This window comes from Motacilla alba, chromosome 3 (assembly GCF_015832195.1).
Source record: "Motacilla alba alba isolate MOTALB_02 chromosome 3, Motacilla_alba_V1.0_pri, whole genome shotgun sequence".
In the NCBI taxonomy this organism is placed as follows: Eukaryota; Metazoa; Chordata; class Aves; order Passeriformes; family Motacillidae; genus Motacilla; species Motacilla alba.
Window position 1 is genome coordinate 105,868,820 of NC_052018.1, and position 61,376 is coordinate 105,930,195.

At 45.5% G+C, this 61,376-nt stretch overlaps 1 protein-coding gene across 2 annotated transcripts; it reads left to right on the forward strand.

The window, feature by feature from the left end:
* Nucleotides 1-26,999: 26,999 nt before the first annotated feature.
* On the forward strand, nucleotides 27,000-60,052 carry PARP1 (poly(ADP-ribose) polymerase 1). Of its 2 annotated transcripts, none has more exons than XM_038133040.1 (23): nucleotides 27,000-27,176; nucleotides 30,896-31,058; nucleotides 31,536-31,654; nucleotides 32,784-32,998; nucleotides 38,258-38,354; nucleotides 39,816-39,932; nucleotides 41,383-41,559; nucleotides 41,966-42,107; nucleotides 43,627-43,767; nucleotides 44,468-44,710; nucleotides 45,647-45,715; nucleotides 46,507-46,639; nucleotides 47,825-48,020; nucleotides 49,292-49,420; nucleotides 52,647-52,730; nucleotides 53,486-53,608; nucleotides 54,101-54,229; nucleotides 54,928-55,026; nucleotides 55,581-55,733; nucleotides 56,012-56,139; nucleotides 56,505-56,566; nucleotides 57,627-57,741; nucleotides 59,207-60,052. In XM_038133040.1, the coding sequence occupies exons 1-23, from the start codon at nucleotides 27,057-27,059 to the stop codon at nucleotides 59,286-59,288; spliced, it is 3,036 nt and encodes a 1,011-aa protein (XP_037988968.1). In that variant the 5' UTR covers nucleotides 27,000-27,056; the 3' UTR covers nucleotides 59,289-60,052. The 2 variants fall into 2 exon arrangements, with proteins under 2 accessions (XP_037988968.1, XP_037988969.1); XM_038133041.1 differs by lacking the exon at nucleotides 27,000-27,176 and adding an exon at nucleotides 30,642-30,792.
* Nucleotides 60,053-61,376: the final 1,324 nt, after the last annotated feature.

Sequence of the window (61,376 nt, forward strand, 5' to 3'; positions counted from 1 at the left end):
TTAAGCACACATCTGGGGACTAATAATCATAGATTCTGCTCTTACTCTGCCAGGTGCATAGAGCTCTAGATATACTCTGAATAACCAACAGGGACATGTATTACACGTACTGAAATTAAATGGAGTTGCAATCATGCTGCTTCCATCAGCTGCTGCAGCTGCAGCTTATTTACATAAAGGGAGGGAACCTCTGGAAGCTATTTCCTTTCCTTTCCTACCAGAACTGAGAGGGCCAGCTCTTTCTGAAACACAGAAATAGACCAGCCAGTTCAAAGAAACCAAAGCAGGCCTGAAATTCTGTATTTGGATTCACACATGACCCTGACCTTGGACCTGGCTTGGTTAAGCAAGCCAGCCCAAAGTCACTGACTTGGAGAGCAGGGGAGAATCAGCACTGAGCTGTTACAGTAGAATGCAGACTGGACCCTGCTCTTTTCTTTCCCTACAGGGATGAGGAGATTTTTGGTTGGGTGTGGGTTTTTGTTTTTTTTTTTTGGGGGGGGTTGGTTTTTTTTTTTGTTTTCTTCTTTTTCAGTTCTGAGTACTGCTTTCCCATGACTTTAACCCGGTGAGAATCAGAATGGGAAATGCCAAGAGCCCCTTGTTTCTCTGTGCCATGGCTCCTTGGGTGCCCATGGAATGGAGAGCAGCACAGTCTACCCTCACTGGGAAGTTGTGAGGATAGGGGAATTAAGTCATGAAGGGACTAAGTTAATTGGTGACAGTTGCCTGAGACAGATACCAAAATATGGCCTCCATTTGTCTCATCTCTCCTAGCTACATGAAGCATTTGAAAGAACTTTACTGTTCTGTGTATTACACTGGAATATAATTTGTCACTAGAAAGTGACAGAAAAGCTACCACAGCAACAGGCTGCTGAAGGAAAGTTTGATCCTTTTTGTGTGTGTGTGTGTGTGTATTTGGCAAGAAATACAAAGACTTTCTCACAATAATTCCTGCTGATTTCCTTCTATGTTGAACCCAATGCTTTTTCACTCAGAGATTGGTGTGCTAGACATGCTCCAGTAAACAGACATCCAGGAGGATATCAAGGCAATTTACTGCCCTAAAGATATTCCACCCCATGAACACATGAGAGCAAAGATGGAGCCTGTCCCTGTGCAGCAGAGGCTTCTGCATGCCCAGTGTTCTGTAAGAGGAGACATCTAAAACTCCACTTCAAACCCTGTGCTTTCTTCTCCTCACACTTTGTAAAGGCCACATTTTCTAATAAAACAAGATGTTCTGCCCTGACAAGCCTTTCTCTTGGTTAAACTCTGTCACTGTGAGCTGGGCTACAGTGGCTTGGCCAGATGATAATGTTGCCTGTGAAAAACGCCAATCACTTGTTTTTAAGATTTTAAAAGTTTAATAGTAATAAAATGGTTATAAAAATAACAATATAATTAGAGTAATAAAAATTTGGACAATTAGGATTTAGGACAATACAAGACAATAAGAACAAAGAGTCACGGACAATCTGGGTACCTCTTTCTGGGCAAAACAAGCCCGAAAAAGGACACAGGTTAACAGAGGATTAACCCTTAAAAGCAACAGCCTGTTGCATGTTCATACACCTCATACATGATGCATAAATTCCATTCAAACACAGGATTCTGTCTGGTCAGTGTCAACCTCTTCCTCTGAATCCTGGCAGCATCTTCAGGGCTGAGCGAGGCGGGAAGAAGTTCATTTCTTCTGATAATGGAGCAATAAATTCTCTTTCTCTGAAAGATTTAGCTGTCCTGTGGCTGCTATCTGGTGTGAGTACCTCATTCCTCTCTTTAAAAAAGTATCTTACATAGCATAGTTTCTATTTTAACATTATGTTATAACCTTAAATTATATTGAACACACTACTTAAGAAAATTAATACAGCCTAAGTGTCTGACATAACACATATAATATTCATTTTCATATTTGCAAAAAGCCAATCATAAAATACGCATTTTTCACATCGTCTCCCAGAGACACCACTCTAATCTTCAGTCTCATTTCATTTTGGGATTATTTCTTGCTGCTCTGTGCTCTAGTTTTGATAATTCAGAAGGAAATATTTTCAGCAAGCGTCCAAAGTGGGATCAAATGCTGGTGTAGGGGTTTTTATGGCAGCTTGTTTTTTTCTTTCAATTCAAACTTCGTTCTCCTTCTCTTTTGCAAGGGTGAAGATGTGCAGTGGCCCAGATTCATTCCCAATCACTTCCCTGGGAGTGTGCCTGCTAATCAAATGTGGCAATTGCAATTCCTACTGCTTTTTTTTTTTCCCCATGCATACACACCTCCTTCCATCCCCTCAATTCCTCTGCAACTCCAATCTCTTCTGATTCATTTCTGTGTTTTGTGGCTACTCCTGGTGTAGCCCCTGGGATCCAAGAGCAGTTACAGGATTTGGGACCAAAGAAGGCTGGATGAAAGCTCTTCCCTTGAGCCAGATGTGTTTTGTCCCTCCTGGATCAGTGACGTGAGAGGGCACTACAAAAACACTGAGCTGGATCCAGACTGAAAGGCTTGACAGCTTTGTGAGTCTCCAAGCTCAGCTGCCTGGGATGATTTTAGTAACTGCTGTGAGGTTCACAGGAAGACTTTAGTCAGGTAAGCACCTAAAATTCCACGCAGAAACTATTTATGCAGCCCTTATTTCATGTGCCAGACCTTTGAGGCCTCTTCAGTCCTTCAGAGTGGCACAAACCTTCCACTTGGTCCCTTCCACAGAGACAGGGGAGTTGGTGAATGAGGTCTCAGATTTAATCTGACCCACCAGCTTTAATGGAAATCACTGTTAATTAAAGAAAACTCGTCCCTGTTTGAAGCAAACGCTGGCTCATTTGCAGGATTAATCACTCCAGGGGCAGACTGGCATTTCCCCTTCTTTCTTGGCATGGGTGGAAACCACCTACATGTTTGGAACTTCCAGCTCCTCCCGCTGTGTGATGGCACAAAGGGGCAGATTTCTCACTCTCGGGGGACCAACCATATGAAACTGTTTTATTTGCTCAGTCATTTGCAGAGGGTGGCTGGTTTGTGCCTGGGAAAGCCAGCTGGTATCAGATGGCTGCTTTAACAATTAGGAGAGTGCTGTCACTGCTGCCTAGGGGAGGGGGGTTTATCCATCAAAGACTGCAAACATCTTTTCACCCTCCACAAATGACCATCCCCACGTGCAAGGAGCTAGGAAAACCTTCCCAGCTCACTGCTGGGCTGATGCAATGAGCAACAAAAAAAAAATCACAAATACTGATTCTCCTGGGAAACACAAAGGTGGAGGGGACAGAAACTGAAGCCTCAAAGGGCTTTTCCTTTCTCTTTTGATAAAATATTGAATGCTAACCTTGATTACAGCATTAGCCCAAAATCCTTGTGTCCAGAAACCCTTCAATGAGCAGTTCTCCAACTTTTGCAGTGGTGCCACCTTTGAGCCTCAGGTCCCAGAAAAGGCAGTTCTGGCCCCCATTTTCCTCTTGCTCACCTCATCCCCTTGGGCTCAGATTTAATGTTATGTTCTCCATGCTACTGCCAAAGAAAGCTTTTCTTAACAGGGATGAGACAGAGGGAAGAGGTGAGAAACAGGAGCTCAATTCCCAGAGGTTCCTCCAGCCCTGATGGGACTTGGTAAACTCCTGTCACACCTGTGAACAGCTGTACCTAAGAGGGTAAATTCAGTGCTCATCCAGGAAAAAGAGCAGCTGGCAGCTGTGAGAAAAGCCCTGGGGGGAAGGAAGATTTGTCACTATCCATTGACAAGTGGTGGAAAATAACTTACAAGGGCAGGTCTTTTCAGGTACAGGGAGTTTGGGGCATTTTGTTGGCTAGTGAAGGGAAACAGTCACACTGACAAAGCTCCAGCCTGATGCTGCACTGCAAGGGACCCTGAAAAACAAATGGGAGATTGAGGATTCTGTTTGTTGTTGATTTTTTAACGGCAAAATCTCTCATGAATTTCACATGGATTCCTTCCTAGAGAATTTAGATGGATATCTGGGTGGCTCCGAGGCAATAGAGTGGCACTTGGGCCATGCTAAGTGGCAGTGATGGCTTTGAGGAGGTACCCCAGCTGCTGGGGAGCGAGCACTGGAGGTGCTGAGGGATGGGGATGGGGCCAGGACAGTCAGGGCTGAGCCAACAGCCCTTGGTGGAGGTCTCCTGTTTTAAGAAATATGCACTAAATTTGTTCTCTCGTGGGGTTAAAGGGAGTCATTCTGGGGTAGAACAACAGTCAGGATTGCTGGAAACTGAAAGAAAAAGTGAGTGAGGCATAGAGAGGCAGTGAATGCAAAACATTTGTCCTGCAAGAGCACCTTCACAGCATGATGTCTCGGTTTGGAAAGACAGGTGTCTGCTAAGGAAGGCAGGAGTTCCTCCTGAAATGGAAAATGTAAACCCCCACCCTCCAAATTGTTATAAATTTGAAATTAGTGGGCTCTCAGGCAAAAATATGGGAGCAGGAATAACAGTTCTTTATTAGGGAAGAAATTTTTTTTAAAAATCAACAATGCAGTGAATCAAAACAACAGTGACAGAGTCAGAGCACAGCCTGACACCCTGTTGGTTGGAGTGTTGGTAGCAGTCCAATTGGAAATGTGGCTGCAGTCCTCCTGGAGTGGCAGATGTGGTTCTGTTGGAGCAGGGATCCTGTACAAAAAGGTGTAGTCTTCCTCTGAAGATCCAGTGGAAGAGGCAGCTGTTCCTCTGGGAATCCGGTGGAGAAGCTGCTCTGCTGTCCCGAAATCTCAGATTATATCCATGTAGGAAGGCTTGGCTCCTCCCCTGAGCAGAACATTTCCCAGTGGGATGGTGTAATTTTATCACAGCCACATCAATGGCCCATTAACAGCAGGTATCTCCTGGTGGGAGGACTGGTTTATGGAAGAGATAAGGAAAACTGCCCAATTAGCAGAAGATAACTGCCCCACCTCTAACAGATGGCAGATAGAATACACATTGCCTTGCAATCCAGGACATGTGAGGACTAGGATTAAGAGAGCTCTCTGATGGCTGTCCTCCCCACTGTCTCACCCTGTTATATCCCAGCAGCCTCCTGATCTGGGGGGCTCATCATCTGGGCCCCAGGATGAAATGTCACTGCTGTCCTGTAGAGAGTGGAGGGCAGTGCTGTTCCAGTTTTTCCCTGCAGTGCTCAAGCCCTGACCCCATCAGAGCCTTCCAGGAGCCCTTCAGGTGCTTTCACCAAAGGAAATTTTTCCCCTTCCTACACGGATTGTAGCTTAATCAATACAGCCTAAACACAGAGCAGCCTACAGCTGCTTTCCATGCTGCTGGCTTTGGCCAGGGGCAGAACAGCTCTGTGGTATAAACTCTGTGGTCCCACAAGCCTGGAAGGGGAAAGGAAATAAAATCCAAGTGCAGACACAGCAGGGAGGTGAAGCCTGCCCATAAAACAGAGCACACAGTGCAATTGAAGGGCCGCCAGGGCTTCCTTCCGATCCAGGGGATAGTTTGGAACAGAATGCCAAATATCCAGTGGCCTGGCCTTGGCTTCATGTCAAAGAGAGATTGATTAGTGCAGGAGTGGTGGTGAGCCATGGGCATTTGAGAATCCCCACATGTTAGAACTTCATACCAGCCTTCAGCCAGTGCTAATCAGAATCTGATTTAAGGTTCAAGATTTTTTTAGGCTGTGCCTGGTCATGCTCAAGTTTTGTTTGACCTTTAAGCATTCTTTCCCCAGTTGTGTGTTCCTTTTAGCCATTTTCTTACCAGCCCAAGCACAAAAGGTCTCAGCAGCTGGACAGAAGTGTAAGGATATTTTCTTTCTTTTTTTTTTTTCTGTCTGACTTGCAGCCTCCTCTGTCTTGTAGCAAAGGCAACTTTCCCTTTTATGCTCCCTACACCAGATGGATAAATTAGACTTGCTTTTGCCCATTTGCTGGCAACTGTGCTGCGAGATCTCAGACACTTGATATTAACTGAATTATTATCAGTTAATAACAGCTTTCTGTGCAGTGTAAGCTGATATGCTAAGAGTGGGCCTAATAGTCAAGCATTTTCTAGATTACTCTTCCATTTACTAAAAGCAAGCAACTGTTGCTAAAAAAAAAAAGAAAAAAAAAGGAAAGGCAGATTTCATCTTGCTGTGCAAGATGTGCATTTCAGCAGCTGCAGGTTTCTCAGAAGGCTTTTTGGAGTTAATCAGCAAAAGGGCAAAGGGCAGGCAAAATCTGGGCTGGGAGATTTTCTTGGCGGATTTTCAAGTCCATTAATAACAGCTCAGGCCCTGGCAGGGTGGGGGAGCAGATCAGATGTGGGGTAAAGCCAGAAGTGCTGAGCTGCTGGAAGGAGTGCTGTGCTGCACTGAGAGGGCAGAGCAGCCCAGCTTCCACACTGGCAAACCGCAGCACCAAAATGTGGCACAAAGCACCGAGCAGCCTCTGGAGGAGGATGAAATCAGCCCTGTGACCTGTCCACCCCCAGGGATGACAGCAGGGAGCTGCCCCAGGAGCCACTGTCCTGCACAGAACTGCTGCCTCCTTGCTGCCCTGGCTTCTCACTCTGTCTTAGCACGGGCTGGGAGTTTTTCCTGCATTGTTTTTATCTTCTCTTTGCCGCCTCTCTGAGAAACAGGGCGCTTGGACCTTTGCTTCTCTCACCACCTGGATGGGGGATCAACAGGTACCTGTGGCAGGAGGAGAGGTGCCTGCTGCTAAAGGCTCCTTGGGAGAGGTTTCCTGACCTATTAATGGCACAGATGTGTCTGGGAATGGCAGGAAGAGAAGCTCCTCTCCATCCCTGTGTCCTGGCACAACAGGAATGTGCTGGGACCAGCCCCTGCCTTGCAGCTCCCACTCCCTTCAGTCAGCTGCTGCTCTCAAGCCACCAGGTCAGTCACAGAGCCATGAGGTCTGTGCCTGGCTCTTGCTCTGGTGCTTGTGTTGTCAGATGAATCTGAGAAGACTTTCTGATGCCAGAGTGCATGCAGGCACTCTGGGTGTTGCTCCAGGCTGACTCCTTTTCTCTTCCATGGGTCAGGAAGCCTCCCCTCTGCAGTTAGCAGGGCTGGCACCCACCTGTCTGTGTTCCATCCCTCACTACCTCCCCTTTGCTCTGTGCTGCTGGCAGGGGCTGGGAGGATGTTTTCCTAATTTTGCAGCACCAAAGCACAAGGAGCAGATGGGCTGAGCCTGTTGCTGAGTCTGCTTCCTCCCCTCTCGGCACATTTGGCAAAGGGGAGGAGATGCTGGAAGCTTGGACTCTTGCTGGACTTGTGTTGGGGCCAGAGCCTGGCATCGGGTTGGTGCTTGCTGCAGGTCCACAGCTGAGTTTGCAGGGTGGGCTCAGCCCCATGGATCACACTGAGGCACAGCATGAGACTGTGCAGAGCTACACAGACCTGGTGCTGGCTCCCAGGCATGTGTTTGTGAGGGTGAGATCCCTCCTTTCTTGCTCACACCACTGCCCACAGGGGTTGTAGGCATAAACCAGCCAGGCTACAGCAGCTCAGGTCAGCAAGCAGAATTTTGAGGTACCCTGAGGTGGTCCCACATGGACAAAACTGCTCTCAGGGGAAAGTTGAGCCTTTCAACTGACAAGAGGAGGAGCCTAGTGATGTCAGTCATCACCTGAAATACCTCAGTTGGATGTCTTGGATGGGATGGATTCCCATGGAGACCCTTACACCAAGCGTGTGTATTGTAAATGCTCGGGCACTGCCGACAAAGGCAGGAATGGTGAGGAGGACTCCATCTTATCAGAAGGCTAATTTATTATTTTATGATACTATATTAGATTAAAGAATATTAAACTATAAAATACTAAAGAATACAGATAGGATACTTACAGAATGCTAAAAAGCTAATAATGAAAACTCATGACTCTTTCCAGAGTCCTGACATAGCTTGGCCCCAATTGGCCAAAGAGTCAAAACAACTCACACCAGAAACCAACGAAACAATCACCTGTGGGTAAACAGTCTCCAAACACATTCCACATGAGCCCAACACAGGAGAAGCAAATGAGGTAAGAATTGTTTTCCTTTTCTCTGAGGCCTCTCTCGCTGCTTTTCAGCTTCCCAGGAGAAAAACCCTGGGCGAAGGGATTTTTTCAGAGAATGTGAATGTCACACATGTGTTTTCCAGAGCACCTTTCCCTGGCAGTGTTTTCTATGGTGAGCACCCTGCAAGTGCTTGGTTTGCCCTACCCACAGCATCCTTTGTTCACAAGGTTTATCTGACCCTACAGTGTTCACTTTGGCTGCTGCTTAAGGAGTGTGAACTCCAGCTTGGAGAAGCCCTCCCTGGGCAGTGTACCATTCCTGTGGGCCAGCATGGAGACAGGGGGTTAAATGAGCACAAATTGCACAGCACTGTAGCTAAGGTGCCCTTCACAAGGCTATTAGGGGATGAATTTCTTAGAGAACCTCTCCAGACAGTGAGGAGTGAGCTTCTGCCAATTTACAACCTGTAGCATCCCTAAACAGCAGCTCTGCATCCTGATGGACTGAGCAGGGAGTTGAGGAGGCTGTAGCAAAGTGTCCAGGTTCAGGGGATCTGAGACAGGGTGGAGGGTCTGGATGCCTGTTTGGGTATTTCTTTTATTCTTATGGTTGTCCAAGGAATGAGAGAAATGGAATACATTTTTGTGCCTCCACAGCTGGCCTAGATGATATTGTGTTTCATGCCTGTCAGATTCAGGCACTTTGTTAAAATTAGAGATGATAGATTTATGGCCCAGAGGGGATTGCTGCAGCAGGCCAGACTTCCCTCTCTGATTTCAGCTTCTCTAGTCCTCTTCTACTCCCTTGGTGTTCTCCCCTCTAGGGACAGGGCTCTTCAGGCACGACTCTAACATAAACAAAGAGGAGCAGTAGCCCAAAGGCTGCTGATTTGTGCAGGCTTGTCCATGGCAAGCTGTGTCCACTGCTGTGACAGCAGCAGTCCCTGGGTGCTGCTCCCTTCTGGCCCAGAGAGTGCCTCAGCACCTTCCCTTCTCTCCATGTCTGGGGCCCAGGACAGAAAAATATTTGAAGGTTTGAGAGGGAAATGAGGACAGGGACAAAGATCTTCACTGTTCTTTTAAAGAAGACAAAGGCTCACAACCTTGACCTCTGACACTCCAGAAAAACCCTGGGTGCTAATGGGAACAGAACATCATTCCTGTTGCCCATTTCCAGCATGCTTTCTTCCTTCTTGGACTGAGTTTGGTTTCCCTCAATTCCTTTAGCGAAGTGTGTATCTCAGTGGCTCATCTCCCCTTGCCAAGGCTCTTTCCCAGGCTTTTCTGCTTTGCTTTGCACTCAAACTGCTGTCACTCCTTAAGGGCAGCCCCAATACTTGACTCAGCTGTTGCCCAGCAGGGTGAGAGGAGGTGTCAGGCAGTAGCTGTGGTGTCTGAAGTGGACAAGCTGCACAGACGTGTAGCTCCTTTGCAGGTTACAAAGCCCCTGATTGCTGCGCGTCTACATTTCTTTCTTTCTTTTCTTTTTTTTTTTAATGCAACGTTGCTACCATAATTCCATGGGGTAAGAAACTGATTAAAATGTACCAAACAGTACCATCTTTAGTGCTTTGAAAAATCCCTGCAGCTGGTGGGTGGCTGTGGGGGAGGGAGTGATTGATGCAAAATGTCCCCTCTCCCCAGGAGATCTTTCTCCCCCACGCCCATAATCCTGCTACTCTGTGCTTATATAACGTTGTCATCTCCTATAGCACGTATGCAGCTGATTTGTCACCAGCAGGAAGCTCAGCCAGGAGTTGGAGCAAGGGACAGACACTTGGAGGGTCCTGACTTCTGTCACTGGGCTCTTGGCTTCGGTTTCCCTCTTTGCAAAGGAGATCCTGTTGATTTTTGCCTCGCTCAGCTGATGGGAGATGAAGCGTGCGTTGACAGAAAAGCTTTGAGATCCCTTGATGGAATGTGTTAATTTATTAATGGAATCCTCTCTAATCATCACATTTCTTTCAATTAACCAACGAAAACCCTTTGTGAGGGTGCAGCGTGCTGTTCAGCGAGCCAAACCCGACCCTCAGACAGCCCCCCCAAGATGTGTGCAGAGAGGCAATGCTGGAGTCCTGCAGGGTGGCAGGAGCAGAGCTCTGCTGGTGCTGCCAGGCTGCCCCGGGGCCCAGGAGCCTGCAGCACGTGGGATGGGCTTGGAAAGGGTGGGTATTTTTAGGGAGAAGGAATTAGGCAATATGGACAAAACAAATCTCAGCTGAGGGGAAACACTGAGAGATGCTTAATGTGTGCATGCGTGATGCTTGTGTGTTATTTTAGGAGAAAGCTCATCTGCCTGTCCCCTAAAGCACGTGACAGTGCTCCTGAGCTCTGCCAGCCCCCATCCGAGCTGGGAGAGTTTTATCCAGTCCCAGATGTGCCTGTACTCTTGGCTCAAGGGGGCTAAGAGAGGTGGTCAGCCCAAACCCATTTATAAAAGGTTTTGCATCCATGTGGCAGCGATGGGAATGTTACATTCCTGGCACCACTGCCGTGTGGCTGGGATATGACCAGAAAAGGAAAGGATATGACCAGAAAAGGAAAGGCTGCTACCCTGCCAGAGTGTGGAAGGGGCAGCAGGGGAGGGAGAGGGTGTGAGCAGTCACTGTGCAAGAATGGGGAGGCAGAGGAAATCTTTGCCTGCCATACAGTTTCTGTGTAACACCACTGAATTGATCTGCTGAGCTTTAATATTTAAATCCTGGTGTTTTTGTATATTGAATCAGGAGAAGCAGTCCTTGAGGCAGGAGCAGGGATTGTCTGTGTTCCTGCAGCACCCAGGCTGGGCAGCTGCTGCATTCAGCTAGCAGCAACAACTGTCATTAGGTTAATTAGTGATCAGTATGTCATTTCAACTAATGTGAGAAAGTTTACCAGGCAGAGTATATTGGATTTTCTGGGAACAATGCAAGGAACAGGAATATTTCAAGAATATTGAAGAATATTTCAATAAGCAGGTACTGAGGTTTATCTTCACGGTGTGATGTGCCTACAGCTCTGGAGCTCAGCCTTTGTGCAGGGTCACAGGGGAGACTTTGGTCCCTTGCTCCCAAACCCCTTCTGCTACTGCTCAGCAAACTCCCTTGTGAGCTTGCAGACTTCCCCCTTGAATTATTAGGGTTTCTTTGAAAGACATGCTGTTTGTCTGCCCTCTGAAGTGCAGCCCATCACTGTTAGAAACACGATGTCTCTGCAACTTTAGCCAGCTTTTTGGCAGAAATTCCCCTCCAGGAAGGCTCCCCCTGCTTTGTCAGAGCCATTCCCCCTCGAGTCCTGCACACAAGGTCCTCTCAGTGGGATGTCTGGGAGGGCAGCAGGAGCAGCCACAGCTGGTCACGGGCCCAGCACTGAGAACACATCCTTTGCTCAAAAGGATGCTCAAACACACAATCCCAGCAAGAGCTGTGCAGCAGTGTGTCACATCATCACACCCAGGCTGAGCTTTAGTGAGTCTGGTTTTTTCCTGGCTTTAGGTTCATCAACAGTAGCCTTTTTTTATTCCTTTCCCTCTATCCAAACCTTGGATCTGATCTTTATTTATAAGACCAGAATGGCTTCTCTTAAAATGGCTTTTTTTTGTGTCCCATAGAACATGGATGCTCAGCTGGAACTTGCACTGAGTAGAAGATATGGAATTCCTTTCTTGGTTAATATAGCATAGATATTTTGTAAATTGTTCCTGTCTTTTCTCCTAAAGCTTTACTCGCTAGTTTGATACCAAATTTACAAATACACCTGGCAGCAAGAATTATAGTTCAATTTTGAAGGCCACACTATTTGTTTGGGCCAGTTTTACTGGTTTCTCTGGAGCTTTTGCTGTTTGCTGGGTCCCAGCAAGCTTTTTCTCATGTACCTTTGGGAAAGAGCACAAGCTGGGGGAAACAACTCCCAGCCTGTGCTTCACATGCAGAATGCAGAATCAGTTACACCTTTCTTCCTACAACCCTGTACTTCTGAGATGCAGCAAAGCAAAATTAAACCTAATTAACAGCCTCTGGGGCCTGGTACATTTTGTGCCTCTTTGGCTGGCAAATTGGAGCAGCCAAGGATGACTTAGGAGTAACTTCAGAAACAGGATTTGGTACTGAAACAGAACTACAGAATGGGTTTGGATTTAAAAACGCAGCACTTGCACTTCCTGCACAACTTCCATCATCCTAAGCAGCAGAAACCAGCTTTCTTCCAAAGGCTTCCTGCTAATGTTGGTTGAAAACTGCATGGTCCTAACACTTATCACCTTCTACCCAAAAAGTACAGTGATCTTTTGATTCTAGATTAGAAATGGGGATATTTAGAAAATTACGTCTACCCTCTAAAATCCAAAGACTTTCCACATATTTATTAAACTTTATTATGACCAAAATGTCCCCCACAAAAAAATGTCAGTCGTTGGTTTGTCACAGCCTTTTTCCCTCACCAGTGGAGAACACCTGGCCCAGAGAGATCATGGCTGGCTGGACTTCTCAGCACATGGGACTTGCTGCTCTTCCTCATTAGCAGATGTCAGCCAGCCACCAGCTTGTCATTTTTCTGGCTTCAGATCTCCAGGCTTGCACACCAAAAGGTTCCCATCTAATAAGCAACATTTTGCTCACTGCAGCCCGGTGCTAGAACCACAGAAACGTTTGGGCTGGAAGGGACCTCAAAGGTCAACCCCTCTGCCATGGGCAGGGACACTTCCCACTACACCAGGGTTGCTCCGTGCTCCATCCAACCTGGCCTAAGAGCCAGAGATATGTCCTGAAAGTGGGAAACATGCAGATCTGCAAAGAGGAAGGCATAAGGTACGTGGTTGCCACTGCAGTCACGTTTTTAGACCTCGTAGCTCACCCTGGGACCCACGAGCTGTGTCACGTGTTGGAGGAAATCCCAAGCAGGGACAAGGCAGTCCCACTCACTCTGGCAGCAGCACAGGGAGCAGCATGTCTGCTGAAGTCACACTCAAGCAGTATTTTTAATATGGCTTGAAAGAACTGCCAGCTCCTCTGCTGCTGAAAATGGGGCTATTTTTAGGAATTAGCTGTATTCAAATGTTCCTTCCACGATCTGCACAGGCAGTAAATGGTTTAGTAGATTACCAGATATTCCCCCAGATAAAAGCAGTGTTTGCTGTGTTCAAAAAAAATGTTAACTCAGATGGAAATCTTCACACTTCACAGCACCAATTCACACTGAGGCAGGGTTGGGAAAGGGATATAACCCCGGGGATTCCTGTGAACATTTGTGTGCCCCCATTCTGAGAAAAACTTGACTATTCAGCTATGCTGCCTGGTTCCTGGTAGTGCTTTGCATTACTATAGCTTCTTTCAGCTCACCATCTGAGACCTTTCCCTCAATAAGGTGGAGGTAGACAAGATAATCAGTAGGTGAGTGGGATCTATTCCCATCTGGCAAACTCTTACTGTTGAATGTAGTCCTCAAAAAAAAAAATCCTTTAGAGTTTCCTGGCATGTGGCAGTCTGTGCCTTCCTATAAATTGTGTTGTGATGTTAATAATAACCCTAATAGCTGTTAAGAACAACGTTTCTCAACCAGGTCTTGCATCAGCCATCAGGCTGCCGTGGGGTGGCAGGAGATGGCTAAAATCTGGAGATTGCATGGACTGTTATGGAAAAGGAACAGTGCCTCAGATGGCCCTGATTCTGCAAATACTGGAATTGCTTTTTCTCAAAGCATATGCTTACACTTGAAGTCTGCAGTCGAGGAGTTTAAGCAGAGATACAAAATTAAACAAGTGCTCAACAGACTTGTTATAATTTTAAGTCCTTATGTTTCAGAGGGCCTGGCATTTAGTACTGCAATGCAATTTTAATGCCTCTTGCTTGATCTGTAAAGCTGGAGAATTATTTAGCTGGGGAAAAATGTAAAACATTGATTGCATGCAATTGGCAGCTTTCTCTGACTTTGGCCAGGGGAGAGCCACAGGCCTGCCAGATTCAGCATTTCTTTGAGTGGAGCATGAGAATGCTGGAGGTAGTGGGTGCTGGAGGCAGCTCTCCCATCACTCAGAGTCCTTCAGGAAGGACTGGATGGAAAAAGTTCCTTTCAGTGATAAATCACCTGTGCAATAGGTTAGCAGAGCTACACCAAGACAAATCCTTTCTTCTGCAGGGCAGGAAAGGGAGGCATAGTCTGCCTTTTATTTCTCCTGATGAGAATCTCTGTGAGTCAAGATTTCCTTTGCAAGCCAATATGGAAACTTTAATGCCTGACATTAAATATTCTTTTTAAAGCTGTGCTGAACTGAGGGAAAGAAAAAAAAAAGTTAATTAGAGCTTCTCGCAAAGGAAATAAAAATGTATATTAGTTAAAGTAGTGACATTTCCTTTTGATAGAAAGCTGGTGTTTCCAAGAGTCTGAGATAAAGGCTAATAGGCAGGCTAATCAAAGAACACAGGAACAAGTCCTTATGCAATACCTCTCCCTTCTGTTCAGTACAAATCCATCTGATCTTTAGCATTAAGCAAGGGAATTTAGCTTCATGTCACAAAAAAAAAGAGAATATCTGAGAGTACAAGAGAAGAACTGTGTCCAGGCCACGAGCTTTTTGGCTGGGCTCACAGGCATCTTTCTCCACAGTCAAGTTGCAGTGAGATGTGGAGCTTGTCTTGGCCTGCTGTAAAACCAGTCACCAGCCATAAATGTAGGTAGGTCTCAGGTCTTGAGGATGTCTCAGAACTCAAGGAAGTACTACAGCCTGAGCCCCAGACTCAAATTTATTTCTAGGATGTGGGGAAGTGCTACTCTGCAGCCCAGCCCTGGATCTTAACACTGTCCTTCATAGTTCTCTTTTTTCTGTGTTTCTCTTCTGCTCCTTTTCACCCTCCTCCTATTTATCATCCTCCTTCTCTGCTGCTATGTTTCTCTGCAGTATCTTGCTCTTCATATTGCCAACACCAAAACCCCTACTTCTAAAAGCCAGGGATGATAATTTCTTACTCCCAAAAGCGTTCATCTAACATAGGAGGAATGCTGTACTAGAACTCAGTTTTGTGGACAAGATTCACCAGCTGGAGAAGTAGGAGTTCTTGTTTTGATGCAACCAGTGGTGCTTGCATTACCCCCAGAGCACAGCATCCACAGGTAGAGTGTAAAAAATGTGTATTTTATGATTGGCTTTTTGCAAATATTAAAATGAATATTATAAGTGTTATGTTAGAAAGTTATGCCGTATTAATTTTCTTAAGTAGTGTGTTAAATATAGCTTTAGGTTATAACATAATGTTAAAATATAAACTATGCTGTGTAAGATACTTTTTAACTAGCTCAAGAAAGAGATGAGATAATCAAGAAATTCTTTGCACGGAGATAACAGCAACAAGACACTGAGATCCCAAAGAGAAGAATTATTGCCTCCTTATCAGGAAGAACTAGTCTGCTTGCAGAGTCCATGGAGTCTGACCATGATTTACAAGATGAAGGGGGGAGTTGACAATAACCTTTGCTTGAAAAGAACTTTTGAATCATGTATGAGATATATGAATATGCAACAGGCTATTGCTTTAAGAGTTAATCCTTTGCTAGTGACCCATGCTTTCAAGAGGAGAGCATCCAAACATTTGTAATTCTTTGCTTTTTTATTGTCCTTTATTGTCCTAACTCTGATTGTCCAAATTCTTATTGCTCTAATTTGTATTACTATTTTTATAACTATTTTATTACTATTAAACTTTTAAAATTTTAAAGCAAGGCATTTTTCACATGATCATCAGGGTAGGGGTCAGGCTCAGAAGGGCAGAACCATGCTTTCTGCAAGTGTGGGGATTTTTTTGAAAGTTCTTAAAAGATTAGAGTTCTGCTGCTTGTAAAGCAAGCTGAGGAAGCTGCTTTCAATGAATGGCCTTTCCTCCTCACCCAAGAATGAGAGGTCCAAAGAAGCATTTGGAAATTTCTGGGGTTGTATCAGGCAGTCCAGCTCCTTCACGGAATGCTGCTCTGATTCTGAGTTCAGGCAATTTCTGTTTCAAATACCCGGTGGATTTTCTTTTCTAATTACACTAATTAGCCTCAATTGAGAATAAAGAATCTGATGCTTCACGTCTGGCACTGCATGTTCCTTGGCAGAAAAGAGACAAGCTGGTGTTTGTGTCTTTCCCCACGAAGAAGAAAAGTTTGAGCAGGTTTTGAAGGCCAGAGTGAAAATTGGAAGTCAGAAAGCCATCCAGAACAGCTGAGGCCACCAGGGAGGGAAGTGAAAGGAAATGGTTGCAAGTTCAGCTTCCCTTCAGGAAGCCACAGTGCCACCTTTGTGCAAGGGCTTTCTGGTTTTAGCGACAAAAAGGGATGGGGTGAAGCACTTTGCACACATCTTTGTCAGACTCCACCACGATGCGTGTGCTGAGCTTGAAAACTGAGGCATCCACCCCTGCTTGCATTCACTGAGCCTGCTGGACACCTTGCCATGCACATTAGTGTGAAGAGGATCTCATGTTGGTTCTCTTTCTTAAAAACTGATATTACAAAATCATGGACAGCCTCAAATTCTACTGAGCTCAATGCATGTGCTCAGCTACTGATAGGATTTGATCTCTAGGCTTATATGTAGTTTATGTCTCTTTCTCCTTGGTGGCATATCAAATGCCATATTACCCCCTCAGTTCTTCACCAGGAACACAAGAATTGCTGTTCCATTAAAAAAAAAAAAAAAAAAAAAAAAGAAAGTGGAACCTATTACATTTTTTTTTCCATGTGCTGCTAACAGGCTTCATAACAGAGTCACAGGCTGGGGTGAATGGAAAGGGACCACTGCTGGCCTCTGCTCAAATCTAGTCCAGCAACAGCAGGATGCTTAGGGCCTCATTCAGCTGAATTTTGAATTGTCTCCAAGGATGGAGATCCCACAGCCTCTCTGTTCAATTACTTCATCACACTCATGATAATCCTTTTTTTCCTCCTATCAAAACCACAACCTCTCTTTTGTTTCAAATCTATCACCATTCATCCTTCTGCTCTACACCTCTCCAAAGGGTCTGGCTCCATCTTCTCTAAACCCTCCCAATTAACAGAGTTTGTGTCACATGAAAAAAAGATGGGCAGAGTTGCAGAATGCATATCCAGGCTGAGACTTCAGATATTATGGCCCCAGCTGAGTGAGTCTGAGCTACTGGCTTAGATCATTGGTTCACTGAGGATCAAAAATGTACAGAAATCATGTTTGATCTGAGAGTTAAACATGGCTCACAGCTTTGCACAGATCAACGAATTCAGACCAGATTTGTCACTGGGAGGAGCCAAAGGGAAACCTCTCCAAACAGGTTTCCAAATCAATTGTCCAAATTTCTTTCGAAAAACCCTGTAAGTGCCCCAACACTTTGTGGTGGTCATGACTGAGATGCTCCTTTGTCCTTCCAGGTGGCTTTGATGTGTGATGTTAAGTGCTGATCCCCTGAGGAATGCAGCTCCCCTTTAGAACTGGCAGGTGAGATAAGTCAAAGGCAAATCCAGAGTAAAAGGCTGCAATTCTGTCACTGTGCTCAGACTTCAAGGGCAGCTCTGAATTTGGCTGCCTGCACTGGTCACCTGCTGGCAAGGGCAGCAACGTGGGATCATGAGATCCATGTTTCACGATGTCCATGAAACAGGAAACCTTGAGGAACTGTGAGTAAGGGGTCTCTTGGGAGCTGTACTCTCAAGTACCTGAAGAGCTGCAGCCAGTCTGTTCTCCTGCTGAAGCTCACACTTTTGGGTGCTGGAGTTACCTTGATAAATAGTGTGTAATGCACAGTTAGGAAGTAAGTGCTGGGTGTCAGGTTTAAGGATCCTACAGACTTGTTAAGTGTATGTTTGACTCTGGACAGGCATAGCAGACTCGTGCACTTGGGCAAGCTCAGAAACATTGCTGCATCAGAACTAGAGTGGGCCTGTTTCAGCAGCTGAAAGTTCAGTCAGAGCTTTCCTGACCCCTCAGAAGCTCTGATCTCTGAGATGTCAGGAGGCCAAAAATTGAGAAGCAGTATGAAAGCTATGCCATATGAAAGCTGGTAGGAACCAAAGTGCTGCTGTATGTTTATTTTCCTTTTTTCTGCTTTGTCCTGAGAAGCATACAGTGTCACACTCTGGCCTATTTTGATTCCTGGGGATGTAAATAAAAATATGATTCATGATAACTCCTGAACACTAGTTGTAGAACAATTAAGCTAAACAGTATTTTCCTTTGGGAGAACCACAACTATTTCATGCCCTAGTTAATTGATTTTGATATGCTTTCCCTTGGCTAGGAAATGCAAGTTCCTTGATCCACATTCCCTGCTGGTTTTGGTCACTGAATTGTTGATGTTTGAAAAGGAGATACTGAAAGATATCATATCCCATTTATTCCTAGAGACTCCTAGTTCAGTGGGGGGTCTGAGCATTTCTTGCCATCTGCAGTAACGATGATGGGTCTCACTTAATGAGCAGCCACTGAGATAGGCATGCACAGAACAACGAATTAGCAGCTACACTTGCAGCCTTGATAGAAGGAGAACCACAGGACTCGAGGGTCTGTCCCAGAGGTTGTTGATTTGCTGGTTCTTCGGTGAAATTGATGATTGCTGGTCCCTGCAGTTAGCTGACACTGTAAAGGAGGACAGCTCTTTCCAAAGGCGGTTTGTGAAATGTAACTGTAGACCGCGGGATCAGCAGAGGAGGCTGAGAATAGCAACGAGGCCTCTGCCAAAGCTGACCCTGGGGCAGGTGAGAACAGCTCCCGTATTCAGGCAGAGCTAAAGCGGGGATGAGACAGTACCTGTAGACAAGACCTGCTGAGCAAACTTTGGGAAATGCCAAAGGCAGTTTCTCTGCAGCAGCAGCAGCCAGTGCATCAAGGAGGGCAAGAGCTGCTTGTCCCCTACGTCACCCTCCACAGCACTGGACCATAGCCAGCAGTGCTGGGGGAAGTCAGGGGCATTTAAGCTCCCTGTAGGTAATTGAAAGTTGATTGTATCTAAAATTAGCTGCCAGCAGCTGAATGTGTGCCAGGCCCTCCCCAGGTAGGTGCCAGGTCTCAGCTCTCCCACAGGCAGGGGCATTCTCCCTCTCAGCTCCCCCAGCTCTGCCTGCCTGTGACCTCAGCCAAGAGGTGCATCCCCTCCTACCCCCACCAAGAGGTCAGTGTGCCCAGAAATAGGATGTATTAGTGGCAATACTGGCCTTGTACTGCCCTTGTGCAGTTTTTCTAGGGGTGAAAAAAGGACTCCGGTTTCCAGCACTGCTAATCCTCTGTAAAGTTCACTTGGTAGCTGGAGAGATTGCTGCAGCTTTACTGAAAACAAACATCTTCCCCTGAAATGTGTTGCCTTTGGCCAGGCTGATGTGTTTATCAAGCAGCCACTTTTATCATTGCTTGCTTTATTTTGTGCCACCTATCACCAGTGCCCTGTGTGCTTTTGCTCTGAGGTGTGTTTTAGGTGTAGTTTGTCTACAAACAGTGCAAATAAACTTCATCTGATGGTAGCTGGCTTGCTCTGATTAGAGCAACATTGGAGCATGGGTCCTCAGAGTTGACATTGCTCTCCAGGACGAGGAGAGCAGACTCAGGGCTCCTGGGCTGCCAGCCTTCCCTCTCTGTGCCATCCATTGTGTAAACAGGGTCCTCAGAATTAGAAACCTGAACAAATGAGAGCTACCTGGATTAGGGACTGAACATTTTGCCTATTTGTGAATGCATCAGATGCCCTTAGAAAGTGTATTTTTATTAGGACAAAGAAACCAATTATTGTTTAATCAGGATATCCCCTAGCAGTAATTAGTCACACAGGAGAACTAAGTTTCCCCATCATGAATATACAATTCAAAAGATGACTGCCAATATCAAATCCACACTCAGAGATATTGTCACGGAGTTGTGTGATTGTAATAGAGCTGAGAAATACTTCAGAAAGCAAATTTTATTAGATAAGTGGTCAGTGCTCCTCATTATGGCATTTACAAGCAGTTCAGAGTTTTCTGAAAGCAATGGGTTGCAGAGGAGCTGGATTGACTTTTTGCAAGTTATGACTCAGAAATATTTAACACTTCCAAACAGTGTAACCACTGCTGAGCTCTTAGCTAAACCCTGGCGTCTATAGGCAAGTAGTACCATGCAGATTTTTGGCAATTGAGGAAAGAGGGCATTCACAGCTTCTGGGACTGGACACATTTCTGTCTGAAGGCAGCTGAGAATGAGAGAGAACCTCTAAGGAGAGTGATGATGACAGCTCTGCCTGGTGTAACAGGAAACCTTCTCAGCAAGAGGCAAGGGAGGTGAATTATGGGGTAGTGTAGCCTCCACTGTCACCACTCATTTGTTGCACTTAATGAATTACTGGAATCAGTCACATAATGGATGCTCAAAGACCAGAAAAAAAACATCCTGCTGCTCACCTGGGCAGAGCTGCAGAGGACCCAAACAAATGCCTCCGGGCCTTTGCCTGACAAAAGGAGCCATTGAGGGTACAAGCAAAGTCTGTTTTCAGCTGCACTGGGAAAGCAAAGTTTCAGCTGTCTGTCTCCATCAAAATCAGATGGGATTTAGATTTTGGATAAATTATGGGGACTAGTGGGTCACTAATTGGAGATGTTTCAATTCCCTGTGCAGTTTCACTGCTCTTTAACAGAATGCTGTAAGAAATCCCCATTTCAAAGGTGGATTTGTTTCAGAGGCTGTATCTCTGCAAAGAGCCTGTGCAGCCTCAATCTACCACAGAGCACCCACGGGACTGCAGAAATGTCATTTTCTTCTTTACCCCAATAGCACAATGCTATTGAGAGTTTCATGGCTACTCTGTCCCTTTTAGTCCTCTGGCTCTTCTGTTTTGCTTTTCTTTGTTCATTTTCAAGGACCCAAACTGGAAACCATGCTCAGACTCTCCAGGTGATATCTTGTGCTGCCCAATATGTATTTTGGCAGCTCTTCTGAGCCAGGGGATACCCAGACTGATGGCACAGGTAGGGCAGGTATCTGCCACCCCAGGCAGATACAGGGCCATCTGCCCTGGGGTGCTCCAGGCAGGAGTCACAGCTTGGCTTTGAGCCTGCGTGGAGACAACATGTATTTGGGATTACAACCTCAGATGGGGAAGCTGCCATCCTTAATTAAACTCCTCCATAAGGCTGTAGCTTGGGATTGGCACACCCAGATCTCTGAGCATGACCTTTCCAAATCTCTCTCCTTGTTTGTGCTCTTGAACATTTTCAGTGCTGCAGCTGGTGCCTCCCTCCTTCGGCAGCAGAGCCTTTTACACGTGGCATGCACACGGGCAGGATGGTTAACAGCCCCACTGCACTACAAAGGGGAAAGATGGTGCTTGGGAACACGGTGGGAGAACAAGCTAATGGGCAGCATCCACACAAAAAAGGTAGCCAGGTAGCCCACGAGGGAGTTTGCCATCATTTCAAACTCTGCCAAAGGCTGACTGAATGGCTGTGGGATTAGCTCAGGGTTCTGGAGACTCTGCTTTTTCCTTGGGTGTGATTTCTTATCCTTGTTGGCAGGTAGCAGAGATCAAGAATGGACTGCTGCTGCCCATGCAGCAAGTGCTCCTCTGTCTCCAGCTCACTGGGCTGAGCATTTCAAGTGAAGGAGCCATGGTGAGACTGAAGATCATCTCTTCCCCAAGTCATGTCTCCTCACTGTCATCATAAATTAGGTATGGACTTTATCTCCAAAGCTCACTGTTTTATGTCCCTTTTAACATTTGCAATTAGGAGAACTCTAAACAATTCCTTTCAGCATTACTTTGCCACAACATCTGCCTTTGGCTGTAAGCTCTAGTTTAATTAACTTGCCACGAGAACAAATCTCCTTTTTACCCTTTTTTAATTTCCCACTCTCTAATTTCATCGCATAGTGATTTGTGTCTCGGTTGCCACATGGGGACACTAAAACAGGGATAATGGCACAGTCTTTCCTATGTGGGGATAATGTCAGGGTGAATAACCTCAAAGCCTGGCAAGCACCCAGGTGCTAACTGTGGTAAGTACTGTGGCTGCACTTGGCTCTGCCACTGGCTTTGGAATATTATCCTCCCCAGACTCAGGATATGTAGTCACACCACTGAATTTACTGAAAGAAAGCTACTCAATCATGTTCCCAGGCAATCTGAAATGCTGTTTCTCCTCTATCAACCCCTCCTCTTCCTACACCTACTTTCCTGGGCATCTGAAAAGCTGAAAAAGCAGGTTTACTTAAGGGATCTTTCTAAAGAACAGAGGAACCACCAGAGCTGCTTCACACAGACCTCTGTGCTGGTCTGCAATGCAAAATTATTTAGAGGGACTGAGAAGGAGGCCAGCTCTGGGCACCTCTGCCCTGCAGGAGGAACACTCTAAATTCAGCCAAAGAGATTGCATATGTTAATGATCATCCAGGAGAGAGGAACCAGGGGAAGTTATTAAGCCATTCAAAACATGTTTTAGAACCCCCAGACAGGATGATAAGCCCTCTGATTTATTCCATGGAAAGAAAAGGCAGTAGGATGCTCAGTTAGACGGGGAGTGCACGATCTCACATCCCTTTCCCACTGGTGTAGTCTCAGGGATGCCAATGGGATGGTCACTTACATAAGCAAGAAGGCACAGCTGAGCCACAGCAGTGGTTGCCTGTAGCCTCCTGCCTGGATGCAAACAGGGCCATCCCAGCCACACTGATTATGTGCAGTGGCATGAAAAAGTGGGTCATCAATACAGACAGGATAACCTAGCACTGAAGGGGTTTTTGTTACAAAACTCTCGAGCTATCAGATATCAAAGTCCAGATAATATAAAGTCTACTGCAGCAACAAATCCAGGCTTGAGGAAGAACAGATCTGACTCCCCCACAGGCTGTAAGAGATCGTGTTCCCTGTATATGTCCAACATTTTCTCACCCCTTGTGAGATGCTTAGCAGGGTGGAAATCTTGCAGGGAGAACTCTCAAGCATGTGGCAGAAATGGAGCCCAAAGCAAGGCAGTCTGGAAGATTTAGTGCTCAGGGTTCTGTCAGCACAATCTGAGGGGAAGCACTTGGTCCTGTGACACTGAAGAGATAACTTATGTCTCCCTGGTACCAGAGTTTGACCTACTTCCCTCTGCCTTTCAGAGGAATCTAATGCAAAATGGCCCAGAAAAGGAAATGTAATTCTTTGTGGTGCCCTGAAGTCACAAGCCAGGGACCTGAATGCTTGGCACTGAATTTCACAGTGTGAGACACTCAAAACTGCCAGAGCTGGGGTTTCTTGGGCCATTCTTTTCTTCTTTACCATTTCTGTGCAGTTTGCCTCTGGAGAACAGGAAGTGCTGGGGGCATCCTGGAGGTGAGATTGCAGAAACTGAGTCTGTAAGAAAATTCCAAATATCCTGACATTTATGATGAAGCCTGCAGAGCAGACCTTTTGATTACACCCCCTTCCTCACCTACGCTCCTGTCCGCAGTACGGCGAGCTGTGGGAGCCCATGGGCATGTGTGAGATAAGGGTTGGTTTTCCTGGGAAGTGTAGCTCTGTGAGCACCAGCAGCCAGTTTGGCATCTCAGTGTCAGTATATGGAGATAACCAAAACACCTCTGAGGATAACTGTGGCATTCACATTCTCTGAAAAAACCCCTTCGCCCCGGATTTTTCTCCTGGGAAGCTGAGAAGCAGCGAGAGAAAAGGAAAACAGTTCTTATTTCATTTGCTTCTCCTCTGTTTTGCTCCTTTGAATGTGTTTGGAGCTTGTTTACCCACAGGTGATTGTTTCGTTGGATTCTGGTTGAGTTGTTTTGACTCTTTGGCCAATTGGGGCCAAGCTGTGTCGGGACTCTGGAAAGAGTCACGAGTTTCCATTATTAGCTTTTCAGCCTTCTGTAAGTATCCTTTCTGTATTCTATAGTATAGTATAGTATTTTTTAATATAATATAGTATCATAAAGTAATACATTAGCCTGCTGAGAACATGGAGTCAGATGCATCATTCCTGCCTTTGTCAGGACATTCCCAGCAAATACAATAGATAAAACCACGAGTTCTACTTGGGTAACAGAGAGGAAAAAAAAACCATTGGTCTCACACGTTGGTGCAGCACTTGTCATCCAACAGGATCCCAGAAGTCATCAGTCCACTGAGATGGGAATATTGTTAGAAAGGGACGTGAGGGATCACAAAGATCTTTCTCTCTTTAACTGCCCTTGCTCTTGCTGCATGCAGGCTCTGGTAAAACCCAGCAGCTAAATATGAGGGCTCTGGAAGAACTGGATTTACTGAAAGGGACGATGATTCCCCAGAAAAGTGGCCTTGCAGATGCCACTTCTCTCCAGAGCTGCTGCCAAAGCATTCCCTGTTTTGTAACAAAACTTGGTATCTATTTGTGTTAGCACTGACTCACTGGTGCCCCACTGCCCCGGGATAGAGGAAGGGATGTGCTGTGACCTACGTGTCACATTTGGAAAGACAGAGAGCAAGGCAGCTCTGTTGAGATCAATAGATTTATGGAAGGAACTAACATGATTTGGCAACTCTTGACACCACAAATCAGGATGACAGCCTACAGAGCAAATTACACTGCAATAAGAAGAACCATAACAATGTAATTCCTGCTATTTAGATGTTCCTCTTTCAAAGCAACACACTGCTTGTAGCCAGACAAACTCCTGTGGAATTCTCCAAGTAAGGCTGAAAGGGTTAAATGCCCAGAGCTTTGAGCCTGATCCTTTCAAGCAGAACCACCTACCCCCTTCAAAGAAAATCCACTAAACCCCATTTGGACTAGTGTTAATGTAGTATGCATTCATAACTGGGAAAAAAAAAAAAAAAAGGTTAAGCTTAGAAAAGCCATTTGTTACGGTCACTTTTTCATGCTTGCAAGCCTGTGAATGTCTGTGCACAGCTCTTCATGACATCTTACAGATCCTCTGCAAGTGTCTAGGCTGCAAGATGCAGAGCAGCAGTTTGGTGTTTGGGCTGCCTTCCTTAGGAGTGAAAGTGGCCCCAGCCAGAGGAAACACCAACAAGCACTCATTGCTCTTTTGCTCAAACACTATAAATAAATAACATATAAACAAAAGAGGTTTTTTTTCAGATAAATTGGACAAATCTTTGGAATAAAAATTCCCCCCAGGATAATGGCATGCAGGAAATCCCTGAGCCACAAATCTCATGAGGCTGGGAAATATTTGGAAGATCAAGTAGTGGTTGTTTGGCCTTTCTTATGTCAGCTCCTCACAGAGGCAGGATCAGGGTTAAACAGTCCATTGGCTTCACTTAGGATCACTCTTCCCAGCCAACCCTTAATTGTTGATTTGTTTTCCTCCTGGATGCCCTTGGATGGAGCAGGGTGGCAGCAGTTCTGCTGAACGGGTTGAATGCCACTCCACACCTCTCTGCTGGTCACCTTCAAACAGGGCAAACCCCTTGGCAGACATGCCAGGCAACCCACCAGGTCATGCAGATGAACTGTCCAGATGAATGGTACAGTAGAAGCAGGCACTGGGAATAATGTGCTCCGACTCCATGACTCAGAAGGCTGAACAATTCCTTTACTAAGCTATGTTATATTACACTAATACTTTATTAAATTACATACTGAAGAGGTAACTATATTAAAGAATGCTATACTAAAGAAAAACCCATGACTGTCTGAGACAGCCAGGACACAGCTCTGAGTGATTGGCTAATCACTCAAAACAACTTTCACCAATTACCAATCCACTTTGGGTAAACAATCTCCAAAACTCATTCCACAGGTGCAAAGCAACAGGAGCAGTGAATAGAGATAGGAATTGTTTTCTCTTCTTCTCTCTGTACTTCTCCAGGAAAAAAATCATTTGTGAGAGAGAGAATTATGTCTCTCTCTGTTCAGAGAATGTGAATGGCACAGAATGGGGTTTCCTCCCCATTTTTTCCCCAGGGTGGGACCAAACGCACTGATCTGCCTCTGAACTGCTGGTGTCTGGGCCAGGAGCTCCTGGAAGGAGTGGCCAGCAAGAGCAAAGCCTCCGCTGCGTGGAGCACCCGGCTGTCTGTGTGTTCGCAGCACCATCTAGTGCTTCGCAGAGATTTCTTTTCCTCCTTCCCCAAATCCTCAGTGATGTATACAGCGAGGTATCCAGTCCTCCCGGGCACGCCGATGGTCTCAGGCTGGTGGGGGGCTCGCTGTGAAGGCAAACCCCGCACAGCACACGTGTGACAGCCCGAAGAAGGGCAGCACAGGACAAAAGGTGTGCCAGCAGCTGAGGTTTGCTGAGATGCTGGTGTAACACTCCGAGTAATACTTGCGAGCTGCCTCAAGCCCATCCTGCCTTAGTTGAGCCCTAATTTCAGAATCTCTATAAAATAAAATTAATGACAAATACTTGGCAAGGGTTTGGAGTAACTTCAGTGCTCTCCTCTTTCTTTTTCCAGGGAAGCTGCAGAGCCAATGCCCTCTGCTGATAGTAGAGGATAATGATCCACTATGAGTAGGGGAAAAAAAATAATCCAGATTTAATTTATCAAATCGCTCTTTGATTTTGTCAGCAGCCCCACTGTTACCCCCAGGGGCTGGAGGAAACACAATGACAGAAGTGACAAGGCTGGAAGGGACCTCCGGAGATCAGCAGTCCAACCCCCTGCCCAGGCAGGGTCACCTGGAGCAGGTGACACAGGAGTGGGTTTTGGTCCAGAGAGGGACCCCACGACCTCCCAGTCCCTCGCAGCTGTTCCAGCGCTCTTCCACCCTCATGTGGAGAAGTTCTTCCTCACGTCGGCGTGGAAATTCTCGCGGTTTAGAAATTCTCGTGGTTTACTCCACGGCCATCGCTCCTCGTCCTGGAGCACCACCGGAACGCCCGCCTGGAAGCGGCATCACGAGGCCAGTATTTGTGTGCCGGAGAGCCGCTGAGCTCAGCGTCTCCCAAGGCGCGGGAGCCCGCTCTGTGTCCCTGGGGTGCGGGACAGGGACGCGGGGGGGGGTGGTGGCGGCGGGACCCGAACCCGCGACCCTCGGGGCGCAGCACGAGACGCGCCGCCGCGCCCGCCTCCCATTGATACACAGGAGGAACCTCCAGGCGCGGGCAATCGATGCCCGAGAGGCGGATCCGCCCGGCCGGCGAGGCGGGGGCGCGCGCTCGGCGCTCGGCTGGCGCTGCCGCGGGCGGGGCGGCGGCGGGCGCGCGGCGCGGGGCGGGGTGGCGGCGGCGGGCGCGGGAGCGGCGGCGATGGCGGAGCCGGCGGAGAAGCTGTACCGGGCCGAGTATGCCAAGAGCGGCCGCGCCTCCTGCAAGAAGTGCGGCGAGAGCATCGCCAAGGACTCGCTGCGCCTGGCGCTCATGGTGCAGGTACCTCGTGGCGGGGCCGCCGCGGGCGGGGGGTGGGGGCGGGCTGATCGGCCGCTCCGCTCGGTACCGCCGCCGGCGGGGCCAGCCCGGGGCTCCGCTCCCTCCGCGGTGCTCCGGAGCCGCTCGGCCGCGCCTTTCGCCGCAGCGGGGGCGAGCGCAGCCTATTTTTAGCAGAGGCGCCTTCGCTCGCTGCTGTGTCTGCAGAAGCTTCGGTGCCCGGGGCAGCCGTGCCCGCAGCGCTCCCGGGCGGGGGGAGCCGCTTGCCCCGCTCCCCCGGGCTGCAGGGGCGGCTGGAGCCCGAGCGGTGCAAAGTTCACCGGTCGGGGCCGGGGGGCGGCCCGCGGGCGCGCACGGAGGCGCTTTGTTGCCGTCCCGGGGGGCGAGGCGAGCTCGGCTGCTCCGTGCCGCGGGAAGCGGCTGCCGCTCGCAGCGCTCGGGGTCCGGGCCGGGGAATCCCCGCTCGCTTTGCATACGAGGCGGAGGAACTGCGGCCCGAAGGCTGTGAGAGGGCTGGGGCAGGCCCGGGTGAGATGAGCGGCCGGGCCCGGTGGTCTCGCTGGGCTGAAGCAGCTGCGTCGCAATCGGCGAACGGGCCGCGAAGGCACGGTGTGCTCTCCGCCGCCCTCATGCTATTATCTGCCTTTTGGGGAAGAGACTGCTCGGCTTGCTTCTGGAAGGAAGGAAAGAGCCCCGTCGTGTGTTGGGGGCTGGGAGCTGTGCGCGGACCCGGCGTCGCTGCCTGCTGCGGGAGGATGCGGAGGGAATCGCCGCTCTCCTGGCAGGGCGGACTCTGTCCCCGCTGGCTGCAGCAGGGCACAGGGGACGGGGCGCCTGCAGCGTGCTGGGGGCGGGCTGAGCTCGGGGGTGTTGCTGTGGAAGGCAAGCAAAGGCGTACGGAAGGCGAGCAAGGACGTGGCAGCGCGAAGCCCTGCGGATAGATGGAGGGATGGGTGGGTGGATGCTGTGGGTCCCGGCCGCCCGAGGAGCCGGGTCTGGAGGACGTAGCTCCAGATAGGGTTATTTGTAGCTCGCTTGTGCCCCTGGGAGAGGCTCCGCTTGTACGGGGCGGGGAGGAAGGGCACGGTCCCCCCTCGGCCGAGCTGCTGGCTGCAGCTCTGCCGGGGTTGGAAGCAAAGCTGCTGTCCCGGAGGGGAAATACCTGCCTGTGCCTTTGTTCCCCGGAGCCTCCTCCCCCCGGGGAGGGTGCGGGACCGTGCGGTGCCGAGCTGCAGCGTTTGCTCGCACGTGTTCCGGCTGCCTCTCCTTTTGTCTCCCCCGCTGCCCTCAGCCGCTCGCTGGAGCTGCTCCTCCTCCCCTGCTCCGGCTGCGGCTTCCTCACGTTTGTTGCCCCTTCCTGTCTTGCCCAGCACTTGGGGCTGATGCGGGGTGGGCTGCCCTTCGTCGGTACGGGGGGCAGGAGTTGTGTTCAGGTTCGCTAGGGTTTGGTTAATGGGGTGAGCTCCTGGGGACCGTGACATTCCTCACAGAGCCACTGCCTTTCGTTGCCAGACATCTCCCCAAAACTGCCGGTCTTCCACTTGTGTTTTTATTTATTTTCCCCACAACCTCTTGAATTTGCTTGCTGTGCCCTCTGTTAGTTTTTGTACCAGCAGAGCATCCCGCTGTAAATGCCTGAATTTCTTCCTGGGGAAATCCCCTGCAGAGCAGCCTCTGTGCCAGAGTCAGTGCATCGAGCTCTTCTGCAAGCTGTGCTGAAGAAATTAAAGGGAGATACAGACCGAGGTCGTAGTTATGTCTGCTGTAACCTCCCTTTTGTTTTGGTTCCTCAAGTGAAGGGCTCTGAATGACAGTGGGATTCTGGGTGCTTGGCACAGGGCAGGCACCCAGCCCCTGCAGGACCAGCACAGCTTTGTCTTTTGCTTCCAGCTGGAACTGAGCGGTTTCTGTTATCTGAACGCGCACTGTGAAAGTGAATCGGTCTCTTTTTTCCTTAGTTTGTTTAGGAAACTATGGTCTAGAGATAGGTGAGCTGAGAGAAGTTGTGTAAACAAGGCCCAGCTTGCCTAGAGGTTTTATTTTCCACACAGAGAAGAGTCTGAAACTCCATGTTGAGGAGATTACTCGCTGCTTGTATGGTTGTCTCAAAGATTGAGCCGGCTCTGCTCTCTTTTGTACTCCCCAGTGCCTTGTGCCCTCAAAGCCTCTGTGTTGGGAGCAGCCCCGAGTTGGGAGCTTCCTGCACAACTCTAGACATAAGCCCAGAGTCCATGTTGCAGGGCCAAAATTGCATGTGACTTACAGACACATTGAGAGCAACCGCAGGGTGGCTGCTGTGATGCTGTGAGGGGGACTGGGTGTGCAATCCTGGCTTGTGGGAAGAGCCCATCTGGAAATAAAAATGTCCTGTTAGAGTTTGGCTAGATGGTTTGTTCTTGTTTGGACTCTCAGCTCTGGTTCCGTGCTGTGGTCTTCGAAGCCTTTTTCTTCCTGCTCATGCACAAAGCTCTGCTGTTGGTTTTGGCTTGGAGATCTCCCTCCTGTTAGTGAGTGACACATGGAAGGCTTTCCTAGGTCGTTAGTTCTGTATCATCAGTAATTATAATTACACAGCACTGAGTATTATTAGTACAGCAGCTGTTTGTGTGTGTTATTTGGAGACAAACCACTGCAAGGTTACTTTGCCTGGTGGGTAACTGGAGTGATGCCAGGATGGTACCCACTGTGTCTAAGTTTTAAACAAGTGGGGTACTTGCAAAACAAGTGCTTGGTGTGGGGCAGGGCACTCTGGAGCTGCACTTCAAGGAGGACTTGGGTGATGCTTCTGATCACAGGATCATGGAATAGTTTGGTCTGAAAGGGGCCCTGAAGATCATCCGATTCCAACCCCCTGCAGTGGGCAGGGATGCCCCCACTAGACCAGGTTGTTCAGACCCCCATCCAACCTGGCCTTGAACACTCCCAGGGATGGGGCAGCCACAGCTTCTCTGGGCAGCCTTTCCCAGTGCCTCACTACCCTATCACTACGAGCCCTTGTGAAAACGCCCTCTCCAGCTTTCTTGTAGGCCCACTTCAGGTATTGGAAAGTGCTGTAAGAGAGCCCTGGAGCCTTCTGCAGGCTGAGCACCCCAAACTCTCTCAGCCTGTCTTCACAGGAGAGGTTCTTCCACCTTCTGATCATCTTTGTGGCCTGCTGTCAACCTCTGATGCAGAACTTTAACTGGGCTCTGGTGTTTCCATTGAATTTTGTCTCTACCTCCTGCAGGCCACTCAGGAGTTTCCTCGGGCCACAATCCTTGGAGCTGCCCTTCTTATCTTGTGCCCACCATGGGTTCTCCAGTATAAAGACTGTTTACTTGAGAAATGCCTCTCAGAGGGATTGTGGAGTGAGGTCAGCAGCCTCTTGTGCTGCCCAGTCTCACAGGGGCTGGTGCAGCCATGCTGAGGGTGTGACTTTTTTTTTTTTTCTTTCAGTGAAACAGATGGGCTGAGCAGCAGGGTGATGAACTGGTTAAGCTAGCTTAATGCTCCTTCCATGTCTTTCCGCTTCGTGAACATCTCTCCAGTAGCTTGTCTGTCTTATTAGATTTTCTTCTTCGACTTTGTCCTAAATAGTATCCATCTCTTGATTTAAAGAAAAATAAAAGGAAGAAATTGTGTATGTTTACCCAGATACTCCTTTTTATTTTGGGCTTTGTTTTGGTTTTCCCCTTGATTCTGCTTGAATTGTTTCATCTTGGCCTAATGTGCTTTTTTGCCAGTCACCCATGTTTGATGGCAAAGTCCCTCACTGGCACCACTACAGCTGCTTCTGGAAGCGGGCTCGAATTGTGTCCCACGCAGACATTGACGGCTTCCCCGAGCTTCGGTGGGAAGATCAGGAGAAAATCAAGAAAGCCATTGAAACTGGAGGCCCTGGAGGAGGTAGGCAGGAGCCTCATGGTGTTTGGAGGTTCATCTGGAGCTGTGCTCTCTTGTTGTGCTGTTATTATGGTGATTTGATGTCCATGTTGCTTCAGCGAGTGAGTGACGTCGGAAGAATTGCTGAGATGTCTCCGCACTCCAGGGCTGGGATGCTGGCAGTATCATCCAGCATGTTAAATCAGTGAGGAGAAAGAGCCAAGTCAGTTGGCAGATACACTGAAAAACATTTCTTGTTATTGTGATTGGTGTATTTAGTTTTCAGTTCTTTAATGTTAACAGTTCAGTGCACAGTTATGGTGGCTCTTTGGTGCTTTTGAGCATGGACTGCTTGTCTTGCTCTCAGTTCAGATTCTGGCCAAATGAGTGGCTGGAACCCAAGAGATTTATTAATGCAGACTGCTAACAATCTGGGACAGAGAATAAGAAAATAAGGGAATGCATATTAAAGCTGAATTCTGTATTTGCTTTGTTCTCCAGGAAAAGGAGGGGAACAGGAAGGAGGTGGTAAGGCTGAGAAGAGCCTAACTGACTTTGCTGCAGAATATGCCAAGTCTAACAGAAGTACTTGCAAAGGTTGTGAGCAGAAAATAGAAAAGGTAAAAAATTTATCCATTTCATCTTTTCTCTCACCCGTTTTAATTCAAACAGTGGCTTTTATAATTGCTTCCTGTCTGCCCTGCATATGGAAAGCACTTGCAGAGCTGCATTTCTATGTCTGAGCAGCAGCTGTGTCCTGGACAGCTGACAGTAAAGGCATCCCTCAGGCATGGTAGCCTGAGCTTCAAGCCTGGTGATCCCTCCTTTCACTTGGGTCTTAGAGCAGGCTGGGAATGCTGCTCACCAACATTTTGGTGGCAAGACAGCCACCACTAACTTCAGCTTTTCCTGCTTGTTGCTGCACTGCAAACCATCTACTTATTGGACATCTGAAAAGTAATTTGCAGTCAAACAGCATAAGATCATATTAGCATTGATGTTTGAGTGATAGAGACATGAAGTTAATTTTGGGATGTGCCTTTATGAGGCTTGTTCATGTGAGTTTTATTTGCCAAGCTTACTGGAAGTTGGAATAAAAACAACATGATTACCCACTTTGAGTGGATTTTTGATGCAGTGGTTTTTAGGGTAGTGAAGGGAAGGAGAGATCTTGATTCCATTTCAGAAAGCTGGTTTATTATATTATGATATATATTACAGTAAAAAAGACCACACTATAACTATACTACAAAGAACAGAGAGAAAGATTCATCAGAAGGCGAGACAGGAATAGAAAGGAATGAATAACAAAGTTCTGTGACTCCCAGAAAGTCCGAGAGCTGCTGCCTCCTCGATTGGCCCCCAAGTAGAAACATCCCACATAGACAATCGAGAAAGCACCTGCTGCATTCCACAGTAGCAGATAACAAATTGTTTACACTTGAAGCTGAGGCCCTTCAGCTTCTCAGGAGAAGAAAATCCTAGCAAAGGGATTTTCATAAAATATCATAACTACAGATTTTGAACAGAAAACCGCCTTAAAAGGTGACTTTTTCAACCTAGCAAGAGTACGTGAAAATGGTAGAGAAACTGTAGTGAAAGGGTTTCAGCAAAAAGTTACAGGCTTTGATAGAGGAACTGTTACTGCTTCACAGGTTTTTAGGAAGCATCATGTTGGTAACTTGTTAACATCCTGCCCCTTCCAGAATGGCCTAACAATTGCTCTTGGGTCACTTTCATCTCCCTCAGGGCCAGATCCGGATTTCCAAGAAGATGGTGCATCCTGAGAAGCCGCAGCTGGGAATGATCGATAACTGGTACCACCCCGACTGCTTCGTGAGCCGCCGGGCAGAGCTGGGCTTCCTCCCGGCCTACGGGGCCACCCAGCTCCTGGGCTTCAGCATCTTGAAAGCTGAAGATAAAGAAACTCTGAAGAAGCAGCTCCCAGCTACCAAGAGTGAAGGGTAGGTGCTTAGTGTAAGAAATTGTGTTGTCTGGAGGAGCCGTTGCCTTTAAATACATCTGTGTATTGAAATGCTGTGGGACGTTGTTGTCTCTGTTCGAAGAATATTGGTCATGGGAAGGTTTGGTCCTTCCTGTGACCTCAGAAATTCCCTGTCCCCGGGAACCTGCAGTCCAGTTGTCCCCTGTGACTGCCTTGAGGAAATGCAGAGACCTGCGGCTGTCAGACTTGAAAGGCTGATTCAGGGCTTTCAACCATAAAATAATGCTTGCATAGTACAAATGGATACTGGGCTCTGTGTCTCCTTGTGTGATACTGTTATCAGCAATGGTTTCTCTGCTCAAACCACTTGTTAGAGAATTGATTTGACATCTTCTATCTATGAGCTGCTGAACTGTGACAGGCACTGAATCTGATAATGGTGTTTATTGGCCATGTAGTGCTTACACTTGGATGCTTTTGTTTGCTGAATCTTTTATAGTATGTCTGAAATTTCATTGCCTTGCATTGAGATTTTCAGTGGAGGCTCTTGACAGAACTTGCACTGACAAAGAAGTGTTTCCAGGTGACTTGCTCGCTTTGTGGATCTTTTTTTTTTTAATGAAGGCTTTTGTTACTTGTTCTTGAAATGACTTTGCCTGGAGTCATGCTTCATAACGCAAACCAGTGTTGTATTGTCCCCTTGAAGGAAGGAACATTAGTTATTTCTGGACCTACAAATAAGGAAGATTTTGTCACTGGAAAACATTGGGCTTCTCTGTGTGCATTTTAGACTGAATTAAGCTTTGCTTTTGCAAAGATTCACCATGAAAATGTCCAGTGAGGCTGATGTCTGTTCTGAGAAGCTATGGCCATGTCACAGCTGTGCAGCCTTTGTCAGTATTGGTCCTTCAGGTATGCAGCTGATGTGTGTGGTGTGCAGTTCCTCGGCAAACCTGCTCCAGAAGCATTTGGCAGTGGTGTGGGTGCTGTGGGGAGAGTCCTGTAGCACCCCAGGAGGGAGGCTCTGGCCAGAGCCCTGTCAGGTTCTGTTCTGTTCACCTCGCTCAGCTGAACTGGCAGAGACCAAGAGGAGATGTGTGCATCTGTTGGGCAGCCTGCTGTCTTTCCATGCAGGGATTTTCCCTCTGTGTGCATTGCTTAGTGTAAGCAGAAGTGCAGTATTTTAATGCACTTAGAGGTTTTCAAGTAGTCCTTTGCTTTTTGTGCTGAGATGCAAGTTCTGCTTTGTCCTAGAACAGTGAGTTTAATAGGGTTATTTGTAGTTTTCTCCCATCTCCTCAGCAAAGCTCTAGAGATGTGACCGTATAAGTGCTTCTCTTGTCTGCCCTGACTCTGCTTTTCTGGGCCACTTCTGGGATGCTATGCAAAATATGAAGGCTTTGTAAAGAAAGGCCACAAAGCAGTTTGCCAAGTCACTGCATAAATAAAAGCCTAGAATTGCAGTGGAAAAAAGCTTGCACTGGTGATGGAGGGTAATGTGAACCAGGACCTCATGCCAGAAAAGCAGCAGGATGTCTCATCTTTCCTGCTTTCTAAGCACTTCCTGAACAAGCCTTGAAGTTGCTGGCTGGCTCTTCTGCTCCATTACCTTCTGCTCTTTGGGCTGTGCTTGAGCCAAGGGTGGTAAGGGTCAGTTGGAAAAATCGTTGCCTGTCAAACAAACAGAATGGGTGAGAGTGTAAATAAACAGCATGAGTGGTGGAGTGTGGTGTGCTAACTAGCTGGTGGTTTTGCTGCCAAGAAAGCACAGGAGTTATGGAGAAGCCAAAGGAAGAACACTCCAGAAACCTGAATTAGATGCAGTTACCTCAGATAATTCACCTTGTGCATTCGATCAGATAACAGAAATTACCAGCAGAAATTACAGCTTTTTGCAGAAATGATATTAAAGTGTCTGTTGCAAGTGAGATTCTCAAAATTATCTTTAAAGATATTCTAAATATGCTGCATTCTAATTGTATCTTGGCTCAGAAGTTTGTGCAATTCAGATGTGACACATCCAAATTTCAGGTGCTGCTGCTGCATGTCCGGCCCATGCTTCAAGGAGAATCTCAGACTTGGGGACTGCCCTGTCAGCCCTCTGTATAAAAGTGGCATTGAGACGTGCCTTTCTCAGATGGGAGAGGTGAGGTGTGGAGCAGGGCTACCCAGAATAAGTTGGAAAATCCTTTCTTTGTGAAGACCAAATATGGGAGGATTTACTGCAAGAACCTTGGCTCCTTTCCTCAGCCAGTTCTGGGTGAGACATGCAACCCTCCCTTGGGCTATGGGCCGTCCTGCCTAAGCACAACACTTGGCAGACCTGGGAAAGGAGGATCTTGTGTCCTTGCCTGCAGCTTCTCTGTGGAAAGAATGCCTGTATGCTGGTGTAGGAAATGCAGTAGCAGCTTGCGAGCTCCTTTTTACAGTATTTCTTTGGTAGTGTCTGTTTTGTCCTCCTGCTCTGAGCTGTAATACTTCCTGTATTTTCTGCCTCGCTTGTTTAGATGGAATTGCTGGCCAGGTCAGGAGTAAAGTGTCACTCTAGGGATGTCATGCAGCACTGGATTAGCTGCAGAGGTGACCTGAGGCAAATGCTAAGTGCTCAGGTCACCCAGCAGTCTAGCAGTGCTTTACAGAGAGGAGGTGAAAAAAAGAGTTCTTGTTCCTCCCTGCTGGGCTGCTTGCTTTATCCAGGGTTGTTGTGACTGTCCTTTCCACCTTTTCATTGTAGGGAGGGGAAGAGGCGAATGTGAAAAATAGAGTAGATGGTCAGGAAGGGCCAGGCCACAGTGGGACAGCTCACTTCCCTCTTCATCTCCTCTGAAGTTGGAATAAATCTTGTGTGGCCTTGTGAAAGTGAGGAGTGGTTTGCATTGCCTGGGAAATGCCAGTCCTTCCAGGCAAGCTATTGGGCTGTATCTGTCGGAGGTGGAAGGCTGTCCCTTCCCCAGCAGGAGAAAGGGTGTACACAGTAGCACCCCACTGCTGTGGGCAGCACACGGTTTTGTGGCTCGAGGATGGAAGATCCTTGTGTGTGTGTCCTTGAGTCAGTGAGGGTGTAGTTTACAGATTGTTCTAAAATGTGCTGCTTTGGGAAGCTGCAAGATGAAGTCAGCTTTGCCATTCCCTTCTCCAGGCTGTATAAAATGATCAGTGTTTGCCTTAGCCTTGGGCACGAAAGAGAAGGTGGTGACCCATAGCTTTATGCCTCCCTGCAGTTGGGATGATCCCTCCCACTCCATGGTTTGTTCCAGTGGCTGGAGCAGGTACTGTAACCGCTCTGTACAGCACTGCTGTTCCCTTGACTGTGAGGAGAAGCTGCCAAAGGAGTCAGTCGCTGCTGGAATTGGGACGCATTCCCTGGGTCACAGGGTCTCTCAGCAGTGATCGCCCTCCAGCGCTGCTGTGCTGGATTGGCTCCCTTAGGAGATGAGTTTCACTGTGGGAGTGAGTGCTGGCTTGCTGGAGGCAGCCTGGCTGTCAGCAGGCACTGCAGATACCCAGGGCTGGGCACCCCTCCTAAGCACTGACATCATGAATCCCTAGTTTGGGAAGGTGCAGAACGCTTTGCACTCAGGCTGGTAGGTTTTTCCCAGATTCTGTTGTGTACTCCTGACTCTGTCAAAACATAGGGAAGTCATTGTCCTCTTGACAGGGCTCAGTGGATGCTGTGGTCTTGCTCCCAGCAGGGCCTGCAGCCGAGGAGGAGAGAGGACTTGCTTGGCCTGGGAATTTTGGAGGCACTGCTGTGTGTGTGTGCTGGAGCCAGTCCTGCCACACTGGTTGCCACTTGCCTGATTCAGAACACAGGGTGAAGTTTTCCTCAAGCAGTTGCTGGCGGCACAGTGTGGCTGTTTCCCTCCCACCACGAGGCAGGGAGATGTACAGCACAGCCCCTGCTCACTGATGGCACCTGGCAGGAGCACAGCTGGAAGATGAGACCTTCTGCCAAACCAGTCCCTCAAAGTGCTCTGAACTGTGGTTTGGTCAGAGGTGCTAATGGTGGGCTGCTGTGGCCACTGCAAATAAAGTGAGCACAATTTTAGGGCCAGGCAGGTTACTGGAACATACAGGTCTCCTGCAGGAATCTCTGGGAGGAGAGTACCTACTGATATTCTTAGTCTTAATGGGAGCAAAGTCCTAGAAAGACAACAGTTGAAAATTGTAAGTTGGAGAGCAATCAGAAATGTCAACTTCATGACTTAGCCCTCAGCCACAGCTTACAAAATTGAGAGAGGCTTTCTTTAAAAGAGAACTGGCTGATGTTTTGTAACAGAAAGCATCTCTGTCAAAATGGAGTGTGTGATCCAGGCTGTGTTCGTGCTCTGCCTCGAGTTGCAGGCCTGTCCTGTCTCAGCTGGGATAGAATTTCCCTTGGCATCCTCACAAGGAGAACACACACTCCAGGCAGATGAAGGGGGTGGCATAACTCTGGAAACATAAATGATCTTCTGAGGTCCCTTGTCACTCTGAAGTCTGCCAAAATCCCCCAGCTTTCATTTGGGTTTCTTTTTCTAGTCTTTCTGGAGCAGTGTTTTCTGTAACTTCTCCCTTCAGCTCTAAGGCCTAGCAAATAGCAATAAATGTCCACACATGCAACTCTCAACACAAAAGCACTGTGAGCCTGGAAGCATTTTCCAATGCTTGCACCTGAAACTTGTGCAACAGTGCTTGCACTGAAATTTTCCAGAAACTTGCACCTGTTTGGTTTCAGATGCCTGACTTAATTCCAGTCTGAAGAGGAACTAGGTGGGAAATACCTATTTTCCCAGTGTGTTAACTCATTAAAGTTCCTGTGTTTGCTCTCCTTTATTTCAGTATAGGCTGCCTAAGCTGATCAAGCTGTTGATTCAGCTGATAGACACCGTGGTCTTTTAACTTGCATTGCTACACCTCCCCAGATTTGGAGAGCTGTTCAGTGATCCTTAGGTATGCCTTTGGTGTATAGAGGAATAGAGATGAATATAGATGCAGATGAATATGCCAGCGAATGTTGCAGTCTTTCACGTGCTCTTCTCCCACACCACACAGTTACCCTGTGGAAAACCTCTAAGTGTACCTGACCTGATTGAGGCAGCTCACATTGCAGAGCCAAGTGCAGGTCTATAATCTAGCACTGAGGAATTTGAAAAATTGATTTGCCTGCCAAAACGGAGGATATTCAAGCCTCTGCAGATATCGGCAGTCAGTAATCTGAGCTCTGGTAACTGCTGGACAGCCATTTCAACAGCTTCCTTTCATGTGTGTGTGGTTTTGTTTTGTTTTTCTCTATTAGAAAGAGAAAAGGAGAAGAGGTAGATGGAAACGCGACTGCAAAAAAGAAGCAGAAAAAAGAAAAAGAGAAAGAATCAAAGCAGCAGAAGCAGCTGAAGGTGAGTTTTAGCTGCTCACAACCTGAGAACTGCTTTGTTGGAAGAGTGCAGTGTCAGGCACTGACACTGAAGAGGCTCTAGAGAAGGCAGTACCTTGTCCCCAGAGAGAGCAGTGGCAGCACAGACCATCCTTGTGTCCTGGTGCTGGAGCTGCCCTGTCCCTGAGGCTTTGCTGAAGGGAATTCACCCTGCCCTTTCTCTTGAAAGACATAAAGGATGTTCTCTAGGACTTGGGCTTATTGGATTTAAAGAGATTAGGTTAAATGCCTTTTTTCTGAGAGGCTGGTTCTGGGCTCCTTGCTGTGTCATCTGGCTGTGGTGGCTGGAGCTTGGAGCCTGAGCACTATTGCAGAAAAGCTTGGAAAACAATAAATAGCTCATTGTAAAAATTAAACAGCAATAAAGTGTGCGACTAGCTTAATGAAAAATCAAATCTTTTTCACCCTCTGGGAAGATGTGTTCAGTTTGTGGGTACAAATTGTGATAGATCACAGCTTTCTACCTGTCACTTTTTAGAATATTGTGGGAAGAATCCCCAGTAGAGCTTCAGGAATTTTTTATTTAGTAAAAGTTCCCAAGGGAAAAAAAAAACCAATACCAAACAACAAAAAAACCAAAAAAAAACCACCTAACAATCTGTCTGTGCTGTAACTGAGGTCTTAATGGAACTGTAGAAAAATGCTGGCTCTGGCTTTGTACAAAAGTTGTTTTTTTTTTGTTGTGTGGCAGCACCATAACTTTCAAAAAATATATTTTTAAGGTTTTGCCGCTGCAGTGTAGATGTTTAGGACAAATGGAGGCACTTTGTGGACGAGGATTAACTTTGGGTTCACTTTTTTTACAGCATTTCATTAAGCATGATCATTGACACTGAATATTACACCACTTAACCCAGTAAACCACTTCTTCCAGGGCTGATTACATTTTTGACTGTAGCCAGTGGATTACATTCAGAAACTAGTTAAAATATTTTAGGATGCTTCTTTGCTTCTCAACCCTTTCAAGTGCTGTAGAAAAGCCCAAAAGAATATGCATGCTCCTCCACACTGCTGCAGGTGTCTGATCTGGTAGAAATTCCTCTAATGCTTAGTTATCTTAAAAAAAGAACAGTGGCAATCAGCATTTGTGATCTTTTTTTTTTCTGGAAGGCTCAAATGCAGCTGCATCCCCACTGTTCTCAGTGTCAGCTAGGTAGGTAAAATTTGTAAAGAACGTTGAGACCTTTCTAAGTAAGGGCACTGACAGATGAAGGATATGACTTTAAGGGTCTGTTTTACGTAATTGGTAGTAGGTGTGACTCTCCCTTTTGGTAAAGTTACTGGTTCTTGGAGCTCTTAATCTCACAATCTGTGTGTAAGATAACAGTGTCTTACTAAGACCTTGTGCCCATACTGCAGTTTGAGGAGTGTTCTTGGCTACTTGCAGTCGATTGCTTTCTAAGCTGCTGGGTTTTGTCCACAGGAGCAGACAGAGCTGATCTGGGGCATCAAGGATGAGCTGAGGAAGGTCTGCTCCACCAATGACCTGAAGGAGCTGCTGATTGCCAACAAGCAGGAGGTCCCCTCAGGGGAGAATGCCGTGAGTTTGGCTGGAGTTGCTCTGCGTGTGTGCGGGGTCTTGGAACTGGTGAGGTTGACCTGATCCAGTATTACTGCAAGGTCCACAACGTTGAAGAATGTTCCTAATGTAACACTTAAGAAAAGAAATTTGGTGCAAATCCCAGTCCTTCTGTCCCAGGACTCTGGTATTGCTGTTACACTTGCTTGTGAAGGGTGATGTGGTGGTGAGTGATGCTGAATTCAGCATCTTTGTCCTGGTGTCATGCCTTTATTCTGCTATGCTCAAAGTTTGGTTTTTTTTTGTGCTGGCTCTTCATGAGCAGGTTAGTTAAGGCGCTTCACCTGGCCTCCCTCTACTGTTAAATTATGCATAATGATGCAAAAATTGTACAAATTCTTTCCCAGTCTCTTTTCTAAAAACAGTCCATTTTGGTCTATGTAATTTGTGAAAGTCTGCTCTCTTTCAGAGCCACATACTGCTTTAAGTATTTGTATTTATCAGGACTCTTTATAAGGAGTGTGGGCTGGTGTGTGGGAAGTGTCTAGACTCAAAATGATCATGGAATACTCTTAGGCAGGAAAACCTGGACTTATCTGAGCCTACAATCCCACCTACCTCCTCATGTGCTCAGATGCAGTAGCTCGTCTTCTCCCTGGCTCTTCTGGCACAGCAGCCTGCTCAGGTGCTGTGTGGTAGGTGTGTTCTCCTGAACCACAGGATTATAGAATGGGATTGGAAGATCAAAAGATGATCTCTTTGAAGCCCCTCCTAAATCAGGTTGCTCAAAGCCCCATCCAACCCAATCTTGAACACTTCTAAGGATGGAGAATCCACAGCCCCTCTGGGCAACCTGTTCCAGTGCCTCACCACCCTCAAGAGTGAAGGATTTATTCCTAATATCCAATCTAAACATACCCTCTTTCAGTTTAAAGTCACTACAGGGCCTTGTAAAGTGCCTCACTGCTCTCTTGCAGACCCTGTTTAGGTTCTGGAAGGTCTTACAAGGAGACCTGGAGACCTTTTCTCTAGGCTGCACAATCCCATGTCTCAGCTTGTCTTCACAGGAGAGATGCTCAAACCCTCTGGTCATTTTTGTGGCCCTCCTTTGGCCTCTCTTCTGCAGGTCTCTGGTGGGAGCCCCAGATCTGAGTGCAGCTCTTCAAGTGGTGTCTCTTGAGAGCGGAGCAGAGGGGGAGAATCCCCTCCCTCTTCCTGGAGAGGAGAGACTGAGCCAGGGGTGTGAGCAGGAGGAGCCTTGTGCCATGCCTCTGAGGCATCCTATCTCCATCAGTGCAGCTGAGAGGCTTGCTTTGTGTTCAGAGTGTGTGTGACCTGCTGGAAATGGCTGTGCCAGCAGCCTGGCAGTTGTGTTCTTGTGCAGCCCAGGGTTACACTGTGTGTGTGTGTGTGTGTGTGTGCTTCCAGTCTCCTCCTGCCATGACCTGCTCTGTGTTCCTTGTTGCTGCAGATCTTGGACCGAGTGGCAGATGGGATGGCCTTTGGAGCTCTGCTGCCCTGTGAGCAGTGCAAGGGGCAGTTTGTGTTCAAGAGTGACGCTTATTACTGTTCAGGGGACATCACTGCCTGGACCAAGTGCGTGGCTAAAACACAGACTCCCAACAGGAAAGACTGGGTGATCCCAAAGGTGAGTGTTTGCTGCATATCTGATGCTCTGAAGCACATTTCTGAGCTGAATGAACAAGCAGCACTCAGTGCAGGATGCCAAAGAGCAGTGTGCTGCAGCACTGAGCAGCTATGACAGTGGGCAAGTCCCTCCAGGAGCAGGCAGCTAATGCATAAATAAATCATATTTTTCCCAGTAACATTAAATTGAAAGAAATTTTATTGATTTGATTTGAAACTCATAATTTACTCTCTTCCAGCTTTGTTTTTTCAGTCAGTAAAGTGGAGTTATGTCCACCTTAGTGTGAATCAAAATAATTTCCAAGATGTTGGCAATAAATGCCAACATCTGGCTAGCATTCAATTTATCCTTTAAATCCTATAATAATATTTGTTGGTTTTAAATTGTTTATGCTTCCATCCCACAGGAGTTCCGGGAAATTCCTTACCTGAAGAAATTTAAGTGTAAGAAGCAGGACAGGGTGTTCCCTCCAGATGCTGCAACTGTGAACTCAGCACCTCCTCCCTCTGCTTCTGCTCCTTTGTCAGAGACTGTGTCTGCACCCAGAGGTAAGTGTCTGGCTGGGCATGGATTGGTGGAGCTCAGGATGATGTTCAGGCTGGCATCCCTAGCCAGATAAACATGCCACCCTGAACAGTCCCACTGTTCTCCTGCTCCCGAGCAGGCAGAGCTCTCCTGATAAAAAAAGTGTCTCATGTGCTTCATCTTCCCAGCACAGATAGGTCATGGGCTTGAGGTTCTGTTGTTTTTCTCGCAGATGATTTTGAGTGTTTCTTGATTGTGAGGAGGTGATGTGTATGCAGTGAATCAGAAATGAAAAGGCTGATGTTGCAAATTGTGTCTTGGGGAGACCTGCTTCAAAATGCCGCCTCACTTGGTTTGCTAGGGACCATCCAGGGATGTCCATAATGCCAAATATTCCACATAAATTTAGGTTTTGAAGGCAAGAGAGTTTTTCAGGGGTTTGTTTTGTTTCTAAATCATCTACTGAGATTTGGCTTTACTGATCACTGACTCCCCTTATTCAAAATAGATGTGCTGTCTCCAACTGACGTAAGGTTGGACTTAAGAAACTTCCTATAGGTTGCTGTTATGAGTTGCATGCTTTGGTGGTAAAGCCTGTCTGTTAAGTACTATGCTGACTTCTTTCTTATTCAGCTTTTCTAGTTCTGGCCATAATTTTGATTGCAGGGCATTATTGTAACTTGGTTAAAAAGGTGGGAGTAATTCTGCACAGTTAACTTCAGCCAGATCACGTTATTTTAGCAATGAAGACAAAGTAACCCAGGTCTTATTTCTGATCAGCAAATTGATTCCAGCCCCAGTGTCCCCTGAAAGTAAACTCAAAAGGTTCGCCAGATTTAAAGCCAGGTTGCTTTGTTTGCTAACAACCAAACTAATTGAGTTGAGGGGAGAAGAGGAAGCACAACCCTCAGCTGGTCAATTAGAGTTGGTAGCATTTATCTTATAGCAGTGCAAATATGCTCTTGGGCACTTGGCCATGTCCTGGACCAGCCTGAATTGCAGTGTTAACACAATGGTTACCAGTTTGCTCCTGACTTCTTATGGGGTTTGCATGGTAGAATCTTGTACTTTCTATAAGATCAAGACTGGAACAGTGTTGCTTGAGAGAGAATTCTCTCTGCAGCCCCTCAAAAAAAGATCTCCTTTTGAAAAGGCAGGAGCTTTCATGTGACAGTGAATTTCTCCCATGCTATCCAGGCATCAAAAGAAAAGGGAAGCAGAGCACAGTCCCTAGTAGCACAGTGCTGAAAGAAGACTGATTCTTTTGACTTAACAAAACAAACCAAGAAAAGGGCAAATATGCCTACATACCATTTCCCTGTCTTCCATCCCTTCTGTTTGTTGGCAGCTGCTGAGCTTTGTTCCCTTTCCTCTGGGAAGGGGAATCCCTCCTGCTTGCTTAGCACAGGTCAGACCTGCTTGGTCCCTGGTCTCCCTGCCAGCTGAGCTGATTGTAGAGAGGGGGGAATGCTGTCCCTTTGTGCTTGTTGTTTGTTTAGGGACTCTCTGCCTGTGGCTGACGTGTCATTTCCAAACCTTTAGACAAACCACTGACCAACATGAAGATCCTGGTTGTTGGGAAGATGTCAAAGAACAAAGAGGAGGTGAAAAACATTGTGGAGGACCTGGGAGGAAAGATGACCACAACAGCTAACAAGGCCACCCTGTGCATCAGCACCCAGAGTGAGCAGCCATGCTGTGGTTCCTGGTAGCAGTGGTAACGAGCTGAGCAGATTACAGAGGACAATTGTCCTTAGAGCTGTCTGGGGATCAGTGTTTGGATTAGGGGGAGTGTTTTGTGTGCACACATGGCCTGAGTGTGCTTGGAAAAGTAGACAGATGTGTGCTGTTTGGGTTTTGCTTACCCAGCAAGTTAACCTGGCAGGCTGTGCCTTAAGGCTCCCGTGGGTCAGTGGCAGCTGGGGTTTGTGTGCAGACCATGGTGGTGTGCAAGCCACCTTTCTTGGGATGAGGGGTGCTCAGGGCTTGTCTTGGAGAATCCCCAGAGCTGACTGTGGGTGCTTGAGGGCGCTTGTTTGCTCTGCTGGCAGCTTAGTGTCTGCTCTTGCTCTGTGTTAGAGCTGTGCAAACTGACTGCTGAGGTGGGAGATCTGCTCCCATCCATCAGAAAGTCCAGCTCCAGCTGAGATCTGGGAAAGGGAGAACTGGACCAGCCAGGTAGAACAGGGGTGTTCCTGCTCTAGCCCAAGATGTATCTTTGAACCAAGGAGGAACTTGGCTCTCCAAAGAACATGGTGAATCCAAAACATAGTGGAATTGTGTTTTAGTGTTACAGAGCCCTGAATCATGGCCAGAGGGAGAGGCTGAGATTTAAAACCTCACGGATGCATTTTTTTCTCCCCTTCCTATCCTGCCTCTGCAGAGGATGTGGAGAAAATGAGCAAGAAGATGGAAGAAGTGAAGGAGGCCAAAGTGCGTGTGGTCTCAGAGGCATTTCTTCAGGAGGTGAAATCTTCCAGCAAGGATTTCCAGGAGCTCGTGTCTCTCCATGCCCTTTCACCCTGGGGTGCAGAAGTGAAAATGGAGCATGAGGAAATGGCTGTGGATGGGAAGAGCAGCAAGCCCCCAAGTACAAAGAGTGCTGGGAAGGTCAAAGAAGAGCAAGGTGAGGAACAAAGCGGTTGTTTCTCCACAGGCCTGTTCAGTACTGTGCATGCACAAAGCAAACCTGGGGATGGTCTGTCCTTACCCTTCCCTGGAATTTACTGCTTTTTTTTTTTCTTATGATAAGTTTATATAATGGACCTCAGGACAAGACTAGCTTTAAGTAAACGTGAAACTGTCTCCTGAGCTGGCTCTTGTTTCCCCTACTTCAGTCTGCCCATGCTCCCTACCATCAATCCTGTCTCTTCCTCATAAAACATCAGCTTCACTGCCAGTTTGTGTTAGTGTTGCAGCTCCAAGGAGGTCCTAGCACACCAAAATGACAGACACTACTCAGGGAGTGTTGGCACGTGAGAAAATACTGAGGTCCAGAGCACTGAGTCTCTATGCTACTTGATTTAGAAATAATATTATTTTTGTAGCAGTGTGAAAATATTGATGGCATTGCTTACCAATGCCATTATTAATCCTGGATGATGAACAAAACCATTGCATTTGCTCACTTCTCTTCAGAACCTGTTCTTTGTGTCCTCCAAGTGGAGGTTTCTGTCATACAACTGCGTGTGCTGTTGCCAGACTGTCTCACCACAGTAGCATCCCCAGGGAATCCAAACCCATGCCCTGTGAGGTTTTTAAATCCCACTTCCACATTTGTGGTTGTGTTTATCTTCAGTGCAGGTAAAAAAAATGACATGGTCCACCCCTTGGGGCCAGGAGAAAAAAAAATAGATAGAATCTGGGGAAATGTAATTTCTCATTTAGTTGTGATTTGGCTGCTAGAGCTAGGTTAAAAAAAAGTCACTGAAGTCAGTGTGCTCATATACTGGGAATCTGCTTCACCTTAGGGTGATAATTATGCAAACTGAGAATTTTAAGGTTGATTCAAGTCAGACTGTGTTGCTCACCTATGAAAAAAATTAACTGTCTTTCACTGCAGGACCTAGCAAGTCTGAAAAGAAAATGAAGTTAACAGTGAAGGGTGGAGCAGCAGTAGATCCTGATTCTGGTGAGTGATAACAGTGCCTGTGCCTGCACCACCCACAGTCTTCAGAATGCCTGGTGGTTTGCAAAAGGGTTTTTCTGTTGAAAGGATGAGGGTTCCATAAAGGAGCATGAATTTTTAAACCTTTAACATTGCTATCAGAGGAAGCATATTGATTGACATCCAAGGCTGAATATTTCAGGATTTTCTAGAGCAGCTTTCTTCAGAAGGACCACTTAAACTAAGGCATGCACCTTGTTCAGCTTTAGAATCTCCTATCGGTGGAGTGGGTAAAGGCCCAGCCAGCAGAGGACACAGGTATGGCATAAGCATCTACTGATGCTACTCTCCAAACCTGTGGTGCATGGATGTTCTGACAATTTGTACTGCATCCAAGGCCAGCCTTTGGTTTCCAGTCTAATGTGACACCTGCAGAGCAGCATTTCTCCTGGGGATTCCTTCAGCTGCTCACACAGTATTAGATCTTGGATTTTTAGATCATCCTCTATCAAAGGTTACAGGGTTTTTTCCTCTAGTTAGGATACTAACTGGATACTAAATACTAACTCTAGTTTCTCCAGATACTGGGTGTTCTGATCCTGGGTTTTTCTGAAGTTTATCTAAAGGTGTATGTTCACAATTCATTAATTGATTCATTATGCTCCAAGTAGTTTTGAATGAGCAGTGTGGTCAGTGTTTTTGCAGTATTTCTGTTGAATCACTGCTGCAGGAAACATTTGGATGAGTGCAAATGCAGGAAGGAGAGCTAAAACAGTAACCTCCTCCTCTGTGTTCTAATTTTTTCTTCTCTGCAGGTTTGGAGGATTCTGCTCATGTCTTTGAAAAAGGTGGGAAAATTTTCAGTGCAACCCTGGGACTAGTAGATATTGTGAAAGGAACAAATTCCTATTATAAGCTGCAGCTGCTAGAGGATGACAGAGAGAACAGGTGAGTTAAGTTTTCCCTTTAAATACTTCCATTCACTTTTTTTTCCTAATAAATACTGGATTTTTGACACTCCAAAAGCAAAGTGTGAGTAAAATGTCTTTGAGGAGATAACAGATTGGTGTAGTTACTTGAAGAAAAAACCACAACAACACAAATGAAAAAAAAAACAAACCAAAACTAAAGTAACTCTTCCAAACCTACCAAACAAGCCACTCATGGAGAAATCTCTGCTCTGCATGGAGACATTCCTTGTGGGTGTTGACAGAACCTAAGGTGGGTTTTTTCTCCTCATAATCTCTTACTTAATTTTGTGTTCTAATCGCAGAGCTGTCACACTGGGAAACAAAACCAGATTCTGGCTGTTCTGCCACACTGTTAGCCTGAAGTGTGTGCCCTGAAGTATAACAAAATGCATTAAATAGTCATGCAATAGGAGCTGATCATGTGTTTAGCTTTCCAGTCTCACTGGGTGCATGGCAGAGCTGTTCATTGGTTGCATTGCTGATTAGATGGATAGATTGAGAAGGTGCTTTAAAATAAAACTGCCCCTGCCAAACACAGAAGACACATAAAAACCCAGGGTAGCAACGACTGTGGTTCAGCTCCAGATTTATTGCACTTTACCATGTTTTTAATAAGCTATTGTTCCTGTCTCATTTGTGTGAAGTTGTATCAAGTCTGGGATTCAGTACGTGGAGGGATTTCAGTGCCTGCATTTCATACCTGACATATTGGAAAGGTTGATTGATTGTATCCCCATAAATACTACAGAAGCTCACCCAAGGTGCTGTCAGCAGTACAAACAAATATTTGATTTACTTCTGGTTTCTCTAAACTACTGAACTCTGGGGCCTGGGGCTTTGTCTTTGTTTTTCGAATATATGACCCCAATAGTCTGAGGATTTGTATTTGCAATACATGAACACTGAAGAGATGTTAGCCTCTCTTTTCCTGCTGTGCACCCATTTATCCTCAGGGCTGTAGTTCTGGTGTGTTAACACTGGGCATTTTTTACACCAGTTCTTGGCCATACAGTGATTCCTCCGTTGATTTCCCACAATGAAAAAATTGTAGAAATTCTTTTCACACTCTCTCTGATGGAGAGTGTGTTCCATAAAGTTAATGGTATGCAAATAGCACTGGAGTGGCTGATGCCTGTTCTTTTGTCCCGTTCCATTTCTCCAGGTACTGGGTGTTCCGATCCTGGGGCCGTGTGGGCACTGTCATCGGCAGTAACAAGCTGGAGCAGATGCCATCAAAAGAAGATGCCATTGAACACTTCCTGAATTTGTATGAAGAGAAAACTGGCAATTCTTGGCATTCTAAGAACTTCACTAAATATCCCAAGAAGTTCTACCCACTGGAAATAGATTATGGACAGGTAACCCTGAAATGTCCCTGTCGCAGGTGGAGCATTGCTGAGGTTCCCTGTGTCACTGTTCTGTTCTGTGCTTGCTCTTGGATCACTTGCACTTAACAAACCAGGGGAATTAAAATGCAGCTGTTGCATCTTCTCTCTGCTACAGGGGAAAGCTGTACATCAAGGAGTACCATCCATTAAAACAGACCTGCTGGGAAACTAAAGAGTTTTCTGTTATCAAATCCCTTGAATGCTTGTTCCTGTTTACTCTGTAACTTTTAAGGATATTAATTTGCACTTCATCCTACAGTCAGTTCACATACATCCTGTCTGAAAACTCAATTTTTTAAAATTTAAAATAGGTGCTTTTCATCTGTCTGCTGCCTCCAAAATCCTCCCAAATGCTGTAGCAACTCCAATGCAGTATTCCACTCAGTGCACATACTGAGCAGGCTAAGAAATTATTCACTGCCAGGAAGATTTGCCTTTTTAGACAGCTATGATAAATAAGAATTCTCTTCCTTCTTTCCAGTGGGGGTTTGTGTGTTTATTTAAGGGCATACCTGTTACCTGAACTATTTTCAGACTAAATAGTTGAATGCTATAAAGTTGCCAGAGCACATATTTTCAAGACATTGTGTTTTTCCAGGGCCAAATTAATGGATGTCATCTTTCAATGCGAAGCACTCGAAGCTTGGCTTTAATTCTGGAAATTTGAATATTTCAGTGGCAAAGTGTCTGCCTCAGTGTAATGTACAGTGTTACTCAAAGCACCTGGCTGATGATTTATTCGTGTAATGCTCTCTCCATGAAGGCATTGAGATGGTGTTATGGCTAATTGATGATTCCTGTACACATCTGTGGCAGTTTTTATTACAAAAACTTGGTGAAACTAGTTATTACATCTGTTTTGTCACAAAAGCAGCAAAGTAAACAGTCATTTTTTCATGTGAAAGTCTCTATGCAGCAGAAAGCTTGCAGAAAAAGTAATTAATACTTGCTTGAAGTGAAGCAGCAATGCAAAGAGAATTCCTAGCCTCTTAATTCTACTTTCTGCTTGTTTTTTACAGTGCCATCTCTTGAAATAGTATCTGCCAAATTACTGAACAGGTGTTTTTTTAAGACCATTTTGTTCCATAATGTCAGAGCAATGTCCCACGCTCCCCATGAACTTCAGGCTAGTCATAGTATGCACACACTAAATTGGTTTTGAGTTGTTGCCATGGCAGCCAGCCTGTTACTTTTTAATCCTTTGTGATTTTGCTAATTCTGATACTATTTTTACCTTTCAGGATGAAGAAGCTGTCAGGAAACTGACAGTAGGTGCCGGGACAAAATCAAAACTCGCTAAACCAATCCAGGATCTGATTAAGATGATCTTTGATGTGGAGAGCATGAAGAAAGCAATGGTGGAATTTGAGGTGACTACACACATTCATATTTCTCCCTGACCTACCAGCATGCTTGCACAAACAGAAGCAAGTTCTTTGCAATCCAGAGTACTTCATAACTTCCCAAAAGCCAAGTGTGAGTTTTAGATCTGTCTTAAAATAAGGGCAAGAGTCTGACTGATGTTTGCCAAGCCCTGGAAGTTGTAACTTAGTTATGATACATGCAGCTCTTAAAACACAGGTGCATTTTTTTGTCTATCAATGTCTTCAGTTTAACAAGCCTATGAGAGAATTGTCTGCCAGTCCTGGAAGCAGAGATCATTCTGTGGTTTTGTTTGTTTGTGGTTTTTCCCAGTCACACCTGCATAGTGACTGCTGAATGCTCTTGAAGTATTAACACAGATAACCAATCTGCTGGTCATGTGACACTGGTGGCACTCCTTTTTTTTCTAAGCAGGGAACCACATTTGGGGATTGGAGTACCATGGATTTTAGGTAGCAAATGAGATGCACCGCTGACTAGAGAAATGCTGCCAGTAGATACATACACTAATTGAAGTATCTTGTCAGAGTCCAGATCTTCTTCTGCACAGAGTGGACTTGGGATTGTTTTGGTTGTATTTCTCATTTGTTCTAATAAAACTCCTCTCTTCATCCATTCTTCTTTCCTCGATACTTCTTGATCCATCCTTCTGGCAAGCTTTCAGAGAGTGGTTTGGTAGAATGATGTCTCTCCTTGCACTGTTTTACTGGTGTGCAGAGATCCTGCTGTTTGTTTTAATGCAGTCATTTGAACTAATTCTAAATAACAAATTCCAGTTTTCTTCAGCCAGCTTAGTTATCCTGCCTAAGACTTGACATTTAAGCAGCTGTTCTTTGCCCTCTGTATCATTATTTGGAGTGCCTGCCTTTCAGAATAGGCTTTGTACCATTTTACCTGAAAGCTTTCAGATGGCTTGCCCAACATTTTGTAGTACCTTGGGTTAATTATGTTTTCCTATATCTCCGGTGGTACTTTACATCAAAGTCTAGTAAAATGAATAATTTTTTGTAACTGTAACTGGCTAAAGACTCTGAACTGATCAACATCTCGTGTCATTTGGTTTTGTAGAACTCTCTTGCAAATATGTAAATTCACATCATCTGCAGATCTATAGCAGAACTGAGACTCCAGATGGGCCAGTCTTCCTATTAGAGTTATCTTCCTGTACTGATGCTGCTGAACAGCTGCTTTCTGTTAGAGGAAATAATATTTTTCCTGATTAGAGGATTCTATGTGTCCTCCAGAAACAACTGCTTAGTTCCTTTAATTCGCCTCATCTTTAGTATTTTGTTCCATCCAGACACCTCTTGCTTTGCCAACAGTGTAGCAAATTCTTGGTCTTTCCATTGCATGACAGTAGATTTATCTGATGCATTTATCCTCCTGCTTCTGGCTTAGCTTTCAAGAATTTCACCTCACCAAGCATACAGGAGTTTATTACCATTATCTTTGTCATTGTTTTACATGAAGTGGATTGTTGGAGGACTGAGTTGACTCTAGTGCTGTGTCCTGCCTTGCCTGGGTGTAAGACAAACATCTCCCTTGTCTCTTGTGACAATCCTGGTTCACACATCTGTGTTGTGGAGCTAATTCTTCCCTCTGTACTCAGTGCACCTGGTGGTAATTTCAGTGCTGTTGTTTTAGGCCCAGACCATTGGCTGCTGTGCTCTTTTGGCACATCTAATGATCAAGTCTTAGATTCAGTTTAGCTTTAAACCAGAGTGTAGCTCTGCAGGATTCTGTCTACCTCCCATGGGTCATAGGAGACACAAATTCCAGCCAGTTGGCTGTTTGTGGGCTCTGTTGGAATTGTGCTCCTAAATCACATGACTGGGGGATGTTTTATTTTATAGGTGTTAGTGATTATGTGTGCTACTTTACATGTTTATATAACTTAATATAGGTGTCTGCAACTAATCTGCACATCCAAGTGGCCTATTTAACTTTTACATAGCCTGCATGATTCATAATTACCTGAAAAATCATAATTATGACATAACTCAGGTTGGTGCAGGTGGTACTCAGCAAGAGAGCATTGGCCCCAAAAGTTTGCGAGCTACAAATCAGTTGCAGACTGGTTTTCATTAGATTATTAGTGTTGTCTTTGTGCCTCTCATGTCCCCAAGACATGATCAATTTTGAAGCCTGGCTTCCCTCTTGCAACCCATCTTGGCTTTTCTTGGTATCTGGCTTTATCTAAACTTAGCTGTCACTCAAGGTTGAAGTTCTCCTAAGCCCAGTACAGGCCCGGTACATGCAAAATCACTCCAGGGCTTTCACACCAGCCTGTGTGGCTTGGAAGAGCCTTGTGAGTTCATCTTGCAGAGAAGATTTGCATACAGCTGGGTTTCCTAGCTCCATAGTGGATACATAATGTGGGACTTAGCCAGACAGTATGTGATAGTCATGGTTTCAGAGGATCTTCTGTCCATGAGCTGAACCTTAAATCCATCAACTTCAATAAAAACTGGTTTACCCTGCAGAGTGTATGGTGAGTACTGTCAAGAGTCTAGAGGGTGTATGTATGATCTTTCTAAAAGACTCCAGTGGGTTTGATTTTTGTTGAATTTTTTGTTGAATTTTTGCACTTAGGGGGTCCTTTAACAATATAGCATTTTCCAGTACTCTCCCAAGATCCATCAATACACAAAGAAAACCAACATTAAATTAAATCAGTGGATAAGTGCAGGCAGCCAAGACATTGCTTTTAACTTAGTTGAGGGGTTTTGGCTCATTTTTCATGAATATGAAGCACCTCCTAGCATCTTTGCATTTGACCCTTGATAATTTTAGGGTAAAGTTGGAAGAGGGTGTCTGGATTGTACCGAGACACAGATGATCTTGTGAACAAGAGTTACTTAATTCAGTTTGCTTCTTTGCCAGCCTTAAGTAGATGGTTACTTGACTGATTATGGAATGCATCTGACACCAGGTTAATAATAAACTTCATGCCAAATAATTAATATCCTATTTTTGTGTTGCCCTAGCATGTGTGCTTAGCTTCCTATTGCAGTATTCCTTTGGTTATAGGATGTCCTCTCAATGGTGTGTCCTTCTGACATAATTTCTCAATCCTCAGAGTCTAAAATGTTTCTGTTCTTTGTTGGTCAGTCCTATTAGCGTGGAGAAATTAGTTCTCTAGAAACCAGAGAGGGAATGCTGCAGTGGTTTAAATGTAGTGAAAGTTGGGTTTAATACTTAAATCTTTATCAGATTGACTTGCAGAAGATGCCATTGGGAAAACTGAGCAAGCGACAGATCCAGAGTGCGTACTCCATCCTGAATGAGGTTCAGCAGGTGAGCATAAAATAGATGTTAGAGCAAAAAGGGAACTCAAAAGTTGTTCTGGGCTCAGTGGGGTGAATGCTGAGCTGTGCTTTCTCTCTCTCTGGGGAAGAGGATGTGGCTTCCATGGGTAACCAGTTAGTAGCACAAACTTTAGGCTGTGCCAAACATAAATGGCAGCTGAGCAAATGAAGCTGGTGCCTTGATCTAGTAGTGAGCTGGTGTTTCCACCCCAGAGAAGTCTGTCAGAGGATGAGAATAAAGGTTAAGTTGACACATGAAAAAGTCTGGTTTGATAACGTTGCTGTATTTACACATCGTGATCTGAACCATTCCAGAACCACTACGTAGTATTGCCTTTACAGATTGCAAAAATGTACCAGCATAACCCATGGGGTTTTTTTTTTGTCACAGGCTCCTTGGCAAAGCATAGATACAGGAATTTCTTCAGTTGCTAGAATAGACCAGAACCTTGACAAGTATATGCACTACTTAAATGTCCGAAGACTTTATTTTGCCCTCTGGAAACATAATCCCCATTGAATTTTTCTCATACACAATTCCATGGTATTTCTGTGCAAATACTGTGACTTGTTGCACGCAAGACACTTTAATAGAATTGTTCTTTTGAGTCCTGTGAGACTAAAGCATAAGCACTATTTGCATTGGTGCTCCTGTGTTAGTCCCTTAGTATCTTGTGTGTTTTTATTGCAGTGGAGATTTAGTCTTACTCAGTAATTTTCTTTGGTGCTTGTTGTCTTGTCTAGGCAGTTTCTGACAGTGGTTCAGAATCCCAGATTTTGGACCTCTCCAATCGCTTCTATACACTGATTCCTCACGACTTTGGGATGAAGAAACCTCCTCTCCTAAATAACTTGGAATACATTCAGGTATTGACTAGAAACTGGTTTTTTGCAAATGTTGGAAAGTGTTGTTTGCAGACAACAGGTCTTGATGTCAGACATCTAACGTAGAGAATATGTGAGGTTTAACACTTACTTAACCTCATAAAAGTAGAGATTAAGCATTAAAGCCTCACAAGCCAAAAGATAATCTGTGAAGAAAAACAAGTTTAACCTCATGCTTTCATGAGGTTAGACTTGTTTTTCTTCAGAATATCTTCTTGTTTGTTTAGGTGCATGTGTATGTGTAAATACATATATGCATGAGGTATTAGAAGATAGAGATGTCATGCACATATATGTGTCTATATTTTAATATATTTGGGTGTGTATATATATTTAAAGGCAGTGTTGTTTTGTTATTAATGGCACCGTGTGGCCAGTGGTTGTCAGGCACTTTTTTGATTTTGGGTATCCCAGACTTATTCTGAACATGTCAAAGGCCTAAGTAACATAACATTACCTGTTTCAATTCTTCAGGCTAAAGTGCAGATGTTGGACAATTTGCTTGATATTGAGGTTGCTTACAGCCTTCTCAGAGGTGGAAATGAAGATGGAGATAAAGACCCAATTGACATCAACTATGAAAAACTTAAAACAGATATTAAGGTAAAGGAAATAAAAGGCAATGAGTGGCTGGGAATACAAGCTGATGTCCTGTTAGTTTGGAGTAAAATAAAACTGTAACTGGACAGATATATGGAGCTGAGGTGGGTTTCGGAACTGGAGCATGTGTTCAGAGAGATGCAGAAGGAGCTGAGCTGTTTTGACCTGGAGAAAAGAAAGTTCAAGGGATAATGTATCAATATCTAGGAATAGGTGATGGGAGAAAGAAGGAAAGAGGACAGAGGAAGGCTTTCCTCGGTGGTTTCCAGTGACAAGAGGCAGTGGGCACAAATTGAAATACAGCAAATTGTGTTTAAACAAAAGAAAAAGCTATTGCTGTTGATGTTGTTTGCTTTGGTTTTTTTAATTTGTTTGCTCTGACAGTGGTCAAACACTGGAAAAGGTTGCCCAGAGAGGCCATGAGGGCTCTCTTCTTGGAGGTGTTGAAAGCTGGACTGGACTCAGTCCTTGGCTGACCCTTCTTTGAGTGGGATTGAAAATCATCTCAGTTTCCAGCATAGTCTCAGACATTCTGTGGCTGTCTGTATATCTGTGCATCTTCTCTAGCTAGGAAGGTATTTCCACTTAAATGGTTGAGGAGGTTTAAAGGGTGCAGTTGCAGGCATAGGGTGGATGTTTTCATGTTATAAGATGGCTGCTAGTTTGTTTGCTGAGGAAACTTCTCATTTGCCTCTTTGCAGGTGGTTGACAAAGATTCAGAAGAAGCCAAGATTATCAAACAATATGTGAAGAACACTCACGCTGCTACGCACAATGCATATGACCTCAAAGTTGTGGACGTAAGCTGGGCAATAATGGGGTTTATCCTTGGGAAGATGGACTCTCCTAAGATGACTTGCTTGTTTGCAATTGCCTTATGTTTTTGAATAGCTTACCCAGTTTCCTCTGTTGAACTGATGATTTGATAGAACATTTTCTTTTAATTGGAATAGCAAAAGTCTAGGCAGAGATGAATCTAATGAGATGTTTTTGCTTTGGTTTTTTTTTATTTTAATTTAATTTGCCTCAAAGGGAAGGTGGAGGAGTAATCATCTGAAATTGAGCCTTAGTTCATTGAATGATTTTTTCAGAAAAATAGAGCCTCATGAAAATGCAGAAGAAAAGGTGGAGAAGTAATCAATAACAAGTACTGCATGATTGCTGCTACCTCTTTTTTGCTAACCTGGCACAGCCAATTACAAACACTAAAACCCATCCTGATCAATTTCCCTAGCTGATCAATGTACATTGCAAATCGGATGATTTTTTTTCTTCTCCCCTCTGATGAGTTGCATGAAGTTAATGGTTTATTTGCTTGGTTCTTCTTTTCCTCCTATCCTCTTCTGAACTGAAGATCTTCAGGATTGAGCGTGAGGGGGAGAGCCAGCGTTACAAGCCCTTCAGGCAGCTCCACAACCGCCAGCTGCTGTGGCACGGCTCCCGCACCACCAACTTCGCCGGCATCCTCTCGCAGGGCCTGCGGATAGCTCCGCCTGAAGCTCCTGTGGTGGGTGAAACAGCTTCTCTGGCTGCCTGCATCCCTGTGCCCAGAGATGGCCACAGGCAGGGACAAGCTAAAGAAGGGAATTTCTGTGTGGGGAGGGCCCTGTGTTATGTGCCACTATTTAGACAATATCATGTTCCCCGAGTGGGTTGCGCGTTGGTGTCCACAAGAGCTTGAGTTGCAGCTTTGCTCTCCTGGGAGCCCAGCCAGGTGGATTCAGTGCTGCCTTTGGGTTATTTTATTTCCCCAATTTTATTAATTTATTTATTTCCTTCTTGCAGACCGGCTACATGTTTGGGAAGGGCATCTATTTTGCAGACATGGTATCCAAGAGTGCAAACTACTGTCACACATCTCAAGCTGATCCCATAGGTTTAGTGCTACTGGGAGAAGTCGCCCTTGGAAATATGTACGTAACTTACAAAGAGAATTTGCCAAATGTGCTAAATACATCCTCATAGAAGGTGATGCTAAGATTGCAAGCCTTCTCTTCAGTGTGAAGGAGAAGTATGTGTTTCTTCTTCAGAAACGAGATCTGTTTTTTTCTTAAAATAAGAGCTGTTGTTTCAGGTTTAGCTGAATCTTGTACAAAATGCTAACATCATTAAAATTAGTAACCCAGACAAAGTTTGAGTTCCAGAAGTTCTAGAATTTAGATTAACTTTACATTAACTCATCACAAACTAAAGCCTGAAAAATTTGTGATTTTTTTTTTCCACTAAGATAGTTTAAGACGAATGTAAAGTGCTATTGTGTGTTCTTTGTGCTGTCCAGGTACGAGCTAAAGAATGCTTCCCACATCACAAAACTGCCCAAGGGAAAACACAGTGTCAAAGGTAAGCATTAGTAGTTGTCATTAGTAATCAGTAATTGATGGCAGACTTGGTTGTGGTGCTTAGCAAAGAGAGCTATAGTCACTTCTTAGCTATACTTCCTTTAAGAAGTTGCATAATGTTGCTCTTTAGTTGCATCAGAATGTGCATGGGGTGTTTTAAGATGCAAGTTAATGCACTCTGAGTGTTAAGACTGAAGGTGCTGAAGTTCAGGAGGAAACTTCTATTTGATGTTACACAGGAGAAAATATAAAGTGCATTCTCCAACTTCTTACTTGCTTTGATTGTAACAATACTGTGTATTTTAGAAGAGAGATTAATAGATCAGAAGAGTCAGTTTTTAACTTTTAAAGTGGCTTGGAAGCTTGGGCAGAAGGGAAGAGCTAGGAATAAAAGTTCAGATGGAACAACTGCCCTCATTACACTTCTAAATGCAAAAAGTGTCATGTATTGAAAACGAAGATGAGAGAAAAGATTTAGCTGTCTAACTCAAGCAAAAGAGATGGTAATCATGACTGTCTTCTGTACCAAGATGGGAGATTGAAGAAAAGTATCTTCAGTAATGAGTGGCTTATCTTAAACTATTCATTTTGAGAGGCTTAAAAAATAGGTTGCCTAAAAAAGAATAAAAAGTGATTTTGCACCTTTTTCTGTACATGCTACTCACATTCTTATGGATGTCAAATCAGATTTATATTGAAAATTTTAATGAGAATAAGAATTGGTTTGTTGTACTTGTCTGAAAATGCTGCAATATGCATGTTTTCATTAATGGAGTTAGGATATGAGAGCTACAAATCTGGTTTAGCTTTGAACATACAAATTAGACAATTAATAGTTGAAAGTCTAAAATTCTCATTTTTAATGTAGCAGAGTACAACTGCCATAAATATGGTGATGCTGAATTGAATAAACAGTATTTTTCATGTTCTGTTGAAGATACTTCTACGCTTGATTGGAAAGCATATGTGAAGTATTATTTGGCTGGCTGGATCATTTTCTTTTTGTGCAAAATCTGTATTTGCCTCCTAGGTTTGTAACTAATACTGTTTTTCCTTTCTAGGCTTGGGCAAAACTGCTCCTGATCCCACAGCCACAACCACCCTTGGTGGTGTAGAGGTTCCCTTAGGGAATGGGATCTCCACAGGAATTAATGATACCTGTCTTCTGTATAATGAGTATCCTTTGCTGTTGCATTGGCTGTACACAGTGTTTGAATGTCACTGCATTTGCAGGACCTCACTAAGGCCAGTGAGGAGTTTTGCCTCACTGTGTTTTGTTTGGTTTTGTTTAGATCTGCTTTGGGGAGTATTTGCAGAAAATCTCTTCTGCAAGGGAGATGATTTTTACAGTTGCTGCACTTAAATTGTCAAAATTTGCACTTAAATTCTGCAAAAAAAAGGAAACAACACACACACCAATAGCTGTTCCCCAATAGGAACAAAAGTTATTTGAGTTACTGGAGTGATCAGACAAAACTGCTGTAGTGTCTTGCCCAGAGGTGTGCCAGGACAAGGGGAGGGGGATGCAGCCTGTGGTATCTCATGGCTCCGGTCTGGTTTCTCCCTCATGGTGCTGTGGTATGCCAGCTTGGCCAGGAGGAGGTGGGGGAGCCAGCTCTGTGCTCTGGCGCTCTCTCAGCACATCTTTTGTGTTCCCCAGACCTCTGCAAGTGTTGAGGTATGCCCCAAATCCCAGCAGAGATGTAGCCATTAAGTCTCTTTCCAGGCAGAAGTGCCTCCAAATCAGTTAGTGCTTTAAATCCACAAGAGGTCCTAAGAATGCAGATCAGTGATGTCTGAGGTCCAGCTGTCTCTCTTCACTACCAGTGAAGCAGGTAACCCAGTAATGCAAACTTGGGGTTTGTAGAAACTGCCTTTGGCCTTGGTGAGCTGTTTTCCTCCTACAAGGAGTCTGGGCAACACAACTCATGGCAATACTGGTTTTGTCTTGAGTTTTCTTAGATACACCATCTGTCAGATGATGAGCTATAGTACAGTTGATATTAGCTAGTTGAGATAACATGATGGGTATTTATTTTATTTTACACTTTGGAATTAGAGGTAAGTTTGAGGCCTAAAACATTGTGAAACAAATAGATGAGCTGGGACTGTCTCTGGAAAAATAAGAATCTGCAAACACTGACAATCGTTGTTGAGCTCTTCTCTGTGATTCCAGTTTGGGTTTTTTAGTGGGAAATTAAGAGGGCATTAATGACTGTGCTGGAAGGTAGCAATAGAACTGCAATTACAATTGTAGATGCTGGGTTTGAATCTGTAGCTCTCATTTAAGCTATATGGCTCTTCTGCCTAGATATCAAGAGAGATGTGTGTTCCTCTGACAAAAAGTAATTTTCAGGAGCCACAGCCCTGTATCTAAGTCAGTTCACCTGCCCGTCACTCAGGATTCCTGCTGCACTATTCTCCACAGAACTTAATTGCTTGTTCCTAACTATTGTATAAAACATTTTCAGATTCATGGAAAAGTCAGATTTAAAGCTTTGTGGTTTGAGCTCTTAAAATTGGTTAATCACACAGACATCTGTATGGCAACTTAAGTTCAAAGGTAAAGTTCATTGTGTTTTGAGTTTTTTCTGTGTCATTAATAGCAACTACTGTAATTATTCCTTAACATTCTTCCCAGATATATTGTGTATGATGTTGCTCAGGTAAATCTGAAGTACCTGTTGAAACTGAAATTCAACTATAAGACATCACTCTGGTGAACAGTATTTAGAAGCCCTGTTAGAGTTATACTGTAGTTACACTATAGCGTTGACTTCTGACATGCTTATGCATTGACTTCTCTTACCAAGATATCAAGAGCTAAACTGCAGAAGAAATTACTAAATCCTATTTAGTACAACACTTAGTGAAAGTTTTATATCAAAAGTGTGGCAATACACGGACCTGAATTCTGATGAGAACGAGTACCTGGTTTTGTTTTATACCACTTCTTATTCTGGTGCTTTAAGTGTTTCTTTTAATTGACCAAACTGACAAGAAAGAAAAAAAGGAAATTATTCTGGTGTTTTTAGTGAAACAGAGCTGAGCAAGAGCAGGAGAAGGAACTTGAGCACATTTGTGGTACTTGCTCTGTTAAGGTTCCCCCCTTGTTTAAGATACTCTTTTTCAGTTTTCACTTGACTAAATGATAAATGTGCATTTATTTTGAGGTAAAAAAATAAAAGCTAATTTCATACTAACAGTTTTATGTTTCAAAACTTCCAAATTGTTTTGGTTTAGACTCATAATTTAAATGTATTTGGTAGAATGTTCTTAAACATGGTATCTCTCTGGAGGATCGAATGCCAAATATTGAAATATGTAGTCATGTTTCAGGAAGTTATGGTGAAATTAAAATTTGGACTTTCCACTGAGACTTCATCTGTCAACAGTTGGTGTGGTAAACATGGAAAATGAGCTTGTGGCTGTTTGAATTTAGTATTAGCCCAAATAAACCTCCTTTAAATACCTACTTTCAACATGATGTAAGTTGGTTGTTGTAGACTCACGTCCTGACAAAGCTGCAAGTTGAGTTTGGGCTCAAGCTTCGTTCATCAAGACCTGGAGTGACGTCTGTTGCTACTCTCTTGGTGGTCTTGAAATGCCTGTCTCAAAACAGCAATACAAACTGATAATTTCAATGTTTCATGATGTTTGTTACTTCTCACTCTTAGTCATTGAGCAATATGGGAGCACTTAACCATAGAGCAACATCAGATCGTTCTCTTCAAAAATTACTGTTTTCTCTGAGGCATTATGGAAAGTGATGGCTAATTCCCAAGATGGGGACAGTTCAAGCTCATTCTGACAGTTGTGGCTTCAGTCTTTAGTAACCTGTGTGGAAACAGCAGATCTATTTGTTGTTGTTGTAAACGTTGTTGTGTAAAAGGAGGTAAAGCCAAAGTGGTTGCTAATGATGCAGGTCTTCCCAGGACCCCTGAATGAAAAGAGGATGAAGAGTGATAGATGAAAAATAAAGCTGCTTTCAGGGAGAGAAGGAAATGTAGAAGGACTGGGTAAGTTGTGTGGCTTGAGGAAAGCTCAACAGAAAAAATTGATTGAGGTTGGTGGTGATGGATTTTGAGAGACAGTAGCCTGTTTTCTGCCTCTTAAGTAGCTTAACTGGTGGCTAATCATTGTTCTGCTTCCAAAAAACCCTTTTGGTAAGTCACTTAAGTATGATCTTGTCAGTGTCTGAAAGAGAACATGAGAACCTGTTGAATTTAGTTATAAGATAGATTATTTTTTTCCTCATCTTAAATAAGCAGTTTACAGTTGTTTGGGACCAGGAGTTGAAGGCAGCTGCTTTTGATGCTCCCTCAGAGGTGACTGAAAGTTCCCCATTGCTCCAACCCAGGCAGCACAAGGAGTGCTTTGTGCTGTGTACGTAGCGCTCAGTTATAATTGCAGCACAAGGAACTACATCCCAAGCTGTCCCTAAGTGCACAAATACACCAGGAAAAGGTACAGGACTTGCTGAACAGACAGCAGGTACCCTTTGGGGACTGTAGGACAGCCCTGTCACTGTCCTGCAGTGAAATCTGATGTCAGTCCAGGCGCTGCTTCTGCTGCCAGCTTGTGGGAGCGGAGCAGATCCGCTCTCCGGGAAGCAGGCGCTGGTGCCACCAGACCCAGCGGATGAGCAGCCTCTCCCCGGGGCCAGGCTGGCAAGAGCAGCGTGGTGACAGTCACTGCAACCCTGCTTTGGCAGTAGGAGCACAGAGCAGAGCTGGGTGAACAGGCAGTCCCATTTCTGTCAAAAGCACTTGAAAGGAACGAGTTTTCGAGACATTAGGTCCCATGACATC

What these genes read in the sequence shown, in the direction of transcription:
- PARP1 (XM_038133040.1), top strand. Translation starts at nt 27,057, where the DNA reads ATGGCGGAGCCGGCGGAGAAGCTGTACCGGGCCGAGTATGCCAAGAGC. An exon ending in AACTGGAGGCCCTGGAGGAG is followed by an intron (nt 31,059 to 31,535) that starts GTAGGCAGGAGC and finishes TTTGTTCTCCAG; the next exon opens with GAAAAGGAGGGGAACAGGAA. An exon ending in CCAGCTACCAAGAGTGAAGG is followed by an intron (nt 32,999 to 38,257) that starts GTAGGTGCTTAG and finishes TTTCTCTATTAG; the next exon opens with AAAGAGAAAAGGAGAAGAGG.